Source organism: Bacillus rossius (assembly GCF_032445375.1).
Source record: "Bacillus rossius redtenbacheri isolate Brsri chromosome 9 unlocalized genomic scaffold, Brsri_v3 Brsri_v3_scf9_2, whole genome shotgun sequence".
NCBI classification, from domain to species: domain Eukaryota; kingdom Metazoa; phylum Arthropoda; class Insecta; order Phasmatodea; family Bacillidae; genus Bacillus; species Bacillus rossius.
Genome location: NW_026962013.1, coordinates 29,265,932 through 29,326,879, shown reverse-complemented (window position 1 = coordinate 29,326,879; position 60,948 = coordinate 29,265,932). Strand labels below are relative to the sequence as shown.

Sequence of the window (60,948 nt, the reverse complement as noted above, 5' to 3'; positions counted from 1 at the left end):
ATTTAGAGGGCGGGGTTTCATCTCCCATATAATAATAATAATTAATAATAATAATAATAATAATCTAGTTCCCCTTTTTTTACACTTATTTAACAATATTCACTTAATTAATTAGGAAATTTAGCACTCACGAAAGCAAGCTTATGTGCGAGTGCCTCTAGTCACTTCAAATTACATGCGGAATTTTGACAAAATTTAAACATTTATAAATGTATAATAACTGAGAAATAAATATATAAAATATAACCTAAGAAACCTTACATTAGTTTTACAAAGATGGAAGTTAAAAAGAGCAATTTATTAAAATTCAATATAATGTATAAACAAAAAAAACTTATAAATTACAAAATTGTTAAATGAATAAATGAAAACATAATTAAATAAAACTCTCCTCATATACGTCCACCCCTGGGTCTGTCAAGGGGGGAGGGGAGAGAAAAGATGGGGAGAGACTCGAACCCGGCTCCTCTGGAATGCGAGTCCAGAGCTTGTGTTCCCACCGTCGACCAGTCGGGACGTGGGTCGAGGACGGACGAACACCCTGTCGAAAAGGCGCGCGAGTGGAAAGGAGCTAGCACAAGCCCCCCTCTACATTCCCCCCTCCATCAACGGGACTATTCCTAGTGACTGGCTGGACGAGAGCCCGCGGCACGCGACTAGTCGACGATGACGTCAGCGTCACCGCAGCGGGTGTCCAGAGGCGACTCCAGGGCGGAGCAAACCCTTCCAACCAGGCGCCAATCAGACCTGCTCTTTTATTACCCACGCACCTGCAATGTGCAACGTTTTTTCATTAAATTCTAGACACCTACTCATTATACAGGATGAGTCTAGGATTCAGACCGACAAACCTTTGCTGCAAGTTCATCACGGAAAAAGACAGACTTATGGTCTAAAGAGCTTCTCAACGCTAGTACACTGTATAGTTTACTGTCATTTTTGTTGTTTTAACGTAACAGAAATAATCATGTGAAATTACAGATACTTGTAGATTTTAAGATTTTTCACGGAAAACCACTTAATATTGTCGATCATGATAATACATGGTGCGTTGTGACAAAGTTTATTGAAAGGACGAGCTGATGACATGACGTTATTTGGAGCAAACAACGTTGTATCAACACGGAGTGTAGTCGCAGTACGAGCGGAGTTCTGATGATGCGCAAACACGTACCTATGTGAAGCGCGCGCTGCACCTTCGGTTTTGCCCTGCGGTATTCGCCGCAGAGCACACACGGGCTGTGTGTGCACACAGCGCGCGTAGTTCACACGAGTGTGGCGCCGTGCATTGCCGTCGAAGGTTGTGTGTTTGAACATCTACTGCTAAAGTCTGGTGTCAATTAAAATAATTATTTATCAGATCCTTCATTTGTTCCACTTTTTCTACCACTTACACAGCATACGTAACACATCGCTGAGATTTGGCAAATTTGGAACATTTTTTAACCAAATCGTACCCGTCGTATTTCGAAGCTACATGTATAACTTTGCCAAATGTTTCCCGAACAATCATTTTAAGATACTTCCATCCGTTTTCATTCACACCAGAAACTTTCAAAATATCGCGTTTGTTTTCGTTCCCTTCCCGTTACGCTCATCGGTGTTTAGAGTGAACTTTCAATCCGGATTCTTCACACCAGTCCACGGTTCACCAGAGCCTGGTTCATTCCGGTCGAGTGTGTGAGTACGGTGACGTATTTTTTTTTCTCAAACGGAGTGGAGAACTGTGACTGAGTGGTCAGATCACTAGCAATCCATCAAGGAGATCCGTGTTTATTTCCCGGCGGGGTACAAAGAATATATATATTTTTTTGCTAATGTGAACAAATTAAATGGAGGATTTCACTTCTCATTTACAATGCGTTCATGGAGACGACGATGTTTGAAGCGATGTGGATGGAGCAGTAGCGGAATGAACGGGTGGGACGGAACGGAAGAAGCCTGGGGAAATTCGCCGGTTCGCGACAATGTACGCTATGTTCGCCCACTTGCGAAAGCTCCGGTTTTGACTGCAGCGGTGTACTGTGCCCGAATCGGCTTCGTGGGAGGCGAGTTAGGTTATGTTAGACAGAAGTAGCAGCTATTTCAGCACACTGGTTCTTGAGATACAGATATTTTTCTTCATTCGTGGTGGTGTTTGTTCATGGTTATTTTCAATAAATTAAAATAATTATTTCAATGATGGAGGTCTCACTTGCCCGAGAAGCTATATACTAAATCGCAGCACTTTACGCAGGCCACTGGGTTTTCCCGGCATGCTTCCGTTTCATCCCGTCCGTTCATTCCGTCGAAGTTCCTCTTTCACCTCATCACCCCTCGTCGTAAAAACTATGGTTTCGTTTTTTTTTTACTGGGATTTCTAACGCCTCCGCGCTCCGTCTCTACGCTGACCAATCATGTTCGAGACACATATGACGTCATTGCGATTAGATTACCGACGTAAAATTTTAAGTTAGGTTAAGTTTGGTCAGTATAATAAATAATAGCTTTTTTCTAGGGAGGGTAGGTTAGGTTAGGTATCATAACTAAAATGAAAAACTGGTTAGGTTAGGTTAGCGTTAATTAAAATACTCTATTACTGTAAATTGTATAAATCCTTGCGGTATGGCGTTTTTCCCGAACCTAGCTATCCGCAACTTCGGAGAACTTCGGATCTCTTCGGGTGTGGCTCTCCTCTCTGTGAACTGTACGCTCCCCATTTCCCCCATTATTAATATTTTTTCTTATTTACATCGTGACGCTGGCGCTTTTTTTATACTAAAAAGTGGGTCATATTTTTTTTTTTTTTTTAAGATTTTTAAATTGGTTGAATTGGTAATGATATTATTGCTATTGTGTTTTTGAGGTTTTGTTTACTAAATATTGTTTGGGAAATCTCTGAAATGTGTTTACGCAGTGGTTTTACAATCGAATGTTAAATTTCAACTAAACAAATTACTCCCAAACATACCTACTAAAAGAATATACTAGCAATGATGACAGTCGTATGTTTGGTGCGCGTGTTAGCAGCAAGGCACGTTTTACACAAAACTGTTTTGTGTTTGGTTGTCGCTCGGGCGAAAAACGGCATGTTCATAACAGCGCAATATTTTGCTGTCGCATCACGCCGTCGGGCTGTAGTGATTGCAGCGCCAGGGCAGTTGCGTGAAAAGAAGGGAGGGAGGGAGGGGAGAAACTCGCACACAGCCGAGCCTTGCCTGGGATTCCAACCCACAACATTCTCTCATACTGACTGCGCTACGAAGTCCGACCATTCTTCATTCAATTTTCAATCTGGATTATTTAATCAACTATATAGAGTTGAAAAAAAAGGACTAAATAAAATGGTACTACAAACGTAACAAATGAAATACCAAAAGAAGATATTGAAAATTGAGCTCTCGTGAACGGCCAAAAATTACAAAAAAAAAAAAAAAAATTGAGCGAGTCTTTCAGTTCTCGCCAGAGATGTGTAACATATAACGTCGGTGACGAGCAAATTCATGTGTTCTCTTGTTGCAAATACACTTATAATACGAAACTCGGACACGAAATTTAACGTAGAGCCCTTAAAAATAATGTCGAGCGTGATTAACACACACAAATTGTGTTTGAAATTACATTTCTTGACGCGAATCACACTTAGTTTCTGGAACCGCCGCTAGAATTCGTTGCCGGAGCAGCTACGTCGACTATCGAATCATTCTATTTGCAGAGCGAAATCTTAAACTATATAATGAAACGGCTCCAATAAAAGCGGAACAAACTTGAAAAAAAAAAGTTAAACTCCGAGTTTTGACCTGATTTTCCACAAGGAATATTATTACAATACCGCCCATCTTGTTTAAATTCAATTAAACAGTTAATGCTTTAAAGTTTCCCTTTGGCTTTGTGAACTTTGGTTCGCGCAAGCCGCCACAGATAGCAGTTAACTTGGTTACACATTTCCGATCCATGTGACTTCCGTCGCATTCACGAAATTTCTCCCAACCAAATGCCGTATACCGAGAGCTGAGATGTTACACATCAAAAATTAATATACCGTTTTTTTTACCCTAAGTTGAGCTCATCAGCGCCCAATGTCACGAGTGGTTGGTCTCTGCTGCGACCTCGTGAGGTGATGACGGAGCATTGATGGATCGGAAACGTGGGCGAAAACGGGAGTACAAAAAAAAATTCCCTTTTCGTTTCACGCATTGGCGTAGCAAGGTAGGTGATACTCGTTGCGGAAAATTTCTTGTCACTCCCCCGCCACTTTTCACATAATTGAAGTTACTAAATAAGTTAAAATAAGACACGTATAGTATCAAGTGTTATTTTTTTGGTTTACTTTAATAAACATCGTAAGCAGATAAACACGTTTTTTTTTCTCTTTCTAAATTCATTCTCTGCGAATTGGGAAATCTCATTCATCAAACTCAATTCTTTTATATTCTTTTTGTTTTTAATTTACGAAATGGCTAAGTCACAGAGGCGAGCTTGACTCATCGTACACCTAAGACGACTCTTGAAAATTTAATTTTTAAATAACTTTTCTCACGCGATGCTATTGAAACACTTTATGCTAAAAATAATATTGAGGTGGAAGTCAAATTTGTGGTACGGAATCAGAAGGGGCTATATTTAACAAATACTCTTAAACATTTTATTTTATTGCCGATTGGACAAGCTTTGAATAATAATTAAAACTGTGGTGAGCCCAAATTTTTTAAAAATATTTTTTTATCATTTTGTCGCCCCGTAAGTGACGTCACCCTGGGTCCACGGCAACGTCCGCCATGTTTCCCGCTCGTGAAACAGACCTCCACGAGTGCTCTGACCATCCGACCTCTGTGAAGGCGAAACCCCAGGCGTCTTCGTCGGCGCTGTGGATTTCTAGAAGAGACCCCGTGCACGTGATGCTATAGTCCGTCTCACTCTTAGATTGCTGCATGGGCGGGGATCCCGGAACGGCCCGGATGGGGGGGGGGGGGGGGGAGAAGAGGGCTAGCCCTCTGGAACTAAGAAACCCCTCGCTGAGGGGACTGTTCAGAAACGTGACTGTGAAAAGGGTGTGATAAACGTAAATACTAAAAAAAATAGGTTGTCTGTAAAGTCGGTTTACTGACGATACTTTAACGTGACAACGTCATAAAAAAACATTGATGAAATGATTGCATACTTTTATGAATAAAATTGAATCATTTTTATTGAATTATCACTATTTTGTTTGAATACATAGAAGGAGTGAAATGAAATCTACAATTTAATTGATAAATTTACTTTTATTTGCACTCATTAATTCAAATATGTTTATTACTTTAACGAAGATATTATTTTAACTATCACTTTTATACATGTTTGCTATTTAACTTCTTCCAATCTGTGTTATTCTGTTAAGGATAGGACGATGATAGGAAAAAGTAGGAAACGAATGGGAGTGTTTCAAGTTTGATGTGCCTCGAATAGGTCAAATCGATGGTTGTTCCAATCGAGTGGAAGAGAGATAGATGGGGCGCAAGCGTACAATAAGCGTAATGGGACACCGCGTAACGGGAAAATGTGCGTAACGGGACACTTTTTCGTGCGTGCAGCCGGCGTTCATCGATTTATTAGACGTTGTCACGTCAAAAAAAAAACTGTTTTATGGAAAACCTTTTGTACATATAATTTTTCTGCTGATTGGTCAAAATCCTGTCCGGTGATGTCTTGTGTCGGTTAATCTCACGTGAATCCTACAGATTTAAGCCCCTGGATTACAGTATAAAGGGAATTACACCCACTGTTGCTAGAGTGTTACTACCCAGTGTGTAAACATTAACATGATTATTTCGTATACTATCAACATTTTTAAAAGTTTTAGTATATTTTAGATTTACCAATGTGTTGATTTTTTTAAGACCATAAAACAGTGCCTTTTGATAGTTATTACAGATGCATAGGTACATTATAAAAGAAAAATAAAATCAATTCTAAACACCAATTACTATTTTACAGGGGAAATTTTTTTGTAGCTATCGGTCACTATTAATAACAAGGCATTCAATTAATTAATTTTGTATGGTCTATAAGAGCTCAATATGTTAATTTTGAAAGATTTTTTTGTTAAAATTATGAAAACAAAAATGTTTGAAACCAAGGTGGGGTCTTTCTGATCAATTTTCTTAGAAGAAAGAATTGAAATAATATTAGCTTGTGCTCTTGTTGAAATACAACAAAAAAACTGTATTACCAACAAAAAAAAATCTCATTCTAAATTTTATTCTTAAAAATACATTTTTTCTTGTTTCAAATTATGAAAGTTGTGTCCAAATCTTTTGTTCTCTTCGCACATATCTCTGGCAACAGAGACACACTGGAACAAGGACAGCTCTTAGTGGCACTGGGCAGATTAAGATGAACACTGCAATCTAAGGACGAGAGGCGCTAGACAACGGGAAGCCTACAACTCACGTAGTTTCGGTTCCCTACCACGTTCGTGCAACTTCGGATTTCTCTCAAAAATTGAAATTAAAAAAAAATTGAAGGGTTAGGTTAGGTTAGGTCAGTGACAACATGCTTGTTTTCATTGGAAACTTCTGATTTAGCGGCTGAAGTGGCGTTAGTACCAAAACGCAAAACTTCGGAGATCTTAGGAAATTCTTGCAGGGAACCGAAACTACGTGAGTTGTAGGCTTCCCCGCTTCAGACAACATCGCGTGGGGATTCATGAAAGGGTTTTGGGAACAGGAAAAGGGGGGGGGGGAGGGAAGAGGGACTCCCGGTTCGCGTGCTCCCGCAGGCAGACACGCCCATCGTGTGCTGGCCGAAGGCCGAAGACGACAGCGTCGGGGGCGGGTCTCGCGACGCTCGATATTTTCGGAGTCTTCTCTCTCCCCCTTCCCCTCCCCCACGGGTCGAGGAGGCGCGGGAGAGAGGACTCGAACCCGCTACCCCTTCGCGATCCAGAGGGACCTGGTGCTAACCGGTGAGGAGCCGTTGACGCGGCCGGACGGAGGAGGGGTGGGGGAGGGGAGGAGGATGGCGGTCAGCTAGACCCGAGCAGCCGGCCCGGCAGACTCGCCGGAGACTCAGCAGCTGGACGGGTGCGCGCGCGCGCCGGCGGACATCCCCAGCGAGGGGGCAGGTGAGCCACGAGTCAGGTCGGGCCGTGTGACCCTCACGTGTGTGCGGGAAGCCTTCTTTTCACAGACGAGAGAGACAAACCGCCGATCGTGCATCTTCGGGATTTTTTTTGTTCATGATAACTAATGGTCAATTAGGTTAGCTACATTATAAATACTTTAAAACATTGCGGACGGATGATCTGCTTACGATAGCTACATTAAAGATACCGTGAAATCATGTAAAACGGTTTCCTAGCCCTGGATAGCTACATATTAAAAAAGTTATTTGCTAAGCAACCATAAAATGATTTTACAGTATTTTTTAATGTAGCTATGCTTAACTAATATAACCAACCATCCACAATGTTTTAAAGTATTTATAATGAAGTTAACCTATCCTAATCGACCGCAAAAATTAATGCCACACCGGTTTATACAATGAGATAGAACCGGGGGGGGGGGGAAAGGCGAGCATGAACTTCGGGGAACTTCGGGTGTGGCTCTCTCGTCTGTGAAATGGCTTCCCCACGTGTGCAGCTCAAGTTTCACAAACTGTCGAGTTCGGCCAAACACAGTAATAACGGACAATATGGGGGAAACTCGTCACTGCTTCTCCCCCTAGCTGATAGATGCCACCACTGTAACTAGTTTTTTCACGCACTTGAAAACGTAGGTACACTCCACGCCAACAGGTTCTCCGCAATCACTTGCCTCGCGTATTTCTCAACCCGTTTCCCACATTGTCCCTATTAACGTTATTCGGCTGTTGGGCCCCATTTCACGAAAAAAGTGAATGTCTTGTTATTAAAAAAAATTGGTTGTCTGTAAAAACGGTTTACGGACGATAGTTTAACGTGACAACGTCATAACAAAACATTGATGAAATTATTGCATACTTTTATGAATAAAATTGAATCATTTTTATTGAATTTATCACTATTTTGTATGGATACAAAGAAGGAGTGAAATTAAATCTACAATTTAATTGATAAATTTATTTTATTTGCACTCATTAATTCAAATATGTTTATTACATTAACGAAGAGATTATTTTAACTATAACTTTTATACATGTTTGCTATTTAAGTTCTTCCAATCTGTGTTATTCTGTTAAGGATAGGACGATGATAGGAAAAGTAGGAAACGAATGGGAGTATTTAAAGTTTAATGTGCCTCGAAAAAGTCAAATCTATGGTTGTTCCAATCGAGTGGAAGAGAGATAGATGCGGCGCAAAGGTACAATGAGCGTAACGGGACACAGCGTAACGGGACACTTTTTCGTGCGTGCAGCCGGCGTTGATCGATTTATTAGACGTCACGTCAAAAATTTGTAAAAGAAATATGATTTTGCAATAAAAATGTTGTTACCAACACGCGTTCAACTAGCATTTGCTGAAAATGTCACTGACGGGTACAAGGTTCAGTTGTGTGTGACGAGTATGCTAGTTGGTAAATCTTGTAACTTAACAAGTTTTGGCAACATAAACTCATTTAGTTAATGTACTGGTAACTGTCATCAGTGTTTTGAGTTCAACCTTAATTTGTTTAAGGTTCGCATCCAACGTATTAATTATTTTTTAATCACTAGAACAACTATACCACTTATTTCTAATAGAATTATTAGTAAACTTGTAATTGCGTCATATTTACCATTATTATTAATTAAAATTGTTAATAACCCACAGTTATTAGTTCAAATACAAGTATATAAACTTAACGAAAATTCGCTTTTCATTTCAAGTTCAAAAATGTGCTTATGTGAAACATTTTAAACAGTATATTATAACAAACTTGTAAAATTTTACTTTTAGTTAAAAACTTGTGCTTTTGTGTAATGGGCCCCGCGGGTGTCAAAATCAAGGCAGGCAAAGAGCCGGGTTCACACAACACTTGTCTTGCTTTGGCACTGGTCTTTGGTTGGTGTCAGAATATGCGTCTCTTCTCCTGCGGCTAAAACATCCGCAGCATTTTTTTTCTGAGTACTCTTTCGACCGTTTTTCTCAACGCTGGTGTCTCGAGAATGCGCTTAGCCAATTTATCAACATCACAGAGCGGGAATTGGCAAACCGCCTGGTTCAAACTGCATGGTGTAACATTGGCTTTGATACCTAATCTCACACGCCTAGTTGGTTATTACAGTTTATCCTCGTCGTTAGTTCCAGGGAGTTCGTTAAAGTTAAATTCATTCCGATAACGCTCTGCATCTGCTGTGTGTTATCGCAAATTTCCTCAGCGGATATTTACCAAAATATGTTTTTCGAGCTGCAATTGATCATTATAATATCTTACGAGGCCTTTGTTTTTTACAGTTATCAGATAATATTTAGTAAATAGCCTTAATGGCCGGTTTGCACTAGGCCAGTAATTTAGTCGGGTGGCGAGTAATTAAGCGAACTCGCAGTGTGTAAACAGAACAGTCTGTCGAGAGATCTCGATCCAGTAGAATCGATAGTGGACGCGCGAGTAGATTTTTCTCGACCCACCTCGCCCGCCTGTTTTGACGGAAAGGCATGGGACGACGACTGCGTGTTCACAGCTCGACACTCGTACAAGTTGTTGCCTCGCGGTGAACCCTCACACGTCCACGTGTTTGCTGTGTGTACTCTTCCCCTCGCCGCTCGCCTAAGTTACTGGCAGAGTGCAGACCAGCCTTAATTCGCCCGCCTGACCGAGCCGTGAAGCCGTGCTCTGAGCTCAGGGTGTCAGCTCGCTGTGTTCAAGCCACTAGACATTTGTTGGATAGTTCCGGTTACATGTGCCACTTAGGAGGAGCCATTGCACTTTACTATGGTAGTTCCGTTTCATAGTTACGTTTTAAACACGACGTTTTTTTTCCTGGTGTTTCGACGCGGCCTTTTTAGGTATTAAAAATATGGTGCACATTATCGTAAGTTTAGGAAGGGAGGGAGCCTTAATCTTCGATATTCCATCATAAATTTACAGGGTCACCGCTTGAAAACCTACAGAGGAGCGTTACAGACGAGTAGACCTCGCGCCAGTTCGGTGCCATATGCGCTTATAGTCGTAGAGGCGTTTGATCCGCGAGGCAATGTCACCCTATTGCACCCCGGGGTGCTTTTGAAGCGCTGTAATAAACCGGGCGCTACGCTCGAATTTGGCTGGCCACTGAAATATGCTATTTTTCTGTAGTTTTCGAACTTAACAGTGACTTTGGAGTAAAAAAAAAATTGTGAGCGAGTAGAGATGTGTAACATTTTACCTCAGTAACGAGCAACAACGTGGGTTATTCGTAAATTTACGACTATCTTCGTAAATTTTAGGGACACTTGAGTTTACTTACTTTGAACATGATTCCAAAAGAATATTCTTGGTACTTTAACAAAAAATTCAAAAACTGGTTGTTTCTACAGCAAGAACACCCTTATTTTCGTGTGTGTTTACCTTTGTTTAGGACTAAACATCCAACTCGTATAATTTCCACGAAGATTTAGCTGTTCAAAATCACGAAGAAATCTTCGTTTGTTTGAGTTAAATTCTTCGTTGAAAAATACGTAAATTTTCTGTAATTTCAAATAGTGTAGTCTTGTCAAGTAACTACTCTCAAATGTCACAATTGCTAGAAAATTAGAACCAATTGTCTACTTATCCTCCTGTCACTGTTTCGGCAACAGTGTTTGTAGACCACTTCACGAGGTTGTCAGTGTTAAACAAACATAAAGTGATACTTTGCATGTGACGGTTGGGGAAATGGGTACCACTGGTACTACTTTTGAAAACTGTCAATATTGAAACGTGTTACCGTGACTTTGACCATTAACGTGTTCAAGGTTCCCGGGAGCGCAGGTTTACCAACCACTTGAGGAAAGAAAGAAAAATAACCTCGTGCACACTTCACGGGTCTTACGCGACCACCCCGGCGAGCATGTAGAATACCCAGGAAGTTCAACGCTTTTAGTCGCTGGGCAAAAGTATTGCCGTGATATTACAATCTTATACTTATATCCGTGCTAGCTGTGTTTTTTTTTTTTTTTTTTAGTTGGGTAAATATGTAGTTAGGCGATATGTGTTAAAAAAATTTTTTTTAATCCGAAAATACTTTTATTCTATGCTCTTTAACTTCCTCTTTTAATTAAACCCAGCGGAGATAAGAAATTCCAAATACTTTAGGAATACCGAATTTTTTAATTTTCATCACAATACCTGTGCATTCATGCGGCCTTTACAATTGTTTCTTGTTTACGAGTATGAATTTTTTTTCTTGCGGCGTTCACCATTGTTTCTTGTTTACGAGTATAATTTTTTTTATTGGAGAATGTTATATGTTTTGTAACACCCCTCGTGCCTCAAAATTGAATTTATTTTAAATTAATTTAAAGGAGCCTTGGAAACTGCTGGGTAAGAAAAACGAGTTAAATAAATTGATTTACCAGAGGCGGCACGAGGTGGGGAACACACACAATTTAGGCGCTTCCTGTAACAAGCAAGGAGGAAGTTGGTGGAACGTTAAAATCAATAAATAAAAACTACACGATTAACTTGATCTATAGTTTCCCTGTTTTATTTGCCCTGATGAATTATCTTGTTTCCATTTCTTTATATACATTACATACAAAAGGTTTTAACAGGTTTCAAAGATTTAAAAAAAAAAAAGAAAAAAGAAAACGAAAAGGGGGCCGGCCCGCGATTATTTAAAACAATTTACATTCTTAGTTTGAAATATAAACATTTGCATTATGAGTTTCACACCCAAAATTATATGGATCCGATGATTACATTGAAAATTAGTTCTATTCGTTCTACATGTTCTTGAGGAAAACACTGGTCGCTGGTGGGTTGATCATCCGCTTAAGATAGTTCGTAGCTAGGTAAGGGGGAAATGTTGAATTTACATTACCACCCGGGGTCTTCAAACGATCACGTCGTGTAGTAGAAACGTTTCTTCTAATGTGACCCACGGAACAGGAGGGGGGGGGGGGCACGAGATGGGAGCAATCAGTCTCTCCCCGTCATCGACCCTGTCTGCAAAAGTCCAAATCAAAACTGATTAGAACTTGTATACAGGCAGTCTATGGGGCAGAAAATGCCCAAAAAATTTAAGGGAAAAAAAAGGTGGGTCGCGAATTATCACTCACCAAAACAGGGGAGTTGCCCAGCACGCTGCAGTCGTGGAGTCAGCCAGGGTCTGGAGCTCGCGAATAGCGCGGCAGGACGCGGATGATTTCTTCATGAGAACATTTAAAAGAGAAAAATTTTGAAGGCAAATAATTTAACTATGCAGACAGACTAATCTACTAGAATTGACTTGAGGGATAGCATCCCTTATACAAAGCGACTACATAGTCGTTAGCGGTCGGATGAAGTCTTGCAGAGTCTGCCGATTCGCCGATACTCGCTGGAGATCTGTCTGCGGACGCGACGCGAGTTGATCTGTCTCGCGGCAAACCGCGTCTCGTAATTAAAAGTGGTCCCCGGCTCTTACAGGTGGAGGGAGGTCTGGGCCGCCGAAAGATTCCGAACTTGCCCGAATGCGGGCGGAAAAAAAACTCTGGCAGTAGTTTTGAAGTTGGCATCACTGGGCGCAGTAGAGAAATCTGTCGGAGGGGTCTGGGTTGAAAACAATCGACTCGCCCACGGCGTCCATATAACTCAAGGGAGAGCAGGTGCTGCTCTCTGGCGCCCTAGGGGGTAGGCTAGCGGAGAAGTTCGCGACTTGGTCGCTAGGTAGCGCTTGTGCTCAGTTTTAGCGCACACGTTTTTGCGAAGAGACCTTGGGGACGGTCACTGTGGCCCAGGGGGTTACGACCGGTCATTGGTCTTACTTGGAACTGAGAAGGGGGGGGGGTAAATTGCAACGCTGCTGGGAAACTACGTCCCGTCGTGGCTGCAGAGGAGCGAACATAACACTAATACGTGATGAAAAAGGCCAATCTCAGCTCGTCTCTAAGAACTGGTCGCCTGCAAGCTACAGGCTTGTCTATGCAGTTAGGGTCACGAAGAGAAATGATATTACAGGCTTGAGGCGTGACTGAAGGCGGGGGAAATGGTAAGCTGTCTGCTAGTCAGGGATTAGGCCAGCAAAATATCCGATACGCCGATGGGAAAGGGGCTTCAGAGCACTGAGACAAAGTTTAACTCAGAGGAGTACACCAGACTAACAAAGTAAAATCACACTAAAGTAGAGCAAATAAAATTTCCACACAAAAAAATTTAAAATCATAATAAAAATTTAAAATATATCGTGTCGAATTTACTAATTAACGGCACATACTTCCCCCCTGAAAGACGGAGTCAGGGTGGCCCATTTGAGCCACCAAAAACCTGGGTTCCAGAAACTTACCCTGTACCAGGATCTACTGTAGTAAACTACTTACATATAAAAAAATATCTTGATCAAATCGAAGGTATATTATAATTAATTAATTAACACTTAACGATGAATGAAGTAATGAGGAAAGTTGATCTCAGATGTTGGGAATGGTGTCACGTGACAAAACTCTAAAGATGGGCACTGTGAGGCGGGCCGAAAAGCACTGAGGCCGAAACAAGGGAAATGCGTCCTTGAGCATTTAGTGACTGATGGGGATTGTAACCCCTGGAAATGGGTATGGTAACCCGTAACTTACAAAATATATTTGGGAATAGAACCCCTGTACAATTGTCTTTCCATAAAAGGCCGAAGGCATTGGGACTTTGCCCTGCACAATCAGGCCATGGAGAAGACGGTCAAATTTGCTGCTTCCCCGAAGGTAAAACAGATCCTCAGTCCCAGGGTGACACAGGACCTAAGGGTGGAATTCCCTTGGCGGAATTTTAAATGATTGGGGATGAAAACCCCAACAGATCAACCATCCGTAGGAAAGAATGAATTTAAAAATATTAAATATTCGACAAATTAAAAAATTTCAGTGCATACAACTCTGATGTTCAATATAACTAATATTTATTATTTAAAAGTTTTCTGCAAACAAAACAATAAATTAACGACTCTTCGCACTCAAACTTAAATTATTTAAGGAAATGTAAAATTCAATAAACCAACAATTATAAATCAAAAAGGGATAAATTATAATGGAGCGGTTAGATCTTCCATGACTGCTGATAGGTTTCACACTGCCTGAGAGGGGGTTTGAACATAGGCCGTCCAAAGGTGAGTGGTGGGAATGTAACACAAAGAACACTCGAAAATGGTCATGGCTCGTTGGCTCAGAGGACCCTAACTTTTGCGCCGCTCGTTGGCTAGCTTGACCTAGCTCCTATTTTAGAAAAACACATAAAAGAAACCAGTTTGCCATCTGGAAGTCACGTAGCTCTTAATTAAATAAACAATCTCATCGATAGCGATGTAAAAGAAATACAGCTTTGGGGGTAGAATGCAAAGGAAAAAAAAAATGGCTAGATGTGACAGCTTCTGTGCTCAGAATCTATGTACGTCGCTGTACATCACATGTACGTACAAGGAAAATAAAGAAATAATCACATAAAGGTTTTAACGCTAAGTCAATTTAAAACAAACTACGAACATTATTCTTGCTTAATTTACGAATTATGATTATTAAAAAAATTGAACTTAATCAAAAATTAAATAGATAAAATCGTCGAACAAAATTCATGAAGATTAAAAAAGAACTGTCAGAGAAGTATTACTAAGTTAAAAAAAAATAAAACAATTTACGTCAAGCAGCTTGTTCAAGACTGAACTTACATATGGAAAAATTAAAACTTTAAAGTATCTTAAATTACATAGAGTGGGCTAGCCTCGAGACAGGATGCTTAAACGTACCCAAATTAATTTAGTGGACCTCTCGTTGGAGGTTGAAAGGATTTCACCACTTTCGGTGATTACTATAAACATTACAATGAGGCTAGTCACTTCGTAGGTACTTAATTTCGGGAAATACGTATTTTAATATGCTTGATTATATTATTATTATTTTATTACTATATAATGTTTTCAAGTATTATTACTTTAATAATGCAAGACGTGAAATTCTTATAAGGCAAATGTCTTTCAGTATAGTTTGAAATTATTATTATGATGGGGGGGAGCCCTTGATATGTAAATTAAAATATATATTTAAATATTATGTGCGTGTTTATTAGTAATGGCGTTAGTAGCCTAAAAAAGTACTCTTAACTTATAGTTATTTGTTCATATGTAAATTTAATAATTAAATTTAAACACATTTAGCTGACTACTGCGGGACAACAGTGAAAAACTATAACTTATTTGACTCTCAGTCATAAAGTAACTACTGCGGGCGGAGATAAACAAAGCCCGGCGTCACGACAAAGACGTCAGCTGTGGTTACCCCTCGAAGATAAGCGGGCGGCAGAGGCCGCTCGAAGAAGGAGGGGGGGGGAGGAAAACAAACATGACAGCTCCCATGTGGCTGTCGGGAAAAGGATGTGAGCGGAACAGTTGCTCACGTAAAAATTTGCTATGGTCCAGGATTAATTGGACAAAAACAAAAAAAATATACGTCGCGGGCATTCGTCTCGCGCTACTGAGAAAGTAAGGTTCCAGGTGAGATTACGGTTGGACACCCCTACGAAGGTCGTACCGGGCGCACAGGGCGCTGAACTGAACATGAAGCCACGGACGTGCGCCGTGAGAGATAACCAGCACGTAGAGACGGGGGAGGGGTGTCTGTGGCCTTGTGTGTGTCTGCAGCTGCGCCGCGGCAGGGACAACAGCTGTGGCCTGCTGAAAGACATCTCGCGCGCTACGCGCTAGCCTAAGTCCACACGGAAATTTAACTCAAGATAAATTAATTTTAAAATTTTAACTCAATATAACTACAGGGTGTACCAGCGATCAGTTTACAATATTATTACAAAATTGCTATTATCAAAATTAATTTAAAAAAAAATTTTTTTCTACTTTTATTTTTATTTTTGATATGCTTATATTATTCAGGTATGCCTATAGATCAAGGAAACCACGCTCTGCTAGCAAGTTGTAACACCCCTCGTGCCTCAAAATTGAATTTATTTTAAATTAATTAAAAGGAGCCTTGGAAACTGCTGGGTAAGACAAACCAGTTAAATAAATTGATTTACCAGAGGCGGCACGAGGTGGGGAACAAACAAAATTTAGGAGCTTCCTGTAACAAGCATGGAGGATGTTGGTGGAACGTTAAAATCAATAAATAAAAACTACACGATTAACTTGATCTATAGTTTCCCTGTTTTATTTGCCCTGATGAATTATCTTGTTTCCATTTCTTTATATACATTACATACAAAAGGTTTTAACAGGTTTCAAAGATTTAAAAAAAAAAAAAAACGAAAAGGGGGCCGGCCCGCGATTATTTAAAACAATTTACATTCTTAGTTTGAAATATAAACATTTGCATTATGAGTTTCACACCCAAAATTGGATGGATCCGATGATTACATTGAAAATTAGTTCTATTCGTTCTACATGTTCTTGAGGAAAACACTGGTCGCTGGTGGGTTGATCATCCGCTTAAGATAGTTCGTAGCTAGGTAAGGGGGAAATGTTGAATTTACATTACCACCCGGGGTCTTCAAACGATCACGTCGTGTAGTAGAAACGTTTCTTCTAATGTGACCCACGGAACAGGAGGGGGGGTGGCCACGAGATGGGAGCAATCAGTCTCTCCCCGTCATCGACCATGTCTGCAAAAGTCCAAATCAAAACTGATTCGAACTTGTATACAGGCAGTCTATGGGGCAGAAAATGCCCAAAAAATTTAAGGGAAAAAAAAGGGGGGTCGCGAATTATCACTCACCAAAACAGGGGAGTTGCCCAGCACGCTGCAGTCGTGGAGTCAGCCAGGGTCTGGAGCTCGCGAATAGCGCGGCAGGACGCGGATGATTTCTTCATGAGAACATTTAAAAGAGAAAAATTTTGAAGGCAAATAATTTAACTATGCAGACAGACTAATCTACTAGGATTGACTTGAGGGATAGCATCCCTTATACAAAGCGACTACATAGTCGTTAGCGGTCGGATGAAGTCTTGCAGAGTCTGCCGATTCGCCGATACTCACTGGAGATCTGTCTGCGGACGCGACGCGAGTTGATCTGTCTCGCGGCAAACCGCATCTCGTAATTAAAAGTGGTCCCCGGCTCTTACAGGTGGAGGGAGGTCTGGGCCGCCGAAAGATTCCGAACTTGCCCGAATGCGGGCGGAAAAAAAACTCTGGCAGTAGTTTTGAAGTTGGCATCACTGGGCGACAGTAGAGAAATCTGTCGGAGGGGTCTGGGTTGAAAACAATCGACTCGCCCACGGCGTCCATATAACTCAAGGGAGAGCAGGTGCTGCTCTCTGGCGCCCTAGGGGGTAGGCTAGCGGAGGAGTTCGCGACTTGGTCGCTAGGTAGCGCTTGTGCTCAGTTTTAGCGCACACGTTTTTGCGAAGAGACCTTGGGGACGGTCACTGTGGCCCAGGGGGTTACGACCGGTCATTGGTCTTACTTGGAACTGAGAAGGGGGGGGGGGTAAATTGCAATGCTGCTGGGAAACTACGTCCCGTCGTGGCTGCAGAGGAGCGAACATAACACTAATACGTGATGAAAAAGGCCAATCTCAGCTCGTCTCTAAGAACTGGTCGCCTGCAAGCTACAGGCTTGTCTATGCAGTTAGGGTCACGAAGAGAAATGATATTACAGGCTTGAGGCGTGACTGAAGGCGGGGGAAATGGTAAGCTGTCTGCTAGTCAGGGATTAGGCCAGCAAAATATCCGATACGCCGATGGGAAAGGGGCTTCAGAGCACTGAGACAAAGTTTAACTCAGAGGAGTACACCAGACTAACAAAGTAAAATCACACTAAAGTAGAGCAAATAAAATTTCCACACAAAAAAATTTAAAATCATAATAAAAATTTAAAATATATCGTGTCGAATTTACTAATTAACGGCACAGTTTTATTTGTTATTTGGATATTGTTGCGCAAGTAATAAGTAAAAAAAAATTACGTGAGTTCCTACTGTTCATCCTCTGTCCTGGTTTGATAGGTAAGATCAGTTACATTATAAATACTTTAAAACTAAACAACCATTAAAACTAATTCATATTATTTTTAATGTCCGCTTAGTTTAAAAGTATTTATAATGTAACTGACCTAACCTAATCGACCATTTTAATTAATTAGGCATTCACGAACACACGGCAAAATAAAAAATTTCGTCGGTCAAATGATTGCATAGGTCTTGTATTGCAAAATAAGAACGGCGATATCTCCTAAAGTATTTGGAATTTATTATCTCCGCCGGGTTTTATGAAAAGAGGAAGTTAAAAAGCATGGAATAAAAGTATTTTCAGAATTTAAATTTATTTTTAACAAATATCGCCCAACTACATATTTAACTTTAGTTGCTTTCAGGCATATTTATAATATACTAGTGACCCGCCCCGGCTTCGCATGGGTGCAATGCTGATACTAAGTATCACTTACTAATTATAAATATAAATATAGACTAAATAATCAACAAATATCAACAACAAAAGATACCTATTCTATACAGTTCTGTTTTGTACTTAAATACAGTACATTAAACTACGATTTTCGATAATTAAATAAAAAATATTTTACTTACTATTCGTTCAACTAAAAACAAAAGATAATCAACAATAATTATCAACATGTAAGCGCAAAAAAATGCGTTTATTTACATCACATTAGAAACCTCTAAAATTATCAGTGTTTCTCCACTATATTATGCATGTATTATACATATAAACGTTCCTCTTGAATCACTCTTATCTATTTTTAAAAAAGCATCAAAATCCGTTGCGTAGTTTTAAAGATCTAAGCATACATAGGGACAGACACAGCGGGGAGCGACTTTGTTTTATACTATGTAATGATAGTAATTATATATATATATATATATATATATATATATATATATATATATATATGTGTGTGTGTGTGTGTGTATGAAATATTTTTATGGAAACTTTAACTCTCGTAATTTTTTACAAAATAATCCCAGACTGATAGATAAAATAAATATATGGAAAATCTTGGTCGAGTTTGTTAGTGGGCAAGAGTGGACCGAGGTGATAGAAATGGCGAAGGTTTTTGATGATTAATTTAAAAACAAATTAATGTGCTCTCATGTTACAAATACCCTTATGATACAAAACTTGGGCACACAATTTAACGTAGAATTAAATATAATGCCGAGTGTGACAAATATACGCAATGAAATTACTAAATTTATGGACGCGAATTACAGGTAGTTTCTGCCCGCGCTTCTAGAATTCGTTACCAGAGCAGCTACGTTGACTATCGAAAAATTCAATTTGCAGAGCAAAATTTCAAGCTATATAATGGAACGGCTCCAATAAAAGCTAAAAATACTTTCAAAAATACTAAACCCCAGCTTTGGGTCTGAAATTTATTGCTCCGAATATGTAATATTCGCTGAATATTTTAGTGCTATATTTGCATTAAAACACGATACTTATTTTCGATAATATCCTGCTTTAGGATCCCCGATCCACCTCTTATGATACTATCAAATTCAATGTCTTTGTTAAGTATCAATTGCGGGGGGAGGGGGAGACTAAAAGGATGAATGAGCATATATGTTAAAATCTAATAATGACTTGTTAGCCTTAATTTGTGCCATGCGGTGTCAATAATACGTGTTTCATAGTATTTTACAATCTCTTTTTAGTCTACATGTTTGCTATATTTATGTTAGCATATCTTTGCCAACAATTTTTTTAGAAAGAGAACAGACAAATCCATGCCATTGATAAAGTTTATAATAATTTAACAATATCTTACTCCATGTAATTTAAACAGTACTACAAAAACCGTAGACGTAGATAACGCTGCTGAATTTACACCATTTGATTATATTTAAGTGTGAAAGTTGGTTTACTGTGTTTACTTAGTCTGTGGCTTGGCAAGAGTTTATTGCCGTTTTCAACGCACTCCGTGGCAAAAGAAAACAATTGGGAAGTGAAGACAGCTGTGTTTGTGAACGTAAGAGTTGTGATTATTTTTATATAACTTGCACTAGTTAGTTTTCAGGAAATTTTCAGTTAACAGTTGCTTGACTTTATTTTACCAAGTTGGTCATTTTAATTTCTTCTCATTAACCACTAATGATACAGGGCTTTTGGTGTGTAAATTTATTCCTATGCTTTTCTTGCTAATTATGTTTCGTCTCAAAAATTTTTAAGAGATTTTTACTATGATTATGAACACTTGTGTGACCTTTCACAGCTCTAAAATAACCTTTGTATTAATAAATGGCAAGAAAATTTGGGGTACAACAACAAATACAAGGTAGTTATTGGAATAAATTAACAGGAAAAGCCCTAAAATAAAAGTAATGAGAAGAAAATTAATTAATCAACTCGGCTTGTCAAACCAAGCTTCGAGAGTCTCAGACTAAAAGGTTTTGTATAGACACATAAATTCTCTACCGAAATTAACGAATTTTTGTATACAGTATGACCTAAATAATGCCACAGTTTCAATTGTATATTATAACAGTTTAATTTAGGCTATTTACAACAAATCATACATTAAATTGAAGGTAAACGGACCTATTGTTTTCTTACAAATGTTCAATATTTGCACTTTGAGTTATACGGCTCACATTCCACACTTAGGTTAACATGTTCTGTGCCTCAAATTTGGCATGTCATTAGTAGCTGCGGAATGTAGACACGATCTGTTATAAAGTTGCAAAGGAAAAAAAAATCTCATGGCTTTAAGTCAGGTGAACGTGGAGGCCAGCGAAGAAGAGCTCTGTCGTCTCGACCATTACGACCAATCCAACGGTCAGGAACATTCTACGTTCAACCACTCTCGTACAAAGAGATTCCAATGGGGTAGGGCTCCATCCTTTTGACAAATAAAGTTGTATAGGTTCATCCTTTACTAATTGGGGAAAGAGCCATTCTTTCGCAATGTAAGTGGAAAACAACAAAGAAGTATTCGCGCATGCGCTTATATAAACCGGTTGGAGTTTCTCTTTAATTGTGGCCTTGAACCAACACACTAAAACCGTGACACTGGGACACTCGTTTATGGACATGCTGTATCAATATTGTTTGTTATATCACAAGTATGTCTTGACGCACCAAATTAAAACAGCAAGCATCATGTACCACATGCAATTAGGATCAAGGTGTACAAGGTATAAACTTGTATACTGATAACGGAACTTTTACCACTTTTGATTCAAACTTTATTGGAAAAAATTGTAACTATAAAAATTTGTTTTTAAAATTATTTAGTTAAATTTATAATCAACCAAAAAGATTAAAACTATTAGAAACCATACATGTTCTCTCGTAACAATGAAAGCTTGATGTGGGTTTGTACCGCAAGTTCCATCGCCGTCTTAAGGATTTAATTAATTGAATTATATGATAAATGATTTGAAAAACTTATTGTATTGAAATATCCATAATAGAGGTTTTCATGAATTAAAAGATAAACCGAAAGTTATTTAACTGACGTTACTGATGTAAGGTTGGTGAAATTTCAATTCTAATTCTGTTTGCAATTGAACAATTAGCATTAACGAGTATTGAAATTGTGTTTTAACTAGACTTGATGATATTTGTGATTGTATGATTCTCAACATCAATACTTTTTTGTAGTTATATGCATAATATCAGCAGTGGTGCGAATGGTACATAAGGTATAATTCAAGTTAGCCAGTGATAACTTATATTAGATAAAAATATTTTCTCCTGTCCATAATTAAAAACATACCGACTAGTTTGCATTGATGTCAGGATATCTTGTGTATGACTTATGAATGTAGGTCGCTGTTCAAGCCTCAGTAGTAGAACTAAACAATTGTGTGATTTTTTTATGTGAAGACAAAAATCCGAAATGACTATATAAACGTAATCCTACTATTTTTCAAACGGAGGGGAAATTATACTTAATGACTCTTTACTAGTCCCCGTTCTACAATGACACGTAAACGGAGACAAATGACGTAAACGGAGACAGATGACGTAAACGGAGACAGATGACGTAAACGGAGATGACGTAAACGGAGACAGGTGACGTAAACGGAGACAGATGACGTAAACGGAGACAGATGACGTAAACGGAGACAGATGACGTAAACGGAGACAGATGACGTAAACGGAGACAGATGACGTAAACGGAGACAGATGACGTAAACGGAGACAGATGACGTAAACGGAGACAGATGACGTAAACGGAGACAGATGACGTAAACGGAGACAGATGACGTAAACGGAGACAGATGACGTAAACGGAGACAGATGACGTAAACGGAGACAGATGACGTAAACGGAGACAGAAGACGTAAACGGAGACAGATGACGTAAACGGAGACATATGACGTAAACGGAGACAGATGACGTAAACGGAGACAGATGACGTAAACGGAGACAGATGACGTAAACGGAGACAGATGACGTAAACGGAGACAGATGACGTAAACGGAGACAGATGACGTAAACGGAGACAGATGACGTAAACGGAGACGAAACACTTAAAAGGAGACGAAACACTTAAAAGGAGACGAAACACTTAAAAGGAGACGAAACACTTAAAAGGAGACGAATGACGTAAAAGAAGACGGATGTCACGGAACAGAGTTTCTACAATAGCACGCATATGGAGACGGATGCATACGGATTAGCTCGGCAGTTCTGATCTCTTCCGTTTACGTTGCTCCGTATGATCAATAGAAGCACCCAAATATTTTCCCGCTTGTGTTCGATATTTTGAATGAATTCAAGTAGAATTGTTAAGTACTATTACAAAAAATACCGTAGAAATTACGTTTGCCAGATTATAAAAATCCGCTACAAAAAAAATTGATCACTTTCTAACAGCGTGGCCATTGTTTTGAATAGTTTCATGTCCAAAACAAGGGTGATCATTGCAATTCATAGAAGCCTAATGTCTTTATCACCGTTGTAGTGAAACAATAACTCGTTCGGAGATGAATCATACCCATATATCTATACGGGTGGAGAACTAGAGCTTTTCTAGTGTCAGTCCTCTGATGTCTCGAATAGGTTTTTCATGCTCACGACCTTGTAGGAGGCTCGTTGAGTTGTTTCTCAGGGAAATGTGCTCGTGTATGGATGAGGGATGGATAAGAAGGGGAGCGCGGGTTACGCAAACAGAGAAGACGTAAGTCTGACGTCATAGGCACTCCATTTCCTCGATGGAAACCCCCTCCCTCCCAAAAAAAAAACTCCCCTTCACTCCTTGTCTCTCACTCCAACCCTTTTTTTCCTTCTTTGACCTACCACGGGTTTCCTCTGATGCGGAGGAATCCATCATTGGTCTCCGACGGGGTTGATGTTTGTCATATATTTGTGATGTTTACATGCTCGCTGCTTGAAGTGTTATAACAAGATTTACGTCTTACATAGGGCTCGAGTCTTTTTTTTTTAATTTTTATACGGCATAGCTCTGTTACATAAGACTTCCAATGAAACTGACGTATAGTTAGGTTTTTTTATTCGCTAAAAATAATATAAATTTTTTAGACTGGATCTATAAAAATTATAAACATGTTGAATCAGAAGTTTTATCGGTATCAACCGACAGACTTCGATATTGGTGATACAAAAATTTCAGAAAAAAATATGGAGGTAAGGCTTATTATTGTGATAAAACATGCAGATGAAGACTCTCGGTCGAATTATGATTAGCTTTTTTATGTATTTTCAATTACGTTTTCATGGTCAATTGTTTTGGTAACGTCAGTACGTGACATTTATATTTTATTTGTGATTTTTGTCATGTAATTGTTAAATAATACTTTATTATTTGTTTCTTGTTCAGAGTTAAATCGGCAAAGTTAATATTGGACAAATACTTATCAGATTACAATAATTTTAATTTATTAAATTCAATATTTCAGATTCACAAAATTTTGCTCTTATTGATATAGTATTTAAAAATGTTAAGTATAAAATTTATTTAAAATCGCTTACATAGAAGATCGCAGTAAGTATTATATTATGGAATATCGTTAAAATAATTGATAAATTACTAAGTTTACTTTTATACAGTACTGATATTATTATTTGTTTGGGTAAATAAAATTTTCTATATAAATTATATTTCTTGATATTTTGTACTGATTATATTATTTAGGGCTTGAATAAAATGCTGGTTCGTTTCAAAAACCAAAATCCGTTTTTATGTACGAGTCATTTTTTTTGTGACTGAAATAAACCAGTCAACGACGGATATTAAAGCTGTATTTTGTTCCCCATTTAAAGTATAATGTAGTGTTTATATGTTCGTTTGAGTTATTTTGTGACGGTCATTCTTCGTCAATATTCTTGACAGATATCTTGATAGTTTTTAAAATTCAGTTAGTCTCGAATATATGCGACATGATAATACAAAGTTTTTGTGTCCTCCGATACACTCTGGACCATATTTTGTTCTTTTTATTATAAAACTGGCTGTAGCACTCGGATTCGCATGAATATTAAAATATTTTTAATCAAGCAAGTTTTCTTTTGAAAATTACTATAAAAAACCGATACACAAATTCATGTTACGTTCTAATTTTTTTGGGGTGTAACATTTTAGCTCTCATTTGGTAAGAGTAATTTCGTGTATGGAACGGAAGTCGCATGGAACGGAAATGTGTAACAACCACGGTGCTGCCATTGTGGCGGATGGCGCAAACCAAAGTTCACAAAGCCAAATGCCAGCTTTATAGTATTAACTGTTTAATGCATTTTAACAAGATGGGCAGAATTAAAAAAAAAAAAATCCTTGTCAAAAATCATGTCAAAATACGGTGTTTAGTATTTTGTCAAGTCTTTTTCGCTTTTATCGGAGCCGTTTCACTATGTAGTTTAAATTTTCGGTCTGCAAATGGAATAATTCCATTGTCGACGTAGCTGCTCCGGCAGCGAGTTCAGCGACGGGTGCGGAAACTACGCGTGATTCGCGTCCATAAAATTTAGTAGAAAACACAATTTGCGTATAATATATCACGCTCGACATTATTTTAAAGAATTCTACGTTAAATTTCGTGTCCGATTTTTGAATCATAAGTGATTTGCAACATAAAAAAATTGGTTGTCTGTGAAATAGGTATACGGACGATAGTTTAACGTGACGTCATAACAAAACATTGATGAAATGATTGCATACTTTTATGAATAAAATTGAATTATTTTTATTGAATTATCATTATTTTGTATGGACACAAAGGAGGAGTTAATTCAAATATATTCATTACTTTAACGAAGAGATTATTTTAACTATAACTTTTATACATGCTTGCTATTTAACTTCTTCCAATCTGTGTTATTCTGTTAAGGATAGGACGATGATAGGAAAAGTAGGAAACGAATGTGAGTGTTTCGAGTTTACTGTGCCTCGAAAAAGTCAAATCGATGGTTGTTCCAATCGAGTGGAAGAGAGATAGATGCGGCGCAAGCGTACAATGAGCGTAACGGGACACAGTGTAACGGGACATTTTTTCGTGCGTGCAGCCGGCTTTCATCGATTTATTAGACGTTGTCACGTCAAAAAAGTGAGCGAGATTTTCAATACTCGCCATAGATGTGTAACATCTAACCACGGTTAAGAATAATTACATATGTTCTCATGTTGAAAATATACCGTTATAATACAAAATTCTGACACGAACTTTAACGCAGAATTTTTCAAAATAATGCCGATTTCGATAAGAGTAACAAAATTGTTTTTTCAACTACATTTGTTGCCGCGAATCACACGTAGTTTCCGCACCCACCACTATAATTCGCTGCCGGAACAGCTACGTCGACTATTGAATCATTTGATTAACAGATCGAAATTATAAACCATACAATGAAACTGTTCCAATGTAAGCAATAAAAATGTGTAAAAACATTAAACCCTGGTTTCGAACCTAATTTTCGACAATTTTTTTATTATGTACTGCCAATTTTACTGAAATTAATGATCAGTTAATACTATAAATTATTCCTTTGGTTTTATGAACTGCGGTTCACAACACCCTCCCCAGATGGCAGCACCGTGGTTACCCATTTCCGTTCCATGCGACTTCCGTTCCATTCACGAGATTACTCCCATCAAAAACCGTATACCGAGAACTAAGATGTTACACATAAAAAATTATCTAAAAGTTTAGTAATATCTGTACTTCATAACCAATTTTATAATTTTGTGTGAATATGATTAATTATAACATAATAATAATAATAATAATAATAATAATAATAATAGTAATTTGTATCCTAAAATTAGGGATAAAAAACATATATTATAATACGTAGCATTGTTTTCTTTCTTTTTTTGTTTTTACATTTATTTTGAATAAATTTCAATTTATCCTCCCTGTGTATTATAAATATTTGCGCACCGGGATTTTTGTTATGCACACCCGTATTGTAAAAGCTCCGTTCCGAAACCAGGTGTTAAAAAACGCACACAAGCCTACAGACCATTTCTGCACCTTTCACACATCAACCTCCTCCCCCCCTCCTGTGAACTAGAAGGCCCGCCACTAGATGGCTTTACTTGCAGTAACACGAAGCCATTTTACTGTTCAGTTGCAGAAGTTGTAGAAGGTAGAACCAGGCGAACAAGGTCAGTTTGAATAATTAGTTCTCCCCGCTTCTTCACTTGATTTTAATAAATTAATTATTTTAATATATGAATAAACTCCTATTGTCATACTCATTAAGCATTCAACATTTTACAGCATTCTAAATACCTTCTTTACCTAACATCATGTCCATATTCGTGTCTTGGTATCTAACTGTGACAGGCTTATTTAAGTCAGCCTAAGTTATTTTGATGCGCTAATACCATATGTTATTTAAAGAATTTTCGTCTAAACGCAGTGTATGTTTCTATGTATGAAAGTGTTTAGTTACAGTATTTTAGCGAATTTTTTTTGAAGAGATTTGATATCGCGTTCATTAGAAAGTTTGTATATTTATTTACAAACCTGTGGACAAAAATTAGTTCTAGCTTAGTAATTTATGGTAGTAATGATGTTTCGGAGTGTCTTTTAAAGTATGAATCGTTGCCTTAACTTTGTTGCAGGTGATTAGTAAAGACCGTGCACAGAAAAAAAATGTTGCCAGCGACGAGCGAACGACTCCCGGAGCTGCTTCTGCTACTTCTGTGCATGCTCGCCGGGATCTGTCAGCTCGTACCCTCAGGTTAGTCAACTCGTACCATAAGGTTAGTCAGCTCGTACCCTGAGGTTAGTCAGCTCGTACCCTGAGGTTAGTCAGCTCGTACCCTGAGGTTAGTCAGCTCGTACCCTGAGGTTAGTCAGCTCGTACCCTGAGGTTAGTCAGCTCGTACCCTCAGGTTAGTCAGCTCGTACCCTCAGGTTAGTCAGCTCGTACCCTCAGGTTAGTCAGCTCGTACCCTCAGGTTAGTCAGCTCGTACCATAAGGTTAGTCAGCTCGTACCCTCAGGTTAGTCAGCTCGTACCCTCAGGTTAGTCAGCTCGTACCCTCAGGTTAGTCAGCTCGTACCCTCAGGTTAGTCAGCTCGTACCATAAGGTTAGTCAGCTCGTACCCTCAGGTTAGTCAGCTCGTACCATAAGGTTAGTCAGCTCGTACCCTCAGGTTAGTCAGCTCGTACCCTCAGGTTAGTCAGCTCGTACCCTCAGGTTAGTCAGCTCGTACCATAAGGTTAGTCAGCTCGTACCCTCAGGTTAGTCAGCTCGTACCCTCAGGTTAGTCAGCTCGTACCCTCATGTTAGTCAGCTCGTACCCTCAGGTTAGTCAGCTCGTACCCTCAGGTTAGTCAGCTCGTACCCTCAGGTTAGTCAGCTCGTACCATAAGGTTAGTCAGCTCGTACCCTCAGGTTAGTCAGCTCGTACCCTCAGGTTAGTCAGCTCGTACCCTCAGGTTAGTCAGCTCGTACCCTCAGGTTAGTCAGCTCGTACCCTCAGGTTAGTCAGCTCGTACCATAAGGTTAGTCAGCTCGTACCCTCAGGTTAGTCAGCTCGTACCCTCAGGTTAGTCAGCTCGTACCATAAGGTTAGTCAGCTCGTACCCTCAGGTTAGTCAGCTCGTACCCTCAGGTTAGTCAGCTCGTACCATAAGGTTAGTCAGCTCGTACCCTCAGGTTAGTCAGCTCGTACCCTCAGGTTAGTCAGCTCGTACCCTCAGGTTAGTCAGCTCGTACCCTCAGGTTAGTCAGCTCGTACCCTCAGGTTAGTCAGCTCGTACCATAAGGTTAGTCAGCTCGTACCATAAGGTTAGTCAGCTCGTACCATAAGGTTAGTCAGCTCGTACCCTCAGGTTAGTCAGCTCGTACCCTCAGGTTAGTCAGCTCGTACCCTCAGGTTAGTCAGCTCGTACCCTCAGGTTAGTCAGCTCGTACCCTCAGGTTAGTCAGCTCGTACCCTCAGGTTAGTCAGCTCGTACCCTCAGGTTAGTCAGCTCGTACCCTCAGGTTAGTCAGCTCGTACCCTCAGGTTAGTCAGCTCGTACCATAAGGTTAGTCAGCTCGTACCCTCAGGTTAGTCAGCTCGTACCCTCAGGTTAGTCAGCTCGTACCCTCAGGTTAGTCAGCTCGTACCCTCAGGTTAGTCAGCTCGTACCCTCAGGTTAGTCAGCTCGTACCCTCAGGTTAGTCAGCTCGTACCCTCAGGTTAGTCAGCTCGTACCCTCAGGTTAGTCAGCTCGTACCCTCAGGTTAGTCAGCTCGTACCCTCAGGTTAGTCAGCTCGTACCCTCAGGTTAGTCAGCTCGTACCCTCAGGTTAGTCAGCTCGTACCCTCAGGTTAGTCAGCTCGTACCCTCAGGTTAGTCAGCTCGTACCCTCAGGTTAGTCAGCTCGTACCCTCAGGTTAGTCAGCTCGTACCCTCAGGTTAGTCAGCTCGTACCCTCAGGTTAGTCAGCTCGTACCCTCAGGTTAGTCAACTCGTACCCTCAGGTTAGTCAGCTCGTACCCTCAGGTTAGTCAGCTCGTACCCTCAGGTTAGTCAGCTCGTACCCTCAGGTTAGTCAGCTCGTACCCTCAGGTTAGTCAGCTCGTACCCTCAGGTTAGTCAGCTCGTACCCTCAGGTTAGTCAGCTCGTACCCTCAGGTTAGTCAGCTCGTACCCTCAGGTTAGTCAGCTCGTACCATAAGGTTAGTCAGCTCGTACCATAAGGTTAGTCAGCTCGTACCATAAGGTTAGTCAGCTCGTACCCTCAGGTTAGTCAGCTCGTACCCTCAGGTTAGTCAGCTCGTACCCTCAGGTTAGTCAGCTCGTACCCTCAGGTTAGTCAGCTCGTACCCTCAGGTTAGTCAGCTCGTACCCTCAGGTTAGTCAGCTCGTACTCTCAGGTTAGTCAGCTCGTATCCCCAGGTTAGTCAGCTCGTATCCTCAGGTTAGTCAGCTCGTATAATCAGGTTAGTCAGCTCGTTCCCTCATGTTATTCAGCTCGTATCCTCAGATTTGTCAGCTTTTACCCTCAGGTATGTCAGATCATACTTGAGGTATATGTCGGCTCATACCCATAAATATCTGACAGTTCGTATCCGCGATGAGGCGACACTAGCATGAGTCTTGTTGTGTTGTTGCCCGCTGAGGATTAGTCTTTCTTTAGAGTCGTTTTGTTAAAAAAAAATAGTAGGTGGTCTTGTTTTGCACTTATGCTCTCTTGTTTCCACCACACAGCTGCGACACTGTTAAAAATTACTTTAAATTTACGATTTTTTAAACGTAGAATCTACCTCAAATAAACGAAGTGTTTTTCATAATTCAAGTTAACTAAAGTTTCATAGAATTTAAGCAGCATTTCGACTTTTAAGTTGAGTTTTGTTGCAAATAAGGTAAACATGCACGCAATTGGAATGTTTTTTTTTTTTAACTTAATCATTTGTAAGAGTTTTTTTTTTTTTTAATTTTTAGCATGGTATTTATGACTTTCTTTGTAGGTTACTTGTAATGGGGAAAATTGAATTAAAACATTCTTTTGGACACATGCCATGGGTGGTTTACACTGTTTGTCAGAGATTGCCAATGATGACGGTTCTCGAAATGTCGCAACTGTATTGTTATAGAATTTCAGGTTTTATCTTACAAGCAGTGCAAACAATTAATGGCGTAGGTTCAAAATAATATTTGGCTTCATTATTTTTGTGATTTCATATTGAAAGTTAGCAAATTCATTATCCTTAAATATACGAATCCGTAAATTTACGTAGATACGTAGTAGTTATGAATTTTTTTCATAGTGGTGTAGAACCTTGATGGAAAAAAATATTGTGTTTATAAATTTCCATAGCTGCTTTTTTAACTTACAATAAATATAATTGTAGACATACTTCATTGCATGATTCCAAATTCTCTAGTAAAGATAAGTATTGACTCTATTTTGGTGTTTAGACAGCCGTAAGGAACTGCTAAGGGCGACACCCACACACTCATCAAGTCTACAGTCGCCTTTACAAGCACGGCACTCTTCGGAGTCGCGATGCGTATAACTATGGGACATGAAGCAGCGTCCTTGTATTTTAATCCCAAAACGTTTCGCGTGACAAAAGGTTTAGCGCTCGTTATTTGGGTGAATGTCCTATACTTTCACGTGAAAAGTTTTTTAATACAACAGTTTAATAATAATTGCTAGTTTTTGACATGCTGGAGGGCTTCCTGTAATAAATGTTTGTTAAAGGCCAAAATTATTTAACGCTTGGCATCCCGTATGGTCAGAATTGTTATTTTTATTTTAATGCGAAAGCAGTTTTTTATTTGTCCGTAATTTACCGAGAAAAAAAACTGACGGTTTCAACACTTCACAGCGCCAATTAGATCTCAAAGCGCGGCTTTTTAAAAGCCATAATGGATTATTTTCGGGTAATATTAATTTGTTATAAAGAAATAGTACGAAAATGTGACGGTATAAGTAAAGTTGTATTCATAACGCAGATATAGAAACAAAGAAAGCGAACTTTTAGCGAGTGAACAGGATGCAAGATCTCAAGCAAAAGTTTTAATTCTGAGTTTTCTTGAATACAAAAAGTAATTTTTAAACTTTACATAGTTGAACATCCGCAGTACTAATTGCAATAAACACAACTGATGGACAAAGCAGAGTCTTAATGGGTTTTCTTTGCCGATTCCAGATTTTTATGACGAAATATTTTAAAAACGAGATTAATGAAGCGACTTTGGACGTGTAACCCAGCTTTGAGAACTGGGAGAATGACTATTATGAATATTTGTTCGAACGTTTACAAACATAAGGTAACGTGTAGCACAAATAAATCAGAAAGAAAAATAAAAAGTTTTGCACCACCTGGATCTCTGTGCATGTGTGCGACCAATGTTTTACTGAAAGCAATGATTGAAAGTACACACTTTTTTTGGCACAAAAAAAAACTCTTTACTGGATGTTAGTAAGAAAGAAAGGAGTGGTGTGGAATCTTTGAACTTATAATACTTGAAGTTGAAGTAAAAGTTGAGAACGACCCTCTACCCTCTTTCCTATCTGGACAGCAAAACAATTTTGGTTCCAATGAAGTTTAACGCAAATTATTTTTAGGAAGTGTTGGTAGCATGTTAGTTTTAAAATACCCACTACGTGAAGATGTTAAATAAAACTAATAGAATATTATCCTTTAAAAAGTAACGATTTGCATTGTTGTCCAGTTACCAAACAGTGGACTTCAACTTCTTAACTGACTCGATTCTTCATTGCACAAAAACAAAACCAAAATAAAGCCATAAATCTGAATCATATTTACAAGATATGGCAGTATTTGAATTTTTTTTAATAATAGTACATAATTGGTGACCAAAATTTGCTTCAGAACCCAAAATGTCAATGCTTGCATAAATAGTGGAATAATAGTTGTAGATAAAGAAACAAGAAATGTGTAAGTACGACTCAACGTGGCGGATGACGTGCCGGATGACGTTTTGGATTACGTGGTGGATGACGCGGTAGATGACGTAACGGATTGCATTGTGGGTGACGTGGTGGGTGACGTGGTGGGTGACGTGCTGGATGACGTGGTGGATGACGTGGTGGGTGACGTGGTGGGTTGACGTGGTGGGTTGACGTGGTGGGTTGACGTGGTGGGTTGACGTGGTGGGTTGACGTGGTGGGTTGACGTGGTGGGTTGACGTGGTGGGTTGACGTGGTGGGTTGACGTGGTGGGTTGACGTGGTGGGTTGACGTGGTGGGTTGACGTGGTGGGTTGACGTGGTGGGTTGACGTGGTGGGTTGACGTGGATGATGACGTGGTGGTGTGGTTCGCAGCCTCCGCCATCCAGTGCTACCAGTGCAACTCCGTGCGGGAAGAGGGCTGCGACGACCTGTCTAAGGGCACCTCGTACCTCAAGGACTGCCCCGACGACGGCAAGGGCACAGAGTTCTTCTGCAGGAAGATGGTGCAGACAGGTGAGACGCGCCCCTCTTTTGTGCACCTTCAGATTTTTTAAAAGTAAAAGTTAGGTTAGGTGTGTTAAACAAAATTATCACAATAATTATTTTTTCTTTCGGGAGGGCGATCATAAAAAAGAGAGATGTTGATTTAGAACGGCGACCTGATTTAACGTTCAGTTCTGTTTTATTTTTCCAATGTATGTAACCGCGGTTTTTTGAAGTATCGTTGCCATTCGATTGTGATTGTCCTGGATTTCAATTTTTTTTATAGACTCACTTAAAATTCCCTTAGTCAAAAAAATAAATAATTATAGCATCAAATCCAAGGTGGTGTAAGAAAATACTTTAGGAGGTCTTCATTTTTAGTATTTTCTGTTAAAAATCGTGAAAATGTATCAAATCTCGCAAAATTGTGTGTTTATTTTTCGGGCGCGAAGCTACACGGGCGAGCCGTGAACTCCAGATGTGTTTAGTTGACTGATTGGGGGTCAACGAATCTTAGGCTTTCCTACCGAAACCGTTCCCGGTGTGAAAGGCGAGCGCGTCACGACGCTCCAGCGATGCCGAGCGTCCGACGACCGCAGCCAATGTGACGTGGCGCGGATCTGGACGGTTTCCCCCCTCCTCTCTATTTCTGGACGCGGGTTACGAGCACGCAGCTGCGCCTCTTTGGCAACGGGGCGCCCGCAGAAACGGGACGTACATATATCATCGTCCTCGGGCGAAAATATTTCAGAAATACAGAATGTCCAAAAAAAAAAAAAAAAAATTATTGTGTGTAAAGTCGGTTTACGGACGATAGTTTAACGTGACAACTCCATTACAAAACATTGATGAAATTATTGCATACTTTAATGTATAAAATTGAATCATTTTTATTGAATTATCACTATTTTGTATGGACACAAAGGAGGAGTGAAATGAAATCTACAATTTAATTGATAAATTTACTTTTATTTGCACTCATTAATTCAAATATGTTTATTACTTTAACGAAGAGATTATTTTAACTATAACTTTTGTACATGTTTGCTATTTAACTTCTTCCAATTCTGTTAAGGATAAGACGATGATAGGAAACTTAGGAAACGAATGGGAGTGTTTCAAGTTTAATGTGCCTCGAAAAAGTCAAATCGATGGTTGTTCCAATCGAGTGGAAGAGAGATAGATACGGCGCAAGCGTACAATGAGCGTAACGGGACACAGCGTAACGGGGCACTTTTTCGTGCGTGCAGCTGGCGTTCATAGATTTATTAGACGTCGTCATGTCAATATGTCCCAGTTATAAATTATAATTACTATCAACTGTATGCGTTGTAGACAGTTGGTTCAAGGCCACAATTAAAATAGTAACTCAAAACAGTTTCAGATAAGCGCCTGCGCGAGTACTGCTTTGTTGTTTTCTCGCTTGCAGCGCCACCTACGCAAAATTGCGACGCCTGAGCGTAATTAGTAAAGGGTGAACTTGTAAACTTTATTTGGCAACAGGATGGAGCCCTGCCCCATCGGAATCTCTTTGTACGAGAGTGGTTGAACGTTTGAAGCCCCTGACCGTTGGATTGGTTGTAATGGTCGAGACGACAGAGCTATTTTTCGCTGACTTCTTCGTTCACCTGACATAACGCCATGCGATTTTTTCCCCCTTTGGGTCTTCATGAAAGATTGCGTCTACGTTTCCGCAGAAACCTAATGATATGCCAGGATTGTGACATTGCTATTGCTATTGCTTCCATAACTCCGGACTTGTTTACCAAAGTGTAGGATGTTTGCCGTGTAACTAAAGGTAAACATATTGAGTATTTGCAAATAACATAGGCCAGTTTGCCTTCAAATTGATGTAAAATTTGTTGTGAATATTCTAAATCAAACTGTTACAATATACCATTGAAACTGAGAAATTCTTTCATAGGGAAACTGTATGTCTGTGCGACTTCAACCACACGCACTAGAAACCAACACAGGACAGGTTTGTTATGATTTTAGTGCGGCAAGTCTTGCTTTTATTGTCAACGCCAGTTATGTAGATGGAAGATTGTGTGTGCAGCTTTATCATTGCATGTGTTTAAATTTAGATTACCAACATTAAAATGACAATCTGTTTTTAAATTCGTTAGTTAAATAAACCTCCGGTGCTTATTATTTTCAAAATAAAAGCCAAAATTTTTTGCCGCAAGATTATAAAATACATTTTTAACTATCGGCTAATTAAAAAAAACAGTAAGCGATTCTTTCAGTCTCGCCAGTGATGTGTAACATTTAATCTCGATAACGAGCAAAATCCCTGTTACGAGCACTTTTTTTTTTCTTTACTCCTCCAGTCGCTCTGTCAGTATTCTCACATTTACATTTAGCTTGATTTACCCATTCCTGTAAATACAAAAAAATAATTAACAAAATCTTATCGATTCAGCCAATTATTATTAAGGATATCATTTGTTTTTATAATTAATTCATTAGTTATGTACCAATTTTAAAAATGATAAATTGTTTTGCATTGAAAGAACCTCAAATTATAACATCATTTACAGAACTTATTTATCAATACACGCTCTATAAAAATAACTATGTATTATCATAACACGTATTCGCGTGTTAGCGGAACGAACGGTGAACGGCTCTCTCTCCTTTCTCTCTCTTCTCCCTACTTCCTGTTACACATTTCCGTCGCATATTCACGAAAATAGTCCCACCGAATGCCGTACACCGTGGTTAAGATGTTACACACATATAAAAAATTTTTAACACCATGCCAACATATCATTTGTCGCGTGCTCGCCTGTGTCGATAGCATAGCTGTCTTTTTTTTATAGTGTATTTGTTTCAACGATCTTTACGTTGTAAACAATAAAGCCTGGTTTATAAACAACGCAAGAAGCACAAAATGTTAAGCAACCACATTATGGAGTTCTGGTTTATGAACTACGTAAGGCGCAATAACTAGAGACCTGTAAAATTCGCGGATTCATTTCGCGATAGGATGGAGTCCAAATACTTTTGACATTATTTTGCTGCAGTGATTGGGCCACAGTTTATCTGAAGGACTCTTGGGCCAATGAAAAATCTTTTAACAGAAGAATTAGCGAATCACGATCATTCCAGTCAGCAGGTGTTACGAGTCGGTAACCAATCAGCAGATGTAATGTGCACGTGTGCATAGAGGATCGTGGAGTCTTATCCTTTAGGGATTTGAATTCGCGAATTTTTCCTGTCTCTAGCAATAACTTAACGTCGCGTGCAGAAATGTTATCATGAACCGTGTCTAAAGAAGTGTAATCTGTATGAATGTGTGTGTGTTGTGTGTGTGTGTGTGAGCGCAGTGCAGGAGGTCAGCAACACGAGGGTGATCCGCTCCTGCGGCTGGGAGAAGAGCCCGCACGCGTGCTACAGATACGACGACGACGACCACAGCGAGGTGGTGTGCCAGTGCTTCGAGGACGGCTGCAACTCTGCGCCCGGCCGCCGCGCCGCGCTGCTGTCGCCCGCGCTTCTGCCCGCGCTGCTGCTGGCGCGCCCCTAGCGGCCGTTCGCGCGAACCCGCTCGGGCGCACGGAGATTCCCTCTCCACCCGAGGTTGGCCGCCTGCGGGCGAGTTGGCGTGCAGTTTTCAACCCTCGGGTTTCGTGCCTTTCTGCCTCTGTGGGGCGTTTCAACGTTCACCCCATAGTTTATATTAAAAAAGTCGAACATTACAGATACACTCCTACATTACTTACAGTACCGTGTACTTAATTGTTCGTACTTAAAAATCGTCCGTGAAAACTAAACTGTAAAACTAACCTTATATCGGTAGTATTGTAAAACATTTTTAATCAAATTTCATTCTTGATAGGACTCATTTAAGAAATCTTGAACGTTAAGCAGCCGAACCAGGCGGCCATCTTAAACGTTAAGCCAAAGATTCATAGAACTGTGGGCAGGCGTGTATCGTTGATGGAAAAAAACGAGCATGGATAAAAGAAAGAAAAAAACTTAAGTTCGAGCGATGCACTAAATTTTTTTTCTGGTGTTTTTGCTTTGCAACTAGAATTAGGGTTAGCTTTTACGTCTGTTTACCTGACATGGCTTAACCAAAATTAACCTAAAGCACAAGCATTCCACAAAAAAAAAAAAAAAAAAGGTCGAGATTGTTCGGGCGTCTGCACTCTGTTTCGTGAACTTTGAGGTTCATCTACTTAATTGCGTCTCGATTTGGCGCCAACGGTTGGTCTCACGTTTGGTCGGTGAATGATGTTGAAGAAGGATTTGGTGGGGGGGGGGGGGGGGGGAGTTAAATACGCTAGAGACTTGTCACTCACTCGCATTCGTACTCTTACACTTTTCCTCTCGCACACTCTGGCTCTTTGACAGTCCAGTCACAGTCCAATTTCTAAACAAACTAATTCTCAGTCTCGAACAAGATGGAACGTTTACCATTCATTGGCTGTACTCTCAACAAAAAACTTGTCAACTTGTCAACGTTATCTTTTATATTTGAATATTATTTGGCCAGAGTTAAAACGTCCTTCAGAACTCTAAAAGATATGTGAAAAAAAATATCTCATTTGACCAATATCTCTTTTGAAAGATTTTTTATCTCGACACACCAAAAAAAAATTGAGTTTTATGAACCTAAAACCATTTTAGATAGCCAATTACTCATTTCACGTTACAATATCGACTGCTGCGGTATATAAATACGTTTCACTTAAATCTAGTCTCATTCATAACCTAAGGGTATGGTTTACGCTTGATAAACATACAACGCTGCCGAAAAGTGCGAAAAGTGGACCAGCGTTTGTAACGAGTGCGCATTTCCGCTCGAACTCTCATCCCGGCTTCTCTCGTTCGAGTTGGGACAGTTAGACAGCTCGCTCTTATACTGTCAAGAGTGAGAACGAGTGAGAACGAGTGAGTTGGGAGAGAGGTGTCTCTCGGCGACCTGGGACAAGGGGTCTACGGCCGGGATGACGATGGATCACGTAGCAAGTTAAACTTTAACGTGACAGTTAAAGACTTTCGTCTTATTGAGAAAAATCGAGCTTGGCAGTGTGCGTTTCAGAGATGCATATTAGTAATGTAAAGTGGCACAAGATTTGATACTTTCAAGGGAGAGCTTGTAAGGGTCATGATTTTAGTGTGTTGCACTTACGTTCTGCGTGCATTTTCATCACGTAATCACGCTTAATGATCACAATTCGGAAACTAGGGATCTGTAGTATTTCACTTACCGTGAGAACTTTATAGTGTTAATATTTTAGGTTATTCTTGTCTGTAAACGTTTGAGCTGTACAGAGTTAAAATATTGTTTATTAAGTTAGAAACCATCCTTAGTTAGTTAGTAAAAAAAAATGCAGCTTGAAAGAATAATTTTAAAATTATGTTTCTCATAGGCTTATATTAAAGGAATGTTAGCTTACGAAAACAAAGAAAAATATTTAAATACAACACCTGAAAAGATGGTTTCAGAACGTAGATCGTCAAAACGATTCGATGGATTTTTAATTCCTAGCAAAGATTGAAATTGTGTACGTAATTTGTCTTACAAAGACTCGAATAAATTAGTTTAAAAGAGGCTAAACATAGGCGTTTCACTAGTTACGAAATACTGAATACGTGAGTCATCCGTCATCCTGACTTAAAATCGAACAATACAAGCGAGAAAGTGAAAAGTAACCTTGTTAAAGATATGCGTCACTTAAATAGGAATTTATAATAACTATTGAAAAGATACGGGTTAAAAATGTACTCTCATTTATCTCATTGTAAATTCGTTGTCGTCGGTTTTACACGGAGTTATTTAAAACAGAGGTAGCGTAACGTCACAATAGTGTGTCAACACCACCATCTTTTAAAAAAAAAATTTGTTTGCATGTATATTTTCTAGCACATAGCTGAAACACTTTTATTTATTTAATTTTGTAGCGTTGGCCTTTTGGAGGCAAATAAAAGCACGAAAAAAAAGTGCAGCTGATAGTTTTAAATCCCAGAATATTTCCCGGAAAAGTTAAGCGGAAAGTGCTACGCACATATATTTTGTAAACACTTATGTACATAGCACACAAGCTCCGTCTGGTTTATATTGCCTCTTTGGTCGGTTTTAAAAAAATAAAATGTTCTGTTTGGTTTAAGTCTCTAGCGTATTTGTTTTTGGAACGATCCCAGCGTATAATGTAATTGTAGCTCTATATTTGCCACGATATTGTGCTGGTTTCCATGGCTTTGTGCCGTAGCCTACATGGTCTTCAGATCAGTGTAAACTTTTCTTGTATATAAACTACATTATTTTAACTTGTGGGTCTCTTATGCATCATGAATTATTAAATATTATGTATTAAGTTTCAACTATTATAACTGTATGAAGACGTTAATATTAATTTGATCCTGCAAAATCACTGCCACATCGCCCACAAGTTTACCCATAATATATTGGCTGATTATTATTTAGTGTTTATTCATTGTTTTAATTTATTAAGGATTTTCATATAGCTGCTTCAATGTGTTTAAAAGTTTTGAAACTAGGCTAGATATTTAATGGTTTGTTACAAAGTTTTACGTAATGTCACCTTGCGTAAAAGAATATTATTTTTTATTTTTTTTTTGGTTACAAATAAAATTTTGCTGGTGATTATATTTGTTTCAAAATAATATAAGTATGCTTATTTTCAAAACAATGTATTATTTCGTACTATGTTGTTTTCATTCATAAATATAATAAATTTCAATTATTTTCTCGTGACTCCGACATGTCAAAAAAAAAACAATTCCCAGTGAAATAAACTGAATGTATATTACTGTAAGAAACCTTTTCTAAAGACAGGTTATGAACTCAAATTCAATTGATTGTAAAAAAAAATACTTTTTTAAGACAGTTTAAAAATAATGTGGTGTTTATAATAAATGGATGTATTATGGTTGAAATTAATTTATAAACTAGTACCTAGATGAATCCATATAACACTGATATTTTAGAGAAAGAATCGAAATCAAAAATAAATGCACGATGCTGCATAAAATATTAAGTTTTATTAAACATATACCTACATATATAGTTGATAACTAACACATTTAAATATCCAGCAGCAGGTACAGGTAAATTATAATAATTATAGTCTTGTACCTGTGGTTGATTTATTTTGTGCACACAAAATTCGTTTTCAGAGAGTTTTTACCTATTGGGAAAAAAATCTAAAGTTTAAATTTTGGCCAATCCTCACTCTTTAAACAAAATAAGTTTTGCAATGAATCGTGTATAAGCTTATAAGTATTTTTTTGGTAACATGATATGGTGTACCGTAGAAAAACAATTAATGCATATTAAATTAATTCTTATTTTTAAACTTATTGGCTGTAATATAATTTATTTTGTGGCTTTTCAATGTAAATTACACTTTCTGCTTTCTGGTGTTATTTTGCTTATAAGAACTCTCGAAATGTTATATTTGCAATTGTCACAAGTTGTATTGCGGTGTGGTGTTGTATTAATGTTCCCATAAAATGTAAATTATTTGTACAAATCTTGTTGCCTCGTATATGTTGTAACTATTTATTTTGTATAAAGATATTTTTGAATCATTTTTACGTTTTTCATCTTTGACAAAGAATGCAAAAACTGTTCTTGTGTGATGAGTCAAAAATTGATTACCTTTAATACAAAAATTATGTTAGGTCGTACATACTTAAACAACAGGAAGCCGAACATGGAAGTAAAAAAGTCTTAAGGCTAGTTTACTATTGAGTGTATAAGAGTGAAATGGATAATGATTGTTGTTAATGAAGATCGTAAATCATTCTACTCTTATTCACTATCATATTTTAATTAAGTACTTAACCACCATTTAATCTACTTAAGTGACGTTTCTATTTTGTGCCTTGTGGTTCCCAGTAATAATTTTACCTGACATGCTTTTCAGCAAAACGAATGATTTTTTTGGCAATGAATAGTTTTCGTTTGTGTGAAACGTATATTACAAAAAATACATGTAAAACTTTAAAACGCACATTCTTTAGTGATTTATTCGCGGTTGAAACGTTGAGTACTTGTTTAAAATTGGTTTTTCTTTTAGGGCGAAAAAAAAGTGTTACAGTGTTTTCAAGAATGTCTGGATTTTTGGGTGCTAGGCTCTTTGATATAGTATGTGTCATTTTACCTTGTCTCAAAAATTTACTGTTCTCAAAAGTAGATTCTGGGGTATACAGTGTTCAATATGTCAACAGTGTTAGCGAGTGTTTTCGTAAAACAAATTGTGTTGTTTTGCAAGTTACACTTACGAAATGAGTGCCACTGGTACTGCTTTCGAGAACCGTAAAATTTGAGACAAGTTAAATGACACGTACTTTGTAGCGATATTCTTCGGTTGTCTTGGGACGTGTACGACATATCCTTTGGAACATTCACAACATGAATTGTTTTGTCATGCTATTTTTCTTGTAGTGAAATAACACAAAACGCGAGGTTGTAAGGGTGGTTGTTATCCGCTGGAAGAAACCCAAACACGAGCTTGGTAGCGAACCCTTTGTATGGTGGGGGGACAGGGCGGGGAAACATGCAGAGTGGCGCAGTTATAGTCTAGCCAGGGATGACGTCTCCCCCCCCCCCCCCTCCTGACCGCAATTCTAGCGGGAGCGCATCTCCGTGGGCGGGAAAACGGAATGGGGGGAGAGAAAAAGCGGCGGTTGGCGGCCCTGACAGAAGACTCTCCTACCCGCCGCCAGGGGCGCTGAGAGTAGCATGTAGGTATTAGCCTATGGAGTGAGTGTCTTTTCTGGAGTCGGAGTCATTCTGATTAGCAACTGTATAGCAAATCAAACCGCAGCTTTATGAAATACGGTGATGGAAGTTTTCTTAATAACTTGAAATTGACTGGCTGGGAAGAATCGTAAAAATGTCATCACGGAGTAGTATCGTTTATCAAAAATGTTAACACATCAATGAATTGGTGGTAAATGACATATATAACCAAAACAGCCGGGAAAGTGCAGTGGGAGTTTTTTTTTATCGTGACTTTAATAATAATCATCGAAGAGACTGCAGTTAACAATTCCCTAACTTCTTACCACCATGGTGATAAGCCCAGCTGTGTATTATATTTTTTTCAATTGTTAAGTCACAGGTTAGGAACTATTAGACCTACAGACTTGAAATTTGAAACGGATATTCGTTTTGATACATAGATGTCCGCAGTGATGTTAAAAGTACTCGGAAAAAGTAATTGGGCTCAATTACAATTACTGTAGTGATAATGTAACTAATTACAAATAAAAATTACTTTACATAGAAGTAATCAGTAAAATTACAATTACTTTCCGCTACCATTTTAAAACTGACCTAAAATTCAATTTTTTTACACTTTGTTACATTAATAAACATACATAGGCTACATATATGTTTTGTTAAAAAAATGATTCCATGTAATGATTAAATTTATTATCTTTAATTAAATGAATAATATTTGAGGACAAACTTGCTTGAATAACATCAAAAGACTTCATACAAGTAGCTACCTGTAATAAAAGTAACACTCTTTAAATTTTGTAATTGACCTTACAAAACAATTGCATTTTAAAGTTCTCATCAGATAGATCCCCTCTCTTGATGGCAAAAACATCTTTACCAACACTAATAAGACGCTCAACGGGAGCACTTGACGGCAGAGATGTGTTAAATTTTAAAAATGCAGATTTTAGGATAGGGTAATGTTGGAGACACTGCAAGTCACTATGGCTCTTCATTTTTGTTCATAGATGTTGTGCATACGATCGTAGCACAACAAGCGTAATATTATAAACTTTACTAATACAAAAGTGTATGATCTTCTTGTTCTTAATTGAATTCATTATACGTTCCGAGAAAAAAAATTAACGGAAAGTAAATATAAAGTATCGATTACCTTAATGTATCGATTACAATTAATGTTATGTATTCCGATTAGAAGTACGAATTACATTTTTTAAATGTAATTCGTTACAAGTATAAATTACTTGAAAATTAATCGTTACAAGTAATCCGATTACTTGTAATTCGTTACTTAACAACACTGGACGTCCGCTAAGAAAGGATTTTATGTTGAAAATATTATGGCAACGGCAGTTGCATTGTTAATGCTTCCTCCATCTCCATGGCAACAGTGATTGCATTATTGACGCATTCTTCGTCTCGTTAAAATTTTTCGGGGGGTGTTAAAGATCAAAATTTCCTGGTTTTTGAATTATATGTCCTATGTACAGACTTGAAACTCGGCAGTGATGTTTCTTGTAGTCTAATAGCCATAAAATGAGAACATGGTTTTAGAAAATCAGTTTCCATGGTTTAGCCCAAGCAACGCCGGGTACTTTCGCTATTATACTACTATAAAACTGTACCAGAAGCGTGTCTCTTCTGTTTGTCTATATGTCCGTTTTGTTCTAGCATCACTAAAAACCTACTGGACCGATTTTGATGAAACCTTTTATTGTTTAAAAACTTATAATTAGACTTAAAAGCTGATGTACATTTTATCTCGCTACGATGACGGGAGCCGAAGGCATAACAAAAGCTCATGTTTTCACAACCCTGACAGCTGTTATGACACAAAGATTAAAAAGTAGAGAAAAATGGGTAAATTTGTTTTAGTAATAAAAATCTTATCTTCTAAGTAAATCAAGCGAGAGGTAATAAACGAAGATGATAAATTTTTGGATCATAATTGTATAAGTCTTGCAATTTTATTGCACTAGATGGTTAAAACGGATTAACAAATAGGTAATAGATCATACATCCAAACAAAATTAATTAGTCGATAAGAAAATCAACAAGAATAACCTACAATAATAAGTTCCATGTTGTGTTTTTTTTAACTTTTTTTTTTTAGATTTTACCATAATAGTAGGTCAGCTTTGGTTTATTAAAAAAAATCATATAATCGAATTTAATCAAGCAGGAGGGTAAATATTTCTGAGATATTTGATTTTTTAGTACTAAGCATAACTAGTAATTTATTTACACGTACGATAAGAATTCTGATACCTGTATTAAACATTTAAAATAAAAATGAGATTGTTTCGAAAATCTTAAAGTAATTTAATCATCTATAATGTGGTGAAAAGAGGGGAAATTAAATTCTAATTATTCTGTGCACGTAGTTAAAAGAAATTGGGAAATGTCAGAGATGATAAACCCCAAATAAAAATTAAATACACGCATGTTTCACAAATTTTAAAATAGGCCACCTCATAAAATAAAATAAATAGTATATTTGATTTTATTAAGGTAAATAATCTCTGAACACAATAAAACGGGAGTTATAAAATCGGCGTGCTTAAATTATATTTAAAATTAAACAAGAATACTTTTAACAACACTAATAATTTACACCCATAACAGTTTTGTTTGTTATGAATGAACCCTTAAATATATATTTTATACTATAGTTGAGAAAATAAGTGAGGCATTATTTAAAATTTTTTAAAATTCTCTCACGAAAATTGTTTTTGTAACATGGTGTATATATTAATCCTCTGGTGTGTGTGTTTGTGTTTATGTGTGTGTTTGTGTGTGTTTGTTTGTTTGTGTGTGTGTTTGTTTGTGTGTGTGTTTGTTTGTGTGTGTGTTTGTTTGTGTGTGTTTGTTTGTGTGTGTTTGTTTGTGTGTGTTTGTGTGTGTGTTTGTGTGTGTTTGTTTGTGTGTGTGTTTGTGTGTATATATATATAGAGTTACGAGTGGGAGAAGGTGTTCGTAAGAATAGCCCAAATTATTTTATACAGTTTTATTTACTACTAAAATTTACATAACTAATTAAATGTATGTTCACAAATTACTAAGTATCTGTCCAGTCCACAGTTCGCACTCCTCGCTTGAGCTAGGCTCAACAGTGGTTCGCCCCTTACCCCGCACCTGTCCACACTCACGGTCTCGCGCCACTCGGTCACACTCGCACGGTCCCGTCGCGTCGATCGCAAAGGTGGGGTCTCTCGTCCTCCTCGCCGAAACTCGCACCCCCCTCCACTCGCCTGTTGGAACTCTCGGGACTCCCGCGGAGGCCGGCGTCACCGCTTTTATATCCATGGCCGTCTTTCTGGAACCAACCAGAGCGGTTGTGAAGTGTCGCGTCATCCCAGCCGCCGATCCGACGCTCGAAGAATCCAGAATAACTTCGCGTCATTCACGAAACTCAACGCAGTGGCCCGCGGTATTCCCAGGCCGCTAAGGGGTGGGTGGCAGCACCGAGGGTGGTGGACGCGTGGCTGGAGGGAGGGGGTTGGAGAGGCCGGGCCGCTATAATGCCCAAAGGTATGCGTGTGAAGTCAGTGGCCGTGCGGGTCCATCAGGTGCCCGGGTATCAGGCGCGCGTCGTGTCCTTTTCTTCCGCGTTATTAACTTATATATATACTAGCTGCAGTACCCGGCTTTGCCCGGGCTGAACACCGGGTGATATATTGTCCGCGAGTTACAGCAAAATGGATAGCGATATGTCCAGTGTGGTGGACATTAAGAAATGACACATAATTACTGTTTGTGTATCTGTGACCTATGGTTTTCTGTTTACCCATGGCGATCGGTTGAAAGGTTTAGAAGTTGATGCGCTACAGCGCCATCTAGCGGCTAGTTACAAAAACCTTCTCATAAAGCACCTTAGCTTAAAAACCTTCTCCATGATAAAAAACACTTCGATGTGCCAACTTTCATGGCGATCGGTCAAACGATGTAAGAGTTTATCGACGACATACATGTCAACATCCAATTTATATATATATATATATATATATATATATATATATATATATATATTCTTATATTTCGAAATTTTGGGGCTTTCACTTTTGCGGAAAGTGGATGTTCAGGACCTCGAATGGTTTGGAACACTCCATCTCGAAAGAATAGATAATTGAAATTCCTGAAATTGTTGAAATTTTGGGGCTTTGTTCCCAGAGGGGGGCGGGGGGTTCGAGGACCCTGAATGGCTCGAAAACACTTAAAATCGAAAGAGATAGATTTTTAAAATTTTTTAAACTTTCGAAATTTTGGGGCTTTACCCACCTGGGGGGGGGGGGGGGGGGGGTTGACGTTGAGGACCCCGAATGGCTCTGAAACACTCCAAATCGAAAGAGAGATAAAGGAATATAAGAATGTAGGCATTTAATGTACTCCTATCTACCATAATAACAATATTGACAAATAGAAAGCTTATTACCTACCTATGAATAATTATCTAAATAAATTAATAAATAACTCTATGTTTAAGAATTTACGTACATACATAATATTAAACTGCAAACTATACACACCAAAAAAAACTAAGGATGTTTGTGAAACTATATTTATTTGTCATAATGTTTAAAACATTTGTAGGATTTCTTTATAGGCCTATGTAAAACTGTGGTGGCAATATTCGGCTTATACAAAGGAGTATAGAAATTAATAGAGACATCACTCCCTGTACACACCACAAATCTTTGAATTAAGTATAATAAAAACATAGTCCAAAATGAAACAAAAAGTATAAATAACAACTAATTTGACAAAAAAATTATACAACTGGAATGACAATGTTAACATCCGCCTGAAATTTAATAGAAGTAGGTAGGTAAGAATATATATATAAGAAATTAAATGAAATTAAAACATACATAAATAAAATTATCTCACACTCAACCAAACATAATGTTTAGTATGAAATAAAGGAAGATGGCAATTACACGTAACTATTCCAATTAATAAAAAAAATCAACTTTCCTGAAATAGTTAAATTCAAATTTTTCAACAATATATTACATAATCGATAAATATATCTGGTCTTCGGTCTCAGCAGCCCTAAGACTCTTGACGCTCAGTAGATAAATTATAAACACTAAACCAAACTCCTTGCAAATAAGTAGATAATGTAAAAAAAAATAACAATATTGACAAATAGAAAATATTAGTAGGCCCTACCTACCTATGAATAAATTTCGAAGAAATTTATAAGTTTAAGAATTTATGTACCTACATAATATTAAACTTGAAACTATCCACACAATAAAAATCTAAGAATGTTAGTGAAACTAATTTTTCTTATTTGTCATAATACCTAAAATACGTATGTTTACAAAATGAAACAGAAAGTATAATAATGACCAATTTGACAAAAAAAAGTTGTATAAATCGAATGACATTGAAAACATACACGTGAAATTTAAAAGAATTATGAGTGCCCTAGGTAGGGAGGAAAAATATATATAGAATAAATTAAATTTAAAAAATGGGTGCGTGTACTTAGGTACGCGCATGTGAAGTTATACTTCTTTGGCATCATTAAAAAATAGTTTTTAATTGCATGCAAAAATATTGCGTGGAGTCCCTCCGCGTGGAAGAAGTGAAACTTCGTAATGTGGAAATGAAAATAGGAAGGGGTGGAAATTGATTTTTAGTGAAATCATATTGTATCAAATCAAACTAAAAAAATAAAGGAAATAAATTTGTAACGATTCATAGATTGATCTTCAGAGAGAGAGAGAGAGAGAGAGAGAGAGAGAGAGGCCTATTGAATGTCTATAAAACTAACTTTTTTATGAGAGCAGATTTTTATGAAATATATCATGAAATCATTCAACGATAAAACCTGTTTATTTAACTAAGCGGACGGGTTCGCCCCAAGGAGAAAATAACGCGGCGAGACCTCGTGGACATAGAGAAATGACACACTCACTATTTATGTGTCTATGAAACATGATTTTTTTCTGCAATTTAAATTGTAATATACAAAAACGGTATTGAAAATTGAAACAAATATGGCAACACTACAAACTGTCAAGAGCTTTTTTTTTCTTACTCTCTACTTAGTTCCTTACAATAGCAAAAGGTAACGTAGTGGCTTGAAAGCTATTGCTCGGCAGACATAGAGGAATGACACTAACAGTTTGTATATCTATAACACACATTACATTTTTTAGTTTTTTCTTAACTCAGAATCGAGATAAAATATCCAATTGTGAATCTAAACCATCATCGAATCCCCGTGAACTCACACAACAAATTTCATCAAAATCGGTCCAGCCGTCTAGGAGGAGTTCAGTGACATACACACGCACACAAGAAATATATATATAAAGATATATACACGCACAAATTTATTTATATATATATATATATATATATATATATATATATATATATATATATATATATATGGTGTTCTAAAATTTCACACAAGAAGAAATTGCGAACTGTAGCTTCCAAAACTTCATATGTTTAAAATATTTCCCTACACTGAAAACGCGTTGTTCTTTCGTATATCGCACCATTTTTTTTTTTACTAACCCTGAACTGTCAGCTGTCTCACGGTCATTTTTTTTTCCCCCCGTCTGTAAAATTTTACCGCACAAATGGCGCACAATTGAAAAAAAATCTCGCGCAGTTTTGGGGGTCATTCTGTACACGTACACGCACGAGAGCGTACATACGTATATTCTCCCCCCCTAGCGCTGAAGGTTATGGCGGCTGGCTGTTCGCTTCGACGTACATAGTAAACCTCTCGAACGCCACGCAAGCCGCTTCTGCCCCCGGCACTTGTGTCCCCCCCCCCCCTCCACTCACTGCCTCATGGACTTCATCAGGACCGCCCACTTCAACAGTCGGCTTCCCTCTCGGTGCCGTCGACCTGCATCCCGTCTCGCGGCGAGCTGCGGGCGACCGGTCTCGGTGCGCAGGGGCGTAGCCAGGGGGGGGGGTTAAGGGGTTCAAACCCCCCCCCCTTAGCACCAAAACATTAATTAATTTCTTATCACTCAAACAAATTTCATATTAAAATTAATAAAATTTTTACCATTACAATATTTAAATTTAAGTACCGAAAACTGCTAAAATAGCACTATTTTACACCTTAAAATGCAAATTTTCCCGGGGGAGGACCCCCGGGAAATTAATATTAATACGGAGGGGGGGGGGTGCGGCATGCTTCTTAACACCCCTCATACACAAATCCTGGCTACGCCACTGTCGGTGCGCAATCCCAGCGTCGACGGATCTGAAGTGACCCGTGTGTAATTACAGATATTTGCACGTTTGCACATTTGCTTGAAGCAGCTGCACCACTTCCCACAAATAGAGAAGCCTAAGATGTACATCAAGCTCTGTCCCTGCCCGAACACACGCCCGAATATTCACCTTCGGCCAAACTCGGGGATTTGTTTTATTTTTGCGCAGGAAATAAATGAATTCAAATATTAAAAGTGGTCGGTTAGGTTAGCTACATAAAAACACTTTAAAACACTATGGACGGTTGGTTAGTTAGGTTAGTTTAGCTACATTAAAATAAACAGAGAAATATAAATATATATAAATAAACCCGAGGTTGGCCGAAGGTGAATATTCGGGCGTGTTCGGGCAAGGACAGAACTTGATGTACATCTTTGGCTTCCCTACAAAATAGCGTTCGCAGTGATTCTGGGTTGGGATTCATGCACGGGCTTTTATGCCTTGTGTTGTCCCGGTACCCACATCAGTAAAGTTATTTGTAAACGGTTCCATTAATACGTTTCCAGTTTTAACTTCACACATAATAATACAAAATAAAGTCCAACTGTTGAATATTTTATCATATTTTTCATGTTTTTTTAATGTATGCTTGTATAAAACATCAATCAAAATCGAAAATTATGTCCCAAACATCATAAGAGCGAGAATAAATGTTCAGTATTTATGTGACTTCCGGAAAATTTTTGAATTTATACTTCTTTAGGAGCTAATTTTTACTATACACGCTCACCAGGAAACTAAATTTTGTAAGGATGAAAGAAAAAGGCTAAATAGAAATAAAATTTATAGATGTGCTTAAAAATATTATATATTAGTGGTTGATATTTAAAGCTGGTCCATAATCATTAGAGAAAAAAACATTTATTTATTGTGAATATTAGTGGTCAAATTTGTGTTTATAAACTTTTTCAAGTATATTTAATAAGTGAGGTTATGATCTCTAATATATAATTTATTTGCATTATAATTTGTAACAATATTATTGAGTAATTAATTAAAGTTAATAAATTATAATAAACATTAAAATATTTATTCATTTTTATTACTAATTAAAAGTTATCTAGATTATTTTACTAAACTAAATAATTAATTTGATACAGATTTTTGTATTAATATTGAATTCGGAGTATTTATTAACAATTTTCAATTTGTTCGAATTTATAATTTACCACCCGTATTTATCATCATTCCAGTCATCTTATTATTTTTTCCATTAATTATTTGCATGCAAAATTAAATTTAGTTTTTTTCATTACGCCAAGTACGTTTAACTTTTAACATGCTTACATAATTACACGCACCCATTTTTAATACAGTTTTCGTTTCATGGTCCATAGACCCCAAAACAATCGTCAAGTCATAAGTTTATATATATTAATATCACATTTTTATGGATTCGACACTGGTGTAATTTTGCACAAATTACTTAAAACTGATATATAAAATATAGTACGTAATGGAGAATCTCTTTCGAGGTCGTTAATAGGCAAAATCCGACCGAAGGGGTGGGAATGGTGAACATTTGTTTGAAAAACATAAAAATCGTTATAACTCCCATAATATAACAAATATCACTTGATATTCGCTTGAGAACATTTCGCTGCATTGACTATGAGAAAATATTTTATCAATAATTTTCGAATATTTGACAACACATGGAATGTCATGTACATTAAGTTCTTAATTGTTCCAGAAGCTTTTAGAAATTTTCACATTTCCAGAAGAAATAGTTTCAAAATCTACTTGTGCCTGTCGGCCAGTCCTATATGTATATTTCTTTATATATATATATACTAGATAATGCCCGGCATGCGTTGCAATGCCTCAATCAATTTTTTTTTGTAATTTTTTAAACCTATACTAAGCATCTCTCTTTATCTCTCTAATTCTCTATCTCTCTATGTATATCTCTATAACTCTCTCTATCTTTCTATTTATATCTCTATCTCTCTATATATCTTTCTAGCGGACCCGACAGACATTGTCCTGCCCAAATGTACTTTTTGTGAGATATGGATATGGCGGTAAGTATTTCTACGCTGGACATTTTGTATCTTCTCATTATACATACCCCTCCTCTTGGGCACTCCACTGCCGTTACCAAAAACCCTTCCCATGGTTACGCAGAAGGCAACAACAATGCAAAAGCCCGTTGCCGTGGAGGCTAATTATCAACAATGCTTAGTTTTTTTGCTTTTAAAGCGTGTATTTTTAGTTTTTCTTAACTCAGAATCGAGATAAAATATCCAATTGTGAATCTAAACCATCCTCGAATCCCCGTGAACTCACACACAAAATTTCATCAAAATCGCGTACAAACAGACAGACAGAAAAAGTACTGTTTTATTATAGTAAGATAGATAGATTATTCTTACATGTTCGCATCCATGCAGTATATGAAAAATCAGCATGCATAGCCCCACACCTATAACTATACGTATCTGCTGCCCACGACTTTTTCCGCATGGAATTTTGTATTATCTTGCACCATTTAGAAATTTAAACATTATAACATAACAGTTGATACAGTTGTAGTAGTTTTCTTATGTTCACAAATGATAATTTTTCTCACCTCTATTTCAGTCTTTGCAATAAAAATATGTTACTACCTAAATTTTGAGTAAATATGTTTCTACTTTCAAATGTAATGACGGGAAGACACTTCATAAAATGTCTTTGTAAACCACATTTATTGTTTTTTCCGTCTCGAGCTAGAATGTAAAGATTGTCTGCATTACTGATCCGCGAGCAAGCTACATACATTTCAGAGAGAGAGAGAGAGAGAAAGAAACCTATTGAATGTCTATGTAACTAATTTTTTTTATGAGAGCATATTTTCATTAAATAAATCATGAAATCATTCAACGATAAAAGCTGTTTATTTAATTAAGCGGACGGGTTCGCTCCAAGGAGAAAATTGACGCGGCGAGACCTCGTGGACATAGAGAAATGACACACACTCACTATTTGTGTGGCTATGAAACATTATTTTTTTCTGCAATTTAAATTGTAATATACAAAAAGGGTATTGAAAATTGAAACAAATATGGCGACACTATAAACTGTCAGGATCTTTATTTTTTTCTTACTCTCTACTTAGTTCCTTACAATTGCAAAACTTAATGGCTTCTAATAATGCGTTGCAATTTTTTCTTTTAAAGCGTGTTTTTTTAGTTTTTATTAACTCAGAATCGAGATAAAATATCAAATTGTGAATCTAAACCATCCTCACTATTTGTGTGGCTATGAAACATGATTTTTTTCTGCAATTTAAATTTTAATGTACAAAAAGGGTATTGAAAATTGAAACAAATATGGCGACGCTATAAAATGTCAGAATCTTTATTTTTTTCTTACTCTCTACTTAGTTCCTTACAATAGCAAAACTTAATGGCTTCTAATAATGCGTTGCAATTTTTGCTTTTAAAGCGTGTTTTTTTTAGTTCTTAACTCAGAATCGAGATAAAATATCCAATTGTGAATCTAAACCATCCTCGAATCCCCGTGAACTCACACACAAAATTTCATAAAAATCGGTCCAGCCGTCTAGGAGGAGTTCAGTGACATACACACGCACACAAGAAATATATATATAAAGATATATATATATATATCAATAAAGAAATATACATATATGTGTTTTTCTTTTATCATTTTCTAAGTGCATTATAAAAAATAAGCATTAAAAATAGACCTGGACCGACGCCTACACTCTCTTCCAATGAAAATGCGTCAATGAAACAGATAAATTCCATTTGCTCTATAAAAAGGTTACGTAAGACTGTCAATATGTAACTCTCATGCGTCTACGTGAAATCGTGTGAACCAAACCCCCTTAAAAAAAAGTCAAAGATATTGTTCTTGGCAGCATTCTGGATTTGATTTCACACTAAAAGCCATTGCAGTATCAGGAGTGAAGCAGTGACTATCAAAAGTTTTTGTTTCTCGTGCCAGTGAAAGGAATATACAGAGGGAATGGTCAAACTATATTTTTATATCAAATGTATTAGAGTTTTGACGTTGGTGGTGTCTTTTAAACAAACGCCAAAGCCTTGTTACTCAGCCTCTGGCAGTTAGCCAGTTAGACCATTCGCAGATATTGCCGGAGTAGCCAGAGATGGATAAGAATATATATAGTGAAGCCCAGTTATTGATGTACTTCTTGCCTGTCTCTATCGAAATGAAGGTCGTTTTGGCAACTTTAGCAACAAAAAAAAATTCCCCTTCGGCGGACTGGCAACGACCCACCTTTAAATGCCGCAACTTGATTAAATGGGCCTACGGTTTATGGGCGGCTCGTAAATCAGGGGGAAAGGGGTTTACGGCAGCGATAGCTTTATATAGGCCAAACTCTGGGGAGATTGGAGATAGCACTGCGACAGCGACGATGATAAAAGTCAAAACCAGGGTGGTTGCCAGAAATCCGTGCAGTTCCCATAAATATGCAAATGTCTGAGCGTTTAAATTTTTCCTGTAAAAAAAACAAATTGTTTGCTATGCGGTTTTTTGCTGTCCTGTGTGTTCGCGACCGAGAGTTTGTCGCGAAGAATGGGGGAATTTGTCTGGTATTGCTTGAGGCCAGCAATGCTTTTAATACCTTCCTTAAACTTTGCTGTCTTCAATTTGTGTGTTAGTTATGATGTAGATGAATATAATGACAATCATAATGAACATGTTTTATGATTATGTTGAGTATAAATTTTGTTGATAAGGACGAAGATGAATATCATGAAGTTGAATATTTGATTTTTATGATCACTATGATTAAATTTTATGTCAATGATGTTGATTGTGATTATCATTGAGTTGAACAACCAGCGTGATTGGATCCTGGCCCCCGCGTTGTGAAGACAAAGGTGTGCCAAGGGAAGATAACGGTGGTACCTCACAATTTTAAATTTCCCGATTCTCCCAGGAATCGAACCCCGGACCTTTGGCTCACAAGTCATAAGTTCTAACGACTGATTCAACAGGTAACAATGGCAGCTTTGCTTTTTAATTATTGTACAGTTATTGCGACCCTTTACCTGGAGATATTATTGAAGTGAAACATATTTTTACAATTAGGTACGGCAATAACAACGTATAAACAAAAGTTAAAATGTATAGTTTCAGTTCTCTGTGCTACTATTATAGTACAAGAGATATTTTATATATACATATACATATACATGCATATACTTATATATACATATACATGCATATACTTATATATACATATACATACATATACCTATATATACATATACATATATGTGTATATATATATATAAGTTTGTGAAAGTCAGCCCCACAAAGAGTCAGCAAGTTTCGCCGAGTGGAACATAATAAATATATAATATATTGACGCTCATCACCGACTCACTGAACAACTCTGTAACGCTGTGAGAATGCCAGTGTGCGACGGGAAGTCGCCCACCAGGAGTCTGAGGCCGGCATTCTGCAGGTAGTCTCACTTTCTGTTTGATAACACATTTACACTTTCATATTTTTTTATTTGTGTTTAGAAGTGCATTTGAGTTTTTCACCAAAAAAATTGGCGCCATTTGTAAATAAAAGCTATTTTTTTAATTTGTGAGTTTTTAATCATTATTTAACTTTTCCAATTTGATTAATTAACTTCGCAAAGTAAGTAAATACTCTTCATCGATGAAAATTAATTCTGATTACGTGAGTGTGTCGTTATATTTCATTAAATAATATTTTTCAAGTTGTTCTTCATTAAAAACATTGTTTGTCAAATATTTATTAATTAATTTATATATTAATACAAGTGGGGAAAACGGGTTTGTAAGAATAGCCCAATTATTGTATACAGTTTCATTTGTTATTAATATTTTCATTACTAATTAAATCACCACACTTAATATCTCTCCTCAAATCACTAGATATCTGTCCGGTCCACAATTCGCACTCCTCGCTGGAGCTAGGCCCAACAGTGGTTCGCCCCGTGCCTCGCGCCTGTCCACACACAGTCTCTCACCACTCTGTCACACACGCACGGGCCCGTCGCGTCGCTCGCAAAGGAGGGTCTCTCGTCTTCCTCGCCGAACTCTCACTTCACTCAACTCGCCTGTTGAAACTCTCGGAACTCCCGCGGAGAAGGCCGGCGTCACCGTTTTTTTTTTCATGCCCGTTGGCCGTCCTTCTGGAACGAGCTGGAGTGGTTGTGACGTATAGCGTCATCCTAGGGCCGACCCGACGCTCGAAGCATCCAGAACATCGGCGCGTTATTCGCGCCACTCCGCGCGGCGACCAATGTAAGCCCGTGGGATCCCAGACCACTGAGGGATACGTGACAGTCCTGAGGAAGGAGAGAGAAGGGGTCATGTGGGGGTGACGAGGTCGGGCCGCACTAATCCCTGAAGGTATGCGCGAATGACGTCAGTAGACGTGCGGGCCCGCCAGCCATTGCCTCGGTCGAGTGATCAGCACGCCCCTGGTTCGCACCGCAGCCCTGGTTACAGCACGCATGCTAACAATATATAGCAGAAATAATTTTCATTTGCACAATATCAAAAGAAATTGATTTTTGACGTGACGTCTAATAAATCAATGAACGCCGGCTGCACGCACGAAAAAGTGTCCCGTTACGCAAATTGTCCCGTTACGCTCATTGTACGCTTGCGCCGCATCTATCTCTCTTCCACTCGATAGGAACAACCATCGATTTGAATTTTTCGAGGCACATTAAACTTGAAACACTCCCATTCGTTTCCCACTTTTCCTGTCATCGTCCTATCCCTAACAGAATAACACAGATTGGAAGAAGTTAAATAGCAAACATGTATAAAAGTTATAGTTAAAATAATCTCTTCGTTAAAATAATAAACATATTTGAATTAATTAGTGCAAATAAATGTAAATTTATCAATTTAATTGTAGATTTCAAGGCACTCCTTCTTTGTATCCATACAAAATAGTGATAATTCAATAAAAATGATTAAATTTTATTCATAAAAGTATGCAATTATTTCATCAATGTTTTGTTATGACGTTGTCACGTTAAACTATCGTCCGTAAACCGACTTTACAGACAACCAATTTTTAATAAATATTTCGTTGCGTATTCAATTAAGATTTTTTTGTTGTTCTTTTTGTTGCAACGGGCGCCTTTGGCACCTTTCAACTAACTAGTATAAAACAGTGATCCGGAACGGGACACGCCCCTTCAAGGCGGGCCTCTTGAACATCCGCGTGAATGGCGTGATTCATCTTGCTCTGGTCCGCCGCGCCACGGACGTGTTCATCGCCTCGAGGTCACGCGGCGTCTCGGAGGATGACGGATCCCGCACGTCGTCGGACTCCGAGAGGGGCTCGGGTTATCTTGCCAACCTTGTTTGTTCCCCCGTCTGGATTCTCGCGGACCATATTTCACGCGCGGCGACGGACGAGTGATTAACGACGACACAGGTCGCTGCGTCCGTCCGTCGCTTTCCTGGACCGAGTCCATCTTATTTCTTCCCCCTGGGGTTTTGTCGGGGCGAAGCCGGTCGCGCTTTTCCTCGCCGCGATCCTGACATTCACCGACCCCGCCCGTCAGTCCTAGGAAATTTCCCAAGGTCGCCGCTCGCTCGTGCTACTCTTGTGGTTGGAATCACGAGGTTGGGAATTGCCAGGAGGCAGCTTGCTGTGACGTAGGCGAAGCCATATTTTGAAATCGCCATTTGCCGTATCATCCCGCCTAAAACATTGCGAAAATGGTGCTTGACCGCGTCTGGTGATGGTCGATAATTGTATGGAATTAATAGTCTCCATCGTTGAAGAGAGTCACTTCAAAAATGTTATTCAAAACAGTTTCCAACGTACAGAAACTACACTTCAGCTTCTAACCGACTTGGCGTATACCATGAGCTGGAACATTCTTAACCCAGTTGTTACTATATAACCATATACACGTGGCCACCCCCTGGTTGGAAAAAAAAGGTGAGATTTAATACTTTTTTCACATTTTAAAAGAATTTAAAATGTCGCTGACAGAACCTGTCACCAACCTCTCTGAGAAAAATTTAACCACAAAAAATATTATTTTTTAAACAATATGTAATATTTGTACTCGAAAAAGAAATTTTTCCCTCGAAATAGCGGCCGGATCCTCTGCTCCACATACTGAGCCCCGTTCCCGGACAGTTCTATACTACCGGGGGAATATACCTGTATCTCACTAGCCCCCCTTTCCCCCTTGGTTGAGCCCCTGCTTGCAACCAATCGGAGGTTCAACAAAAAATATTGACATCGTTTTAAGATCCGCTTTCCAGCTATCCTCCAAGCTAGAGGGTCATTTTAAGGATTTTTTTTTTTAGTAGGTAACCAATGTTTTTGTCGTGGAGGCTACGTTGTTTGTGCACTTGTGGCAGTTTTGCGCGCGCCTGCGGGAGGTCCACATTTCCATTCCGCGATGCTTGTCATGGTGGCTCGGGGAGGAACTAGACAAGGGGCAGGCGGGGTGCGGGAGGAGGAGGGATTGTCGGGCCGTGGAGGAACGGGCAAGTGGACCGCCGGTTATTGCCGAACTCCACAGCGACCTCCTCTGGGCCTAATGGAGTCTGCCGGATATGAATTGCCGGCGCTGCGCTGAGGAGTTGAGAAGGGGGTGAGGGTTGAATATATGGTTCCTTCCGGCGTTCAGCGTTCATCAACCCCTAGAAGAGACACGTGGCACCAGTGAAGGCTGGGGCCCTCTACCCGGCAGCTCTTCGCATCCCCTCCAGTCAAAACGTCTCCGAGAGATGAATTATCACTGTGATTACCACCTTAAAAGGACCCATCTAGCCTGAAGGATACTTGGAAAGTGCATCTTAAGGCTCTGTCTCACACGCCAGTTTGAATTTTATTTCGTCTTTAATTTTACTTAAGGGTTATTTCTAAAATTACGAAGACTTGCGTGCTTTTTTTTTTCACCCCCATGATATTACACTAAGTTATTATCTGTTGAATATATTTGTGGCAGAAAATAGACGCAAGAGAGGTATCGAGTTAAAATTTAAGAAATAGCCCTTAAATAAATGTAATAACGAAACAACGTAAAAAAAATAACATGGGCCTTAAACGATTTCAACCATTTTTGCTGACCTTCCTAATGGTTTTAAGAAGCCTTAAAGAATCTCCGATGCAGTTTTTGTGTGCGCCCTTTGAGGGAGTTTTGGCGCCTTCTGTGGGTAAAAGCTTAATGAATGTCTGCCATGTAACTTGTCTCAAGTTTTGGTATTTCTGAAATGAGGTACCAGCAAGAACTTATGCATCTTTAAATTTTTTTTTTCTAAATTCGGCTCTTTCCTGATGAAACGGGAATCCGTGGTGCCATCTACTTAATGAATCTCCAACACTGACTGGCTGACAGACAACACACAGCCTAACATCCTTCTAATATGACAGTTTGCATAGGCGTTCCTTATAAAACGTAGGTGAGCACTAAGAAAGGAATTATCGAACATTCATTCACTAAGGTGGTTAAATAGGGGATGAATGTTTGCATGGAAGGTTGTCATCTTTGAAGTTAGAAATTTAGAAATTGGTGTTGGGGATTCTGTTTATTAATAAAAGTCAGCTGATTCTGCGTTTTTGGTATTTCATCAAAAATGAGTATCAAATACGTTCCCATCGGACACGCGGCAAGTAAATAATAAAAAATAACAGCAAGAAGTATATATTTTGTTAAAAAAAATATTTTTGAACATTAGTTTGTGGTTATTAGTTGTAGTTTTTATAAATACAGCTCCTGGCTCCTTGTCTTTCCACTTCAAAAGTGGGGCAGCTACCCCCTCCCTTTTTCAGTCTTTTCCTCCCCGTTAAATATGCCCTGAGTACCAGTGTTACTCATTTCTTAAACTGTCACTTGCAAAGCAACACATGTTTTTTTTCTTCTTACAACCACTGACAACCACAAAGTTGTTTACGAACCCTGCTGACAGAACAGTCAGTGTCAGAAGGATAAGTGCGGGACCATTGGTACGGCTCTTCGAGAACTGTCAAATACCACATGACGCCGACTATCTCGTACCACACTAACAACAGTAGGGCCTATCTATCCCTGGCGTGGTATGAACTTCAGTTTTACTGCTGGACTTCGTTTCTCTAGGTCATACAACTGGCTAATAGCACGGGAATCCACTCTCTTGGTGCAATAATCATTGTAACTCGCTAATCCATCGCTCGCTTGGCTCCAGCGAGTTAGAGTTAAAAGACTGATGTACGTTTACCGCTACTCTCTTGCCATTACTGTGTTTAGATTTGTCGTTGGAGTCTTGATGGACAGTTTCAGTAGAAACAAATTATTTAACAGAATTTTTATTTTTATTGTTTCATTAAAATTTCTTCAAATAAAAAATTTAACTACAAAACACTTGAATAATGAATGCAAGTGCAACTTCCCTCGCAAACCTCTTGTGAGCGAGTAGGCTAAGTTTGGGTCTTCCTCTCTGAGCGAATGGCAAACACATGCAAACGTTCAAGAGTAGTGTTTTTTTTTTTCCGTCAACGAGCATCTAACAGACTCGCTAAAGGTAAATGAGGCTAATGCATACTGTGGATTCAGGTGCGTATTAATATTTACTGTATCTATTTAGCTATGAAAGCAACTGATATTTGCAGTAATAGGTAAAATTAAATATTTAAAATATATCTCCATCTATTGCAAAGCAACAAAAAAAATGTAAAGCAATACAAGCTAAATTTTTCTTGAAAATTTGAACATAGCCACGTTATTTTCTGCATAGAAAATTGTGCACATAACTTTACATATTTTTATACCCTATTATATTTAATTGCATATCACACCATCGAAATAAAAATTTTCATTTTATGCTATCTAATTGTTACGCATATCAGCTCTGCTTATCTTAAAACATATTCTGAGACGTCGCCCCTGCCTCTTCTCTCGATACCACCTGCAGTACAGGCGCGCGCGCGCGCCTTTGATTTCGGCGCGCAAGATGGCAAGCCTTCGGACCCGCTCGGCTCCCTTCGGCTCCGACCGGCTTTGCGGGCTGCGCGCCGGAACTGCTGGCGAGCCGAGCTTCCGCCCTGGGCTTCCAGACTGCTCCACCGTGTGGTCGGCCGGGGCCCAGCGGACTATAAATAAAGCTCGCGCCTGTGGATCTTCAGTCACTCGTCGGATCAACTCGGCTGCGTGTACTTGCGGTGACCACGACCCGCACCATCGACCTCCGCCGTCACGCTGCCCGCCGACTGTGCTGCCATCACTGCGGGCGTGCAGGGACTCCCTGCGCGCTGTTTCGCCTGCTGTCTGCGAGTTTTCTCGTCGGTCGGTTTTGCTGCTTCTTTTGCTGTCTTTCAGATGTTCTTGCTTTGTCTGTCGTTTGCTGTTTTGGTTTTTTGTTGCGGATTCTCTGGTCTTGTTCTTTGTGCGGTTTTTGCTGTGCTTTGGACTCTCTTTGCTGTCTGTTTCTGTTTGTTTTTTTTTGTGCCTGGCTTCTGCTTGTGATTTTTGTCCCTTATTTGCCTTGCTCGTTACTGTGTGCTGTTTGCCTGACCTTTTTGCTGCTTAGTTATGGCTGAACGCCGCCGCACCTTTTCTCCAGCTGTTCATGTGCCTGAGTCAATTCCCGACTCTTGGTCCCTCGTTTTTGCTGCCTACCAGTAATAGGTTTGCGGCGCTTTCTGACGACGTTTCGCTGTCGCGGCCCGACTCGCGGCGCTCGCATACTGCTCGCAAGAGGCGCGCTCTGATCTGGATTCATTCGTCGCAGCTGACCAGGACTGCCGCCCGACTCGCCCTGTGATGGTACCACCGCCGCCTCGTTCGACGGCCGGTCGTGCTTCTGGCGGCTCTCCGGACCGTGCCTTTGGTGGCTCCTCTTCCTCCCTGGGCGAGTCTGCGGGTGCCTCGTGCTCAGCCTGCCGTGGTTGCTCTTCCCGCTTCCTCGCCGACCATCACGCTGACGACCTACACTACCGCGACGACTGTGTGCATGTCTGCCTCTGCTGCTGCTTCTAGCCTCGGTCGACCATCTGGGCCCGGTACGTCGCTGCTCGGTGCTGCCCCCCCCCCCCTCCCCACCGCCTGACCTGCCGGCCTCTCCGTTGGCACCGGCCGTTTCCCTTACCTGCCGAGTCTCCTGGCCTTCCTGGTCCTAGTCTGTCCTTGTTGACCCCGACTGGCGCCTCTCCTGCCTTGTCTGTGGCGCCGTCGCCGTGCTTGTCGCCTCCTCGCTGCGGCTCCAGCTCCCGTGGTGGTGCCGTCTGCTTCGTCTGCGCCGCCTCCTTCGCTCCAGCCGTCTGCGGCTGCCACGGCTCCGCCCCCGGTGCCGGCCTACCGTTGCACCGATGCCCTGGTCGACCTCCCGCGCCCGTCTCCATCTGGCGTGGCGGACGGTTCTGCTGATCTGATCGAGGCAAGCGTGCGGTGGCCACCGCGTGGTGCGATGACTCTGATGAGTGGACGGATGGCGCGCGTCCCGAACACCAGCGTGTGAAGTCCTCTGGGGGCCTCTCGGTCCTCGTCGTTGCGGTCTGGTGCTGAATCAGGAGGCCGCGGCGCGGGCGCTTGTCCTGCTCGCTCTGCGTCGTCCCGGTCTCGTGGGGTGGACGTCGCTCTTCCCAGTCTACTGGGCCCTCGCGCGCCGCGGCAGCCATCTCGGCTGAGGAAGCCGCCGCTGATAGTGTGC

General features: G+C 39.0%; 1 protein-coding gene across 1 annotated transcript; it reads left to right on the top strand.

The window, feature by feature from the left end:
• Positions 1 to 6,771: 6,771 nt before the first annotated feature.
• LOC134542925 (uncharacterized) lies at positions 6,772 to 39,908 on the top strand. Its single transcript, XM_063387517.1, has 4 exons — positions 6,772 to 7,084; positions 27,056 to 27,174; positions 32,230 to 32,370; positions 35,673 to 39,908. The coding sequence occupies exons 2-4, from the start codon at positions 27,087 to 27,089 to the stop codon at positions 35,870 to 35,872; spliced, it is 429 nt and encodes a 142-aa protein (XP_063243587.1). The 5' UTR covers positions 6,772 to 7,084; positions 27,056 to 27,086; the 3' UTR covers positions 35,873 to 39,908.
• Positions 39,909 to 60,948: the final 21,040 nt, after the last annotated feature.

Coding starts and splice junctions, on each gene's coding strand:
- LOC134542925 (XM_063387517.1), top strand. CDS start 27,087: ATGTTGCCAGCGACGAGCGAACGACTCCCGGAGCTGCTTCTGCTACTT. Junction 27,175..32,229: donor CTGTCAGCTCGTACCCTCAG/GTTAGTCAACTC, acceptor TGTGGTTCGCAG/CCTCCGCCATCCAGTGCTAC. Junction 32,371..35,672: donor CAGGAAGATGGTGCAGACAG/GTGAGACGCGCC, acceptor GTGTGAGCGCAG/TGCAGGAGGTCAGCAACACG.